This window comes from Vigna umbellata, chromosome 10, assembly GCF_029865625.1.
Source record: "Vigna umbellata cultivar VRB3 chromosome 10, Vumbellata_1.0, whole genome shotgun sequence".
In the NCBI taxonomy this organism is placed as follows: Eukaryota; Viridiplantae; Streptophyta; class Magnoliopsida; order Fabales; family Fabaceae; genus Vigna; species Vigna umbellata.
Window position 1 is genome coordinate 13,923,106 of NC_142174.1, and position 61,362 is coordinate 13,984,467.

General features: G+C 31.5%; 5 protein-coding genes across 9 annotated transcripts; 2 read left to right on the forward strand and 3 right to left on the reverse strand.

The window, feature by feature from the left end:
* The first annotated feature begins 710 nt into the window (after positions 1-710).
* Positions 711-17,389, forward strand: SRFR1 (Tetratricopeptide repeat (TPR)-like superfamily protein). Of its 4 annotated transcripts, none has more exons than XM_088100465.1 (24): positions 711-975; positions 1,102-1,211; positions 1,479-2,143; positions 2,216-2,260; positions 2,418-2,519; positions 2,608-2,688; positions 3,190-3,256; positions 3,575-3,675; positions 3,768-3,875; positions 4,421-4,491; positions 4,622-4,678; positions 5,082-5,190; positions 5,268-5,348; positions 6,491-6,577; positions 6,868-7,074; positions 9,711-10,048; positions 10,139-10,225; positions 10,295-10,394; positions 13,410-13,501; positions 13,579-13,617; positions 13,729-13,819; positions 16,275-16,372; positions 16,491-16,800; positions 16,953-17,389. In XM_088100465.1, the coding sequence occupies exons 1-23, from the start codon at positions 854-856 to the stop codon at positions 16,777-16,779; spliced, it is 3,147 nt and encodes a 1,048-aa protein (XP_087956591.1). In that variant the 5' UTR covers positions 711-853; the 3' UTR covers positions 16,780-16,800; positions 16,953-17,389. The 4 variants fall into 4 exon arrangements, with proteins under 4 accessions (XP_087956591.1, XP_087956592.1, XP_087956593.1 ...); XM_088100466.1 differs by having other exon boundaries at positions 4,631-4,678; XM_088100467.1 differs by lacking the exons at positions 16,491-16,800; positions 16,953-17,389 and adding an exon at positions 14,642-14,681 and having other exon boundaries at positions 16,275-16,375.
* Positions 17,390-19,102: 1,713 nt separating this feature from the next.
* Positions 19,103-21,200, reverse strand: LOC124819869 (uncharacterized). Its single transcript, XM_047291474.2, has one exon. The coding sequence runs from the start codon at positions 21,148-21,150 to the stop codon at positions 19,270-19,272; it is 1,881 nt and encodes a 626-aa protein (XP_047147430.2). The 5' UTR covers positions 21,151-21,200; the 3' UTR covers positions 19,103-19,269.
* A 6,012-nt stretch (positions 21,201-27,212) lies between these two features.
* Positions 27,213-29,049, forward strand: LOC124819870 (uncharacterized). Its single transcript, XM_047291475.2, has 2 exons — positions 27,213-28,105; positions 28,800-29,049. Exons 1-2 carry the CDS (start codon positions 27,278-27,280, stop codon positions 28,881-28,883), a joined length of 912 nt encoding a protein of 303 aa, XP_047147431.1. The 5' UTR covers positions 27,213-27,277; the 3' UTR covers positions 28,884-29,049.
* A 7,442-nt stretch (positions 29,050-36,491) lies between these two features.
* On the reverse strand, positions 36,492-43,307 carry LOC124819861 (aspartic proteinase 36-like). 2 transcript variants are annotated; one of them, XM_047291453.2, is made up of 12 exons: positions 42,892-43,306; positions 42,672-42,792; positions 41,396-41,823; positions 41,133-41,289; positions 40,081-40,163; positions 39,908-40,004; positions 39,740-39,812; positions 39,418-39,630; positions 39,109-39,233; positions 38,711-38,812; positions 38,543-38,640; positions 36,492-37,004 (listed from the first exon to the last, which is right to left on the reverse strand). In XM_047291453.2, exons 1-12 carry the CDS (start codon positions 43,152-43,154, stop codon positions 36,833-36,835), a joined length of 1,932 nt encoding a protein of 643 aa, XP_047147409.1. In that variant the 5' UTR covers positions 43,155-43,306; the 3' UTR covers positions 36,492-36,832. The 2 variants fall into 2 exon arrangements, with proteins under 2 accessions (XP_047147409.1, XP_047147412.1); XM_047291456.2 differs by lacking the exon at positions 36,492-37,004 and adding an exon at positions 37,459-37,832 and having other exon boundaries at positions 42,892-43,307.
* A 1,051-nt stretch (positions 43,308-44,358) lies between these two features.
* NRAMP4 (natural resistance associated macrophage protein 4) lies at positions 44,359-48,071 on the reverse strand. Its single transcript, XM_047291457.2, has 4 exons — positions 47,335-48,071; positions 47,086-47,222; positions 46,057-46,709; positions 44,359-44,939 (listed from the first exon to the last, which is right to left on the reverse strand). The coding sequence occupies exons 1-4, from the start codon at positions 47,841-47,843 to the stop codon at positions 44,718-44,720; spliced, it is 1,521 nt and encodes a 506-aa protein (XP_047147413.1). The 5' UTR covers positions 47,844-48,071; the 3' UTR covers positions 44,359-44,717.
* Between the last annotated feature and the right edge of the window lie 13,291 nt (positions 48,072-61,362).

Genomic DNA, 61,362 nt, shown 5'->3' on the forward strand with positions numbered 1-61,362 from the left:
GTTCACCAAATATATAACCACAATAATATGTAGAAACTAATAAAATAAAACGTTTCTTCTTCTATTATATAACAGAAAGTAAACTAATATAACATAAAATAATATTATACATTACGTTGTTAATAAATATATTTCTCTTTCTGCACCTCTTATTACGAAAATTAACATATATTTATCTTTTTGCTACATTTAATAAATAATTATATTTAATTTCACTTAAAATAACCACCCTGCATATGACATGTTAAAGAATTTTTTCTCGTAATTAAATTTCAATTCCACATAGTTACTGTTTAATATTGTGTTTTTACTATGATTTTCTATAAAAATATAAACATTAAAATTCAAAATAATAAGTGAGTGGATATGATTATAGAACATTTTTATACAAAATAAATGTTAAAATAATATTCAAATTTGATAAGGGAGAATGATTTTTTAATTCCAACAAACTTATCTTGTGCCCTACTTCCATGAACAGTCATAGAATCCGAATCCCATTAAACTTGGAAGTAATTAAAGCATCTAAAATTAGAATATTTTTTCATAATCCCAAACCGCAATCCCAGTGTGCTAGTGCCCGCGGCTTTGGACATATACTCCTACACCTTTTGACATTCGTGCACGTCACGCGCCATGCACTTCGTCGGTCATTCGAAATCCACTCCTATTGCTCCCTTTCTTCCTTGCCACCTTGTTCCTCCAAATTTCCAAAGCTTCACATAGACCATTTTACCCTTGCGTGCTGCACCTCCCACGCCAAGTTTATTTTTCATTGCAACCTGAAAGGAGAAACAACACACACAAGTTTCTTCGTTTTCTGATCTGCGTTCATCGTTTCTCTTCTCTATCCATGACTTCTGCTACCTCTCAGCGAGTTCAGCTAGCTAGGCTCTGCAGCTCCAAGGACTGGTCTAGGGCCATTCGAATCCTCGATTCGATCGTTTCTCAGTCTGGTGCAATCCAAGACATTTGGTGCGTACACATACTCTTCTTCGCACCTCTCCGATTCTGTTTTTTTTCTTCTTATTGCAATTACGATTAATTCTCCGTCGTCAATGATAATGTGAGATTCATTCCTGCTCCGGTGCTTGCTTTCAGTAACAGAGCCTTCTGTTACAGCCAACTGGAGCTGCACAAGCACGTAATCAAGGATTGCGACCGAGCGCTTCAGCTTGACCCCGCGCGTCTTCAAGCTTACATTCTCAAAGGTCTCCTGCTTATTAAATTCATTCAACATTTGATGCTTCTTTTAACTGTTTGTACCTTGGGAAGTGATTTGAATGCTTGTCAGAATAACAGAGTTGGTTGATGAACCACGTAGGAACTTGGAATTTTATTTTCACGGATTTATCATTTATTCGTGGTGCTTATGGATTATCATCAGGCGACCGTTTTGTTTGAATTTTACTAGAAAAGAGTCAAAGTGACAAATGCTTTTTCTTTTGAACTTAGCACCGGCTTATTCTGTCAACTAGGTCGTGCGTTTTCTGCTTTGGGAAGGAGAGCAGATGCTCTGTTAGTATGGGAGCAAGGTTATGAACACGCGCAGCATCAGTCTGCGGATTTGAAGCTGTTGCTAGAACTCGAAGAGCTTTTGACAACAGCAAAGCAAGGCAACATTGCATTGTCTGAAACCAATGGATCGCCCACGCCGCAATCCGAATCAAATGCTATGAGTAATGGGAACTTGACTGAATTTGGTGAGAATCAAGAGAGGTTGAGTGCTCAAGCTGAATTATGTGACAATACAAGTGATAAATCTGCAATTTTGCCGAAGTCTGCTGATGATTTTGACCTAAGAAATGAATTTTGTAGTAAAGATAGAGAGTCTAATAAATCTGACAGCCAAGTAAATGGAAGCCCTGACGTTATTGATAAATTGAGTTATAATTCTGAATCGTGCAATGACTCAAGTGATACATCAGAATCATGTGATAGAGATAAAGTATTTACCAGTAGGGGTGAGTCTAGTAGTGATTCGAGTGAAATTGCTGAAATTCTTAGAAAGCCAATTAGTAAGTTTATTTTTCCCCATGAAAAAAATGGCGATGCAAGGAAAAATAAGAAGTTCTGTGTTGCTCGGATTTCAAGGACTAAGTCTATAAGTGTAGATTTTGGGCTCTCACGAGGAATAGCGGAGGTTTGTTTACACAACTGCTGTGTTGCTGTATTTATTTGTTTGATAGCATATTGATTTTCTGATCTTTTGCAGGTTAATGAAGGAAAATATGCTCATGCCATAACCATTTTTGATCAGGTTAGTGCTTCCATTGGGATATTGGTGTTGTTTCCTTTTATGATATTTACTTGTTAGAGATACTTGTGTTTCCTTTTCTGATGTCTACTTGTTATCTTATCCTCCTTTTCCTGTATCATCATTGACAAACTTTGTCTCGTCTTCATCATGTACTCAGATTCTGAAAGAGGAACCGGCATATCCTGAAGCACTGATAGGTAGAGGGACGGCATATGCATTCAAGAGAGAACTTGATGCTGCTATTGATGATTTTTCAAAGGTATTTAAATTTGAATTAACTTTCTGAAAGGTGCATTGAGATGTGGGTATCTCCTCTATTTATAAGTAGTTCCACATGTATGTCTTAGGCCATACAAATCAATCCATCAGCGGGTGAGGCATGGAAGAGGAGAGGTCAAGCTCGGGCAGCCTTGGGGGAGTTTGTTGAGGTGGGGTGGCTTACTCGATCTTAGTATTTGTAAATTTTTTTGAAGTTTACCCAATTCGCATTGCTGATTGGAATTTATTTATTTATTTTTTAACCTGGGTATTTTAGTTAATCAATGCTTCATGTTAGGTATGTCCCATTGACACCCACCCTTAATGAAATGGATCTCTTCTGGTACAGAAAATGAAATGATCTTGAAATCTGGTTTTTACTTATGTTTGATTTGACTTATAAGGAGTAGAAACTTGATTTGGTTTAGGCATTGACACTTGGGTCAAATATGTATTGTTTAAGCAAAACTAGTGCAGTTGTCAAGACTTATGTAGAGCCATGTTAAGGCACTGTTTGACTAGTGATCTTATTATATATATAGTTGAAAAGAAGGTGATTGAAATTTTCAGTTACTTAAGTTCTCACTTGAATCACTTTTTATTATAAATGATTTTCTTGCACACATAACAATTCATAATGTGACATTGACTACTGCTTCTGGACATCTCAGGCTATTGAAGATTTGACTAAGGCTTTAGAGTTTGAAACCAACTCAGCAGATATTTTACATGAGAGAGGTATCTTTTTTTTTGACAGTCTTTTTCATTTTGTTATTTGGCTAACTGGTTGATTCTGGAATAATTATTTGTGCTTCCTTCTATAATGATGGTTCATTTGTGCATCTTGTGGTAGCTCCTTCAAGTCTAGACAGAGACTTCGTTAGTTTCATGCGAAACAAATATATTATTCCTTTTTAATAATTATGTCCTGTCTACTGTTAATTTCAAGTTGAAGTTTGATTATAAATTATTGCTGTGATAATGTTGACTTTTATTTCTGTTGAGTAATGCTACTTATATATGTCTAATGTGAGTTTTTCATAAAATTCAATGTAGGAATTGTGAATTTCAAATTTAAAGAGTTTAATGCTGCCGTCGAAGACCTTTCAGCTTGTGTGCAACTAGACAGGGATAATAAGTCTGCCTACACATATTTGGTGGGTCCCGAGTCTTAGCATTTTAGTCCTCACTGATTATGAGCCCTTTATGGTGGATTATTATTTTTCTGAGTAAACACTTTCTTTTACAGGGTTTAGCATTATCTTCAATTGGTGAATATAAGAAAGCTGAGGATGCACATCTAAAATCACTTCAAATTGATAGAAATTTTCTTGAAGCATGGGCACACCTGACTCAGGTATCTATCAACCTTATTGTACTGATAGATTGTTGGAACATTTAGTTATTAACTTAGCTGAAAGCTTTTTCTGAAAATCCTGAGTCATCTGTGTGCATATTATTTTATGGTTTGAAATGTAATCTATTGTATCAATGGATTCTCTCTGGTCTCTAATAGTATCTTTCCTCACTTCTTTCATTCATAACATTTCTGTCCCATATACTACTAACTCATTCTACTTGAATTAAAGTTTTCATTTAATGTCAGCCAAGTAACTTAGTTTACATTTGCATTTTTCCTTTAGTAACTTATAGGTTTAACTCTACAAAAAAGGTTTCGTCTTTCATGCCTTTTAATGGTGGCTTTTCTGTTTGATGACTTTGTTACTAACCCTGTTCTGAATGTGTGATGGTAGTTGATCTGGATCTATCAGTGTGTGATTTATAAAATTATCTATTAACTATGGGACACAGTTTTTGGCCTTTCATTTTATGTTATAGGAAAAGCTTTTATTTTAAATTATTTTGGCTGCTAGATTAATCTGAACATGAGGTTTTTGGCAGTTCTATCAAGATATATCGAAGCCAACAAAAGCTCAAGAATGTCTAAGTCAGATGTTGCAAATTGATGGAAGGTAATTGTTGTTAATGAAAAGGTATCATTGGCATCGCAGGCATTTTAGCTGGTAACTGGTTTATAAAGTTTGAAGTACTTTATGCCTGCTTGCTCTTTATCCGCAGCTGATTACTTGTGTTGTATGTTAGGTTTTCCAGAGCTCATCATTTGCGTGGCCTTTTGTTCCATGCAATGGGACAACATAGGTATGTAAACAACCTTAACTGCTGTTTAATTGGAGATTGACTATTTAATTAAGATAACTGTATCTTGCAAGCCTTCAATAGTATTATGATTGGGGCCATGAATTCAAGTAACACACTTTGAGATATAGTGGCAGACCTACAGGTAGTTATTGAAGAAAATATGGTGGTAGAAGTTGGAAATATGATGAAATCTGATAGGAAGAACTAAACTACTCAAAAATACATAAAATCTATAACTAAAAGAAACTGAAAGATAACATTGATATTTTTTTCTCCCCTCTCTATTGGTAAGAAGACTACCTTTGTATAACCTAAAAGCATGCCATCAATTAAATTATGACCCTATAAGTGTCATCATCTAATTTATCTTGTTTCTGACTTAAATTGGGTTTGATTGTGACAGGAAGGCGATCAATGATTTGTCAATGGGTTTGAGCGTTGATGGTGCCAATGTTGAGTGTTTATATTTGCGAGCTTCATGCTACCATGCTCTTGGACAATACAAAGAGGCGGTAAAGTTTTACTCTTAACTTTTTGGGAGAAATACTGATTCACATTTGTCACTCGACAACTTCATTTATGATCTCAGGTCAAGGATTATGATGCTGCTCTGGATTTGGAATTGGACTCAATGGATAAGTTTGTGCTTCAGTGCCTTGCCTTCTACCAGGTTTGTATATTGTAAAATATTATATTCGTACAGCTTCTGTTTTTCCCCTTAATTCTATTTTATTCATGAAAAGGAAAACTAGTTCATTTCTTCGTGAAAATGTCATCTGACAAAGCTGGAGCTGTTAGAAACAAAAGATAAAATAAGATCTGATTAAAAACAAAGTCAGAATATTAGTGTTTAGCATAAAATACACAATATATATAAAAAAAAACGCATGATAGAAAAATATTAGAGAGTAAGAGATTAAAAACAACCTAGGTTGACACATGTAGAATACTGTACTTAGAGAAAAAGTGTACCACTGGTTGAAAGACCTATATGTGCTCCTCTCTTTAGATATAAGAAACTGTTAGATTGTTTGAGTACAATGAAGGATCTTCTAACCTTATGAACACCAATGTTCTTTGAAAGAGTATAAATTATCTAAATAATTTAGAAGAAAAAACTGGCAATGATTTTTTACGTGAATGAATATGTTGTATGCGCCTTTTCTGCTTAATGGAATGCGTTTTATATAGGCAAAGGAAGTGCACCGGTAAAACTGAAGGTGCGGCACTAAAAAATAAAATATATTGTTCCGATTCTAAAGCTTCTTATGTTAAAAAGAATAACAAAATGTCCATTAACTTTTATTTTTAAACGTTTAAATTGTAACAATCTAACAACGTGCTGGGAATAACTATCCTATATATTAGTAGCTAAAGAGTTACATATTTAGAAACTGTTTTAATATAATATAGAAAACTAATACTTTAATTTTTATAATTACAATAAAAATATTTTACCAACAATTAATGGAGTGGTAAATTTTCAAAGTGAGGGACTCATGCCTTTCAACATACAAACTGAGAGCTTACTAACGTCAACTTACAAAGTTCCTTTAACATTTTTTTACATGCTTCCTCTTTTGCTTTAGTTCTTGTTGCTTAGATTTCATGTGAAGCCTTCATTGAGAAACACTTGCCAGACTTGCTTTCTTGTAATTATTATGATACATTTATTGACTAATTTTGTACATTCGTTTTGGGCATTATGGGAATGAACTTATATACTGATTAATTAATGTTAACATCTTCCTTTAATTTTTATTTGAGGCTTAGTGGTATAATGAGCATCAAACTCTATTTTCCCTTTCGCAGAAAGAGATTGCTCTTTACACTGCTTCAAAATTTAACGGTGAGTTTTGCTGGTTTGACATTGATGGGGATATTGATCCACTTTTTAAGGTAAAGTTATGGAAGTCATTCCTCCTTTCTTTGATAATTTTCATCTCTTAATTTGGTTGAACTAAATTTTTTATGGGATAGGATTACTATTTTGAACTAAATAATTACGAATCATGTTACTATCGTCATGCTTGTCAAATGTCAGAAAACCTGTAAATCTTACTTCTTTGCACATAACCAAGTTTCTGTGTTGGTGTCAGAAGTGTATGAACTTTTACTTCTATGTTGGAGATGTGTTTCGTATTGCTTAGATTCTAATTTCTATGATATTATGTCTTTCTTATATTTAGGAGTACTGGTGCAAGAGGTTACATCCCAAAAATGTATGTGAAAAGGTTTACCGCCAACCTCCTTTGCGTGAGTCTTTAAGAAAGGGAAAGCTTAGAAAGCAAGAATTAGTTCTTACAAAGCAGAAGGGTGCTCTTATACAGGCTGCAGATTTCATTGGCAAGAAAATCCAATATGATTGTCCTGGTTTCCTACCTAACAGGCGTCAGGTAGAGTGACTTTTTATATGTTAATGTCTCTATATCAGGGCTTATTAATTTTACACATTTTGTGCTGTGGGTGGCACTTATACTTTTGCTGCCCTTTTTTTGAACAAATAGATTTGTACTTTTTGTCTGTGTCTGAATGTAGTTAGGATGGACCTTTGGTTTTAGTAAATAACTTGTCCTTGATTCGATAGTTGCTGCAGAGAGGTGCATGTGACAAATCCAGCAATCATTGAGTATATCATGTAGTGGAATTGTCTGTTATTGTAGATACTATTCTTTTATCTTTTCCTTACTTTAGGACTAATCTTTTATTTATTTGAGTTGTTGTCAGGTTTGAATATAAATTCATAGGGGCTGAGCACAAAATTTTTCAGGCAATTACAGATATTCTGAGAGTTCAAGTGAAATCAAATTATAGAAGAAAATTATGAAAATATGTAAAATGGATTTTCTATGTTAATTTTTCATTTACGTAATTTTTGCAGCTTCTTGTGACCTTTTTCTTTGATGTCGATCTCTGTATTATTATACACAAATAAAGACATTCTGAGAAAACTGAGGGTATAACAGAAGTAATAACATATCATTACAATGACTTCCCTTAAGTGGGTGCATTTATATTGTGAAAAAGGAAGACACGCATATGTTTTTAAAACTTAAGGGGTACATGATAAAGAGAGCAAACATGTATTAGAAACTTGTAATATCAAAAAGAAATCAAATTCAAGAAACAAGTATGAATCTCATCTTCACTTTTTTCTGTGCAATTAAATGTCGCAAGAAGTTTGAATGAATTATTCTATGCACCATAGAATTTCAAAGACAAACACAAGAATATAACGATTGAACTAAAACAATTAACAAAAGACAATGACTGAGTTAGAATAAGAAACAAAGAGGCAGAAGTTTAGAAGAACTAGAAGAAGAAATGAAATTGACAACAAGTAGTAAAAGGAAAAGGTGGAGAAGACATAAGGAGATGGAGAAGAGTTGAGTGCCATTTGAAGGAAGAGAGTTCTTCATCTCCATAATAAGTTTCACATAGAATCGCCACTTGACTCCTAGGAGGTCAAGATAAGACTCAAAGTACAAAATCACTGTAACAAGTATCTCACAAATTCAATATCTCATATATGAATAAAGTTTCTGTGCAGGAGGGAGTGATTGTTTATAGTCATCCATGGCCAAGGCTTGGCCAAATATTTCAAAGAATTAAGGAGGGAAAACTCATTTTTAATTTTAAATCTAGTTCTAGATCAAAGGGTAGGATTAACTTCATATTTTGTGTGTTTGTGTCGCACTTTCTGTGCTAGTGTCATAACTGTCGTGCTTAGCTCACTGCTTTCTTGCAATGTATTCTTTTTTGCCGAGAATTTCATGGGCTCATATTGGGCTTGATTGTTGCTATTTGTTCCTTGCTTGGCTGTCTTCAAAATGCCGCAACCCCAGTACATTTTGGACTTGATAGGCTCAATTACAACCTAAGCTAAAAAAAAATACTATTTGCACCTATTTAACAATGAAAGAAAATACAATGAAAGTAAGTTCTACTCTAGAACTACAATTTACAAAAAAACATTATTATTTATTAAAGCTAGTAAGGATCATTCTCATCTAGGCATTCATTAGTACATTTGTAATGTAATAAGGAGGATAATGTCATGTTTTTAAAATAAAGGAGAGGGTTGTGTGGAATTTAAAAACAAAAACTCGGGTGTAAGTGCATTAGAAGAAAACCTTGGGGGTGTTAGTATAATTTACTCCTAGAATTAAGATTTAGACTGCACGATGGAGAGCACAAATCTGGTTTGATGAAAAATTATTGTTTCAGATTTTCATAATATACAAGCATCTGGATAAGAAATCATGACAACTGGTGTCTTGATTTTGTTTCCGGTGGTTACTACCACTTGCATTTTGCTATCTATAATCCTTCATTGAAATTGACATGGTTAAAGGATGCTACTTTCTGGTTGAAAGACGATAACTGACTTCAAAACAGGTTTTTTTTTCACCCAATAAATTGCTAAAAAGGTAAACGAAATTTATACTTTTTCATGAAGTAAAAAATCATGTGATTGTCCTGTAACTATTTTTTGTTGGCCGTCAATGCCAAATGATCCCAGAACTATGGATTATATAATATCTTGGTAGAGTACATTTTTAGGTTTTTATTGCCGAAGGATCACTTACATTAGGATTAGTAAACAATTTATAAAAAGAAAAATTGGTAGGAATCATACTTATGAATGCTGCTTTTATGTCTTTACACTTAACACATTCTCCATTTCCGCTTCTTTAGGTTTTTTAATATGTATAATATTTTCTGAAGAAAGGTCTGCCTTGTCTGTAGCCATTTGCTACTTGGGTTAAGTATTATCAGATGTCTGATTTAAAAATGAATAATGTGTTTGGTTTCTTTGTTAAACTTGTGTTTTCTTGTTATAAAGTAATATATACGTTCAGTACTGCAGGAAATTTCAGTACTTGATTCTAAGTATCCGTACCTTATTACTTTTCATGTCTGAACTTAAAAGCAACCTGTAGCCAATCATGGTTGTCATTATTCTCATATTTTTAACCTTTCTATTTTATGTCTTTATCTCTAATTCTGTTAATATTTCCTTATTTATCAGCATCGTATGGCAGGATTTGCTGCTATAGAAATTGCTCAAAAGGTCTCTAAGGCTTGGCGTGCCCTTCAAACGGAATGGAAATATTCTAATAAAAACAACTCAAACTCAAAGAGTGGCAGAAGGGCAAGGAGAAGGGAAAGAATTAATATGCCCAGTCAGAATAGGGGAGGTGCGGGTTGTAGCACAAGTAGTACCTCCGAAACATCTCCTTCACATGGCATTGTAGATGATAGATCATCCAGCTGTTCAATATCATGGCAAGATATTTATTCAATAGCTGTTAGATGGAGACAAATTTCTGAGCCTTGTGACTCTGTTGTGTGGGTGAACAAGCTAAGGTATTTCATCTTTGGGCTATAAGTATTCTTGCAGACCATATTGTTAATGCTTCCCACGTTTTGGATTTTATCGGTTTCTCTGCACTGCAGTGAAGAGTTTAATTCTGGGTTTGGTTCTCACACACCCATGATCCTGGGACAAGCCAAAGTTGTGCGTTACTTTCCTAACTGTGAAAGGTAAATAAACCCTGTTTAAGTTCAGTATTGGCAAACTGGGTTTTGGCTCATTCTTTTTATACATCACAGGACTTTAAATATTGCGAAGACTGTCATAAAAGAGAAATCACACGTCTACAGCAAGACAGATCATATCATTCGTCTCTCCAAAGATGGGAAATTGGATGAGGTGATTTGTGTATTGTTGATTTAGATCTGGTGATTAGTTTCTTGTTACTTGATTTACTATGCAAGAGGCCTCAGCCTTGACTTGTAACCCAATTGGTTGCTTTGGAAAACTGTTGCTTTTCTTTACTCAAGTTAGTAAGGGCTGTAATGTGCTTCTTATGCTATTTGTTTTGCATAGTCATACTTTAAAGTTCACACTTGTAGGTTGTATGTTATTTTTTGTGTATTTTTGTTGTATATTAAAAAACATGGAATGCAGGAGAATAATTTATTGATCAATCTACAGCATAATTTATACAGGTGAGGAAATAAAGGAAAATAACTCCTATTTAGTGCTAAAAATCTGCTATACATACAGCATATCAGACAGTTCCCAGCAGATATCATAAAACATTCATGAGTCCAAAAAACTAGCAACAACTTCAAAATTCAGTTTCAAGAGTCGTCCAGTCAATGTTCCTCCTGACTCTGAAACTGCATAGACTAAGCATCTGCCTCAAGAATTCATACCTAGCTTTAGGAAGTGCCCTTGTTAGGATATAAGTACTTTATTTTTTCTGTTTTGCAGTAAATTAATTTGATTTCTCCTTCCCTCTTGCTCCCCAATAGAAAATAGAGTTTTTTATAGTGTTTTGTTTTGCCATGGAAAACTGGATTACTAGCAGTTGAACTTGCAGCTTAATTATCCACAAATATATGTGTGCTGTCCTTTTGTTTCATATGCAAATCTGTCATGAGCTTTTTGATCTGAAGAGCATGAATACCAGCAGCAGCATCCACATAAATTTGCTTCTCTTGGGAATTGAACTATGATTTCTGTCCTCTTTGAATGCCATGAAAAAACCCTTAACCAAAGCTAAAATGATACCTAAAATACTTTTCATATTATCGGCACATCCAACACAATCACTATCAGAGTAGCCAAGAAGACTGAAATTTTCAAAACAATGATATCTTGTTCAAAAAATCTCAAGTGAGACTATAGGTGATCTGATAGCGATCCAATAGTGGGTAACATAATAAGTCCAATAAATTTTGCTAAGATATGTTTTAATACTCCTTAGAAGTGGACTTTAAGTATAATTCAACCTTACAAAACCAACTACTATAATTTAGTTATATCTCTAGTCAATATGGAATATCCAACAATAACAAGCTTAATGATAGGTTCTTTAATCAAGAACCTATGGAAAAACACGCTCTATACACCCAAATCACACAACACAGAATGTTGTATAACCTCTTCGTATTGACTTTCAATCAAAGAAACGAATACAGAGAGCTTAACCTCCCCCTCTCAGGACAACAAGTTCCTGACAAAACTCTTATTCTCCAAAAGTCCCTCTACAATTAGACCCAAAACTATTTATACAAGTTTCTTCCCGCTCTCCCTAACTGCCTAGGCAGTTAGGCTAACTAATATCTCTTCCTTCTCTCATACACTAATAACGGCCTAACACTTATTGTATGCAAGATGTTAGGCTTTCTTGCACTTAAATGCATTAGGTGGTTTATAAGGCTCCTGTGTAGCTTTTCATCCACATTTTCAGCTTTGTCTTCCTTGCAAAAAGCACTCCTTTTGATTCATTGGAGTTGCAGTTAGTTTGCTCCCTTCCATGTTAAACTTTTTGAAAACTTCAGTTGCATATTTTATTCTGTTTTTGATTGACCTGCATACCAAGATAAAATGTCATCCTTAAGATCTCTCATTTTAAAAACTCCTTTCACTTCTTCCTTGAACTTATCGATATGCTCATCGCTACTCTCTGAAACTAAAGATCTTCAACATATAGAGATACTTCAAGTACTTCACCATCAATTTGACATATATAGTTGATTCACTCAAACTTTTTTAAAGCCTAAGTTCACCAAGTGAGCATCAATTCAGCTATACCATGATGACAATGTCTGTTTTAAACCATACAAAGCTTTCTTTAGTCTATACACTTTCTCCTCTTGCCCTTGAACAACAAACCCTTCAGGTTGCTAAACAAAAATTTCTTCCTCCAAGTATCATTCGAAAGTTGATTTCACATTCATTTCATGCATAATCCAACACTTTTGTGCAGCAATAGAAAACTACATTCTTACATCTTCTAGCCTGGAAACTGGGGCAAAAGTATCAGAAAAATCAACTCTAAACACCTAAGTATATCTATTGACAACAAGCCTTTTCATTTGTTTGTCTATAGAACCATCTGGGTTGAGTTTTGTTCTGTAAACTCATTTGACACCAATAGCTTTCTTGTGGTGAGGTCTGCCCACCAGCACCCCTGTTTGATTTCTTGGAACATTTTGAGCTCCTTCTTCATTGTATTTATCCTTTTCTGGTGTTCAGCTGCAGCTTTTTTATATCCGTCAGGCTCCTTGACATCAACATTGCACCTTTGGTAGGTGCCTCAAAGTGATCTAGTTTCTTATGAGTTCTTCTTCAACATCTTCATTCTCCTCCTGAAGTTCAAGCTCCTTGGCATCTTCCTAGTTCCAACTCTCTGATTCCAAAAATTTCACATCCCTGACATCTACTTTGTTGCTTTGTCATAGGTAGATTCTATAAGCCTTGGAAGTTGAGCTAAAGCCTTAAAAAATTTCAGGTTCTGCGTTCTTATCCAATTTGCCCCTCTTTATTGGAGGTATGTAAGGCAACCAAAATGTCTTCAGTTTTGTTAGCCTTGGCTTGTAGTTGTGCCATGCTTCAAATGGAGTCTTCTCTGGAAAAGCTTTTGTTGGCACTCCAAGTCTTCTTAATTAACTGATAGAATTGGACTTCCCTTCTAATTTTTTAAAGCTTAAGGATTTCTAAATATTTATTAATCTTTGAAGATAAATGCTTCATAACTCTCTTTCTTGTGACTTGTGATTGTTACCAATTATTAAATCTTAATGACTGTCTGTGGTTGATGTTAGATGTTCCTTTTATTAAATGTAGTTTGAATAATAATAATAATAATGATGATGATGATTCAGTAGTTTGGCCTTTTTTATGAAAATGAAGACTTTAATATTTGATTTGCAGGTCACGCATGCCAATTCTATCTCTGATCTTTATAATGCTATTGGTGAGGATTTCTGGTCATCTACGTGGTGTAACAGTGCTGCATTTGAAGGGTAAGTGTGCAAGGTTCAGATGGTACCTGGGAACATATAATTTATAGAATACTTATTTCTGGATGTTAATGCTTCAGGAAACAACTTGAGGGAACAAGAATAACACTTGTAAAAACGTAAGCTTGATACAGTTAAAATTTTAGTTATTTTCTTTCCCCTTTTCCTTTCTTTTTTTGTTTCTTAACTGTTCATATCTACTTTATTGCGGGAATGGTGAATATTTTCAGGGGGGAGCATGGTTTTGACTTTGCAATTAGAACACCTTGTACACCCGCTAGATGGGAGGATTATGATGCAGAAATGGCAATGGCATGGGAAGTACGTTATAGTTATAACTATACCAAGCAACTTTTATTATATTGTTTTTAGCCAATATATATATATATATATATATATGTATATATATATATATATATATGTATACATATATATGTATACATATATATGTATACATATATATGTATACATATATATGTATACATATATATGTATACATATATATGTATACATATATATATATATATATATATATATATATATATATATATATATATATATATATATGTATATGTATGTAGGTACATATATGTATATATGTATGTAGGGGTTTGTTAACTTGCGTATCCTTTTCTTTTTAGTTGGTACATTTTAGCAATGTGTACCGAGTTTTAGTAGACAAAAATATCCTCATATATTATGGATTCTAAGTTTTTAAGTCGAGGGTATTTGAATAATTTTCATTCTCAAAACTAAAAAAAACAAGAAACCCCCAAACTCTTACTCACCTCCCTCATCCCTCTCAACCCTTTTTCTTTCATATCTCTCTCTCCAACATTTTCTCTGTCATCCTACGGTAGTCCCAACTGAAAAAATTAGAAACACTCTTTGTTAAACAATTTCTTACAAAAAATGATTTTACAATGAGTTTTCGTTTTATAATTTTTGTCTTATCTAATTTTCACAAGTATAACGACATCCGAAGGAATTGGTAATTGGTCTGGAAAAAATCAAAAACACTCGCTGTTAAACAATTTCTTACAAAAAAATGATTTTGTAATGAGTTTTCATTTTATAATTTTTGTCTTATCTAATTTTCACAAGCTCAAAGGAATAGGTAATTGACCTGGTGGGTTTTTGTAGAGATGATGATTCAACATCCGCAGATGATGAAATTAGAGAGGTTAGTGAAGATAATGAAATTGAAGAGATCTTGAATAAACTTTGCTTGAAGCCAAATATGCTAATGACTCAACTCTTTACAAAAGCAAATTGTTTAACGAGTGTTTCAGATTTTTTTCAGTTAGGAATACAGTGGGATGACGGAGAAAATGTTAGAGTGAGAGATTTTTTTCAGTTTGGACTACAGTGGGATGACGGAGAAAATGTTAGAGTGAGAGAGATGAAAGAGGAAAGGTTGAGAGGAATGACGGAGGTGAGTAAGGGTTTGGGGGTTTCTTGTTTTTTTTAGTTTTGAGAATGAAAATTATTCAAATACCATTAACCTTAAAACTTAGAATTCATAATATATGAGTATATTTTTGTCTACTAAAATCCGGTACACATTGCTAAAATGTACCAACTGAAAAAAGAGCGTATGCAAGTTAGCAAACCTATCTATATATATATATATATGACCCTATCAGGCCTCTTTATGACCCTATGGGGCCTCTTTATGTGGATTGCTTCTAATACCGGTCGTGCAAGAAATCCAGTTATTCAATTCCAAAATCAATGTTTGTCAAAAAAATTGATTGGTATGTTGGGGTGCTGTTTGGTCAGTCTTGGATGGGGGCATCCTTGGCTTAGATTCGGCCTAGGTGTCCTCGGCTCAACTTTGGTTGGAGCATCTGGTTGGGACATCTTCCGCCTGGGCCAGTACATCATTGGCCTTAGTTACCTATTACAAGTCCCTTTTAAAGCTTAAGTATGGCCTATTTAAAAGTCTGATATTACGTAAAATCCTGTTTACGTGGCCTAATTTATAGGAAGACCTACAAACAAGTCAATAAACCTAACTAGGCCAGCGAGCCTAAAAAGGGCAATGGGTCTTGTTTATCACAAATTGTTTTTGTTTTTGGAAGACTAATATTTATAGAAAAGAAAAAATTTCAACAATAAGACAGTATATTACAAATACGTAGGTGTATATATTGTCATATGATAAAAAAAAGTCAGAAAAATATTTATAAGTAAAAATAATTTTGCAGTAAGAAAAAGTAATACAAAAAAAGGGAAAAACTTCAACTAGAATCAAGGATTACGACTATCATTATTTTGAGCCAGTGTTATTAGACACTGTAAATGGTCACTCCCTCAAAATTAATAATTTAATTTTGAGAGATATCTTAATTATTTAGTAAATAAATATAACAACTAAATTAGTTCAAATAAAACTGAATTTATTATATAAATAGCCTTGGTTTTAATGCCAAATTTAATCAAATATAAATTCAAATTCAAACTAGATTAAAAAATTCAAATCAACTTGATATAACTAAATGGACCTGAATTTCAAATTTAATCTACTTTATTGGATTTTTAAAATTCAATTCATCCCCACCCTAGCTCCTGTAAAGGATGTCTGTTTTAGTCTTTACCAAGGATCCATGTCCCTTTTATCATTAAAACGTGGTTGATGCTTTCGTTGGAATTGTTTAGAAATCTGCTGACACTATGTTTCATTATTTAAAGTCTCACATGAATACCTGTTTATTTATTTTTCTAGTAGATGAAATCTGACAATTTTCCTTGTATCCATCTTGATATCTTTCAGGCTCTCTGCAATGCTTACTGTGGTGAAAATTATGGGTCTACTGATTTTGATGCGCTCGCAAATGTGAGAGATGCAATTTTAAGGATGACATATTATTGGTAGGGCCTTGTAAAAATACATAGCTTGTCTAGCCTCTTGTCGCATTTGAAGCCATTATGTAAATCTTTTTCTTCTATCTTTGGTCCAAGTCATTCCGTAAATTTATTCCTCTTTCAGGTATAACTTTATGCCACTGTCCAGAGGATCTGCTGTAGTCGGATTTGCAGTCATGCTGGGTTTGTTCCTTGCTGCTAATATGGAGTTCACAGGAAGCATCCCACAAGGTTTGCAGGTTGATTGGGAAGCCATTTTGAGCTTGGATCCAAATTCCTTTGTGGATTCTGTCAAAAGTTGGCTATACCCATCTCTGAAGGTAACAACCTCATGGAAAGACTATCATGACGTAGCATCAACGTTTGCAACAACAGGGTCGGTTGTTGCTGCCTTGAGCTCTTTTGATGATTGAACTCCTTGAAATAACGGCCAGGTGAGTGAATGGCTCTGTTTTTCAATTTCTTTTTTTCTTAAATTTCTGGTCTTGTCCTGTAGTGTTTATAAATAATTACCCAATATACAGTATAGTCTATTCACTATCTCTGTAAAAGCAAATTCAATACAGGATTACGTGTTTTTTTGTAGGTTTCAGTATGTTTCGCCTATCTACTACATTACTGCTGGTTTTTCACAAGCTTCGGAAAATGCAACAGAACTATTGATTAAAAGCTGACCCTTACTAACTGATCTTCCTCTTAAGGCTCAATCTTTGTGCCGCTTTTTAAATTGTAATAATATATGTTAACCTTTGTACAATCTTGTAAATTATGGCATTGGATGATTAGATAACCATTTATCTTTTCATTCTAATAGCCACTATGTGGTTGCCCAGCCCATATATGAAAACAGATTCGAGACGAATAAGTTTGTTTGTACTTTCGTTATTAAATTGGTCTAGTGAGAATGAGGTAGTATTAAACTATTCAAGCGAGAAAGGAGTATTACATTCTTATCATTTTGTAAACACTCCTAGTCATAACTTCATTTCCTGATTTATTGTTAATGTTCTGGTTCGGTGTGCATTCTCCTCACCACATGTCATAAGGTAGATAACATCTAAAGACGTGCTATCGTTGGATGGGAAGACTTGATTCCCTAATAATGTGGTAGATTACTTATGACAATATGGCCTAAAAATAGAGTCTAATAACAAAAAAAGAAAGATGATATGTGGTGTGGGTTGCAATTGTCTAGTTTATAAAAAAACAAAAAAAAATGTTATTTACAAGTGAGGGCTTTGAGACAGATGTGCGTGGCTAACATTGATAAAAGGTTTTGTGGTAGTAGCTAGTGAGCTCTTATGCAAAACATTAGTGTAATTTTCAGATATAATGCAGTATTATTCTTGTGAGTTATGGGGTTGTATAAAAATTAATGGTTGGATTTTTTTTAAGAATATAAAATCTCTTCATGATTAAGAAAATACAAAAAAGAAAAAAAAAATGATGAGATAGACTACATGAGGTCCACATTCTGAAATATCGATGAGTGTTTTTAGTTTCTTTAATGTTCAATAAAAATTTAAATTCTACTGCTAAAAATATATATTTAAAAAAGGTAAAGTATGCCTGTAACTGGATGATGAGTAAATATAATAAACTATATGAATTGACAACCTTATAAATAAATAAAACGAGAACAGATAATAAATCAAAAAGAAATATTTAATAATAAATGCCAAATAAATTACGTGTTTTTCTAAAAGTTTAATTTTTTTATTAACATATATTTTATATTAAAAAATTGTAAATTCTAACAAGTAACAACATTAAAAGAAAATCAAAATTTAATAGAAAAAAAGAGAGTTATATGCAAACTCCAACGTATTTGGAGATAAAGTTGAACTTAATAAATTATGATTTATTTAAAAACAAAAAGTGCAACACTAAAATTTACCATGAGGTCACAATTTTAACATTTTATAAAAAGAAAAAAAATTGTATGCAAACCTGACTTAAATAGAGAAGAAAATGAATGAGAATCGTAAGGGATGTACCTTAACAGAAGCCATATATTGAAAGGCATACCCAATAAAGTATTATTACATACATATTTTATAAAATATTCACTACTTCTTCCTCTCTCTTTTTTTTTCCCTTTTTTGGAATTTTGTTTGTATCGGTATTTTGTGAGTTAATGATAAAGTGATAAACAAGGCGTCATGTGTTTACGAATATTAATTTGAATGCGTAAGCACCTAAATATTTAAATTAACTTTGTTATTTTTTGAATATTAAAAAGAAGTCTTTAGGTATATTTTTCAAATTTTAACTTGATAAAAGTGATTTGTTTTATTAAAGAACATAGTTTTTACATCTTTATACTATTATGTCGAACTTGATGTATGTTGTGCGACATAGACTAAAAGCAAAGTGGATAAAAGTGAAAAAACAAAAAGTAAGAGAATATATAGAAAAGGATAATATTGAAATAAAAAAAATAAATAGAAAGGGATAATAACGAAAACAGCATAAAACGAAGGACTCTCTTTAAAACTAATTGACAATTGAATATATTAATATTTTAATATTATATAAAAAAATATTTACTTCACAATCTATTTCAATAATATAATAATATATATTAATAATTTATATTCAAATATAAAATTTATGACTGAAATATTAATATATTAACTTATTCTCGGACATAAAAAAATGTAAGAAAAAAAAAACGTTAAATTTTCTTTTTTTATATATCTTGATTATCATGCAAGTGTGAAAGGATTACTTTTCCTACATAAATATACGTCTGTCTAAGAAGTGTACCGAGTACCTATCAGTCTCGGTACAATAACTATTCAACAGTAGCATGCATGAACTTTTCACACCATCACTATCAAAAAACACAGGCAAGAAATTAAACAACATAAATTTCCAGTTTTTCGGACAACAAAAATCTGTTACCATCTTCTCATCCTCATCCTCATCTTCTTCCTCACCATGAGAGCATCAATTTTATTTTGGACCACAAATTCATTCAGTTCTTGGCGTGTATAATTCCAACTTGACTTAGCTGAAGCAAAGAGCCACGTGGCGTTCATCTGTTTGTTTACCATTTGTGCCGCGTAGTGTGGGATCTTGAATCCCCTTCTCTTTCGAGAACGGAATCGGTCGCTAATGAACGTTAAACAATCCATCAAACTCTCCTTGGCTAGCCCTTTCATGTCATAAGCCTGTGATCTTCTCCACAGACTCTTGCTTGGAACACACGCTCTCGCCGCATCGGATAAGCACAGAGCTCGCGTGGTATCGCTGAGTGCAGCTTCTGGATCTCTAAGAAGCAAGTGGCACCGTGCTCTATTGCTATGAAGCACAATTCTCTCTTTCTTAGTTTTTAATGGGCACAGATCCAAAGCCTCTGTGTACTTCACCACAGCTTTTTCTATGTTCCCTGATCCAAATTCTCGATTCCCTTCTCGTTTCAAAATACCAGTCAACACTTCTTTTTCTCTTATTTCTTCCTCATTCATTAGGCTTTCTCTTTTGACTCTTTCCACCTTCATCTCCCATAATTCTGTCAATGCTCTCTTGGTTCTCCCACTCTTCAAATTCAGCTCACAAAACTTGATTTTGTGGTAATCCTGCAAGAGGGTCTGCATGATTTCTTGCCCCACTTTGGGTTTCCCTCCCATGCTTCCGAGCTCAACCAAATCAGCAAGAACTGGAACAGTAGTATCTATCACCTTATATCTTGTAACTGGATCTCTAAGAAGTTGCAAAAGACTATCAATTGCCATGTGTTGCCTGTCATCTGAGGATCTTGACACAATACAAAGATTCACTACCACTTCTTCTAAATCTGCCACACTTTCTCTCCCCATCTGGGTGTTACAAAGAGTTTTTAGAAGCCCTATTCCCGAAGGTGATGTTGGGTTTACTAAACCACCCCACATTCCACACAAGTCCTTCAAGAATCTCTTTTTGCAAATTATTTTCAGAGATCTTTCTCTACGTGCAAAACAATCAAGGAGATAGAGAGCCCAACACTGAAGCTGGCTGGCCCATTCTTCTGCCTTTCTGTTCTCTAAATCCAAGTCTCCATGCCCTCTTGTCAGCAAGTTCCGATGGTACTGCAACCTCTCCGATTCCTTCAATCCAAAGAACTTTTCATACACCTCTGCTAGGCCCGTGGATGCTATGTCAATGGCTGCTTCTACCACCTCCGCTTCATGCTCAGCGACGGCTTCAAAAGTTGCTTCATGGCTGGCCAAATGACCCAGTGCGCGAAGTGCAACTCTTTTCTCAACCCAACTAATCTTGCCCCGTAATAGTTCTATCAGTGGCCGAACCACGTTGGACTTAACAGCTTTATAAGCAAACTTGGGTTTGTTCATGGTGTAAGAACCAATGACATGTGCCGCATAATAAGGGATGTATATGTTCTGACACCTAAGGAGCCAATCTTTGTGAGTGACTCCCTTTTGAATTAACTTGGCCATGCATCTGAAGATGCCAAGGGAAGGAAATTCTGGATCGTTGGGGTTGGTTATGGCGATTTTCCACCACCCACTTAACGCGAGGATGTGTTCTTGGTGGTCTCTGAGAGGCATTTGTTTTAAGTAGCGAGCGATTTTCGCTCTTCTGAGGGGAGGAATTTTTTCAGACATGATGCAGAAGAAACAAGAGCAGTCGTTAGTGTATGTTGGCATATTAGGCCTCAAATTATGATTTTTGGCCTTGGTGGGTGCATTTTGTGAGAGCTGGTAATCCATGGTTAATGGAAAGAAATGAAGTTTTAGGATAGGCCTTGGTTTTGTGTTATGTGAAAGGGACATGCACATCGAATTTAAGGATTGATTAATTATATAATTGTTGTAGTTAGTTGTGGCGCACCTTGCTGCTCGTGACACGATAATAAGCTGTGTTGCACATGTAACACAGTACAGACAGTGAGTATCATATGCACCACCCTCTTCCCTAAAATGCCTTTCTTCAAATACATGGGAACCATGATTGCTTCAAACTTCAAACTTAGATCAATGGATGAGAACTTGAAGAAATTTTAGCCCTTTTTTTTTCATTACTTGCCTTCCAATATTGCTATTTTGCTACTGCTTTCGTAGAGTGGTTAAATGGATGTTTGGTTTTCAACAATTACTTCTTCATTACCAAAAACACCTTTTGTTAAAAATTACGCAAATCCTACATGTTTACTTCTAGTTGGATAATCATGTAATTTAAAATATAGAAGAAGAAAAAAGGGAAGGAATGAAATCATTCCACGTTATATTTGTATATCAGATTCCTCTCATAAAATTCGTACGTAAAAATCTTGATTTTCCTTGTTCTTTTGTATATATCAAGCAAGAATACAACAAAAATCCTTTCATTTATTAAAAAGCTTTTCAGTTCTTTACGACCTAAAATGAAATCTACTATAATGAAAATGGGCAGAAGATTGATAGTTTAGAAAAGGAAAAGAGAAGATCTCTTGGGAATTAAGCATAAGAGTTTATGAGTCTGGTCCCCTCCATAAGAAGCCAATCAATGTGCCTAATGTATTCAAAGTCCCTGCTGAATGTATGATGGAGTCATTCCTTTTCCAACTCAAAAAGTGACCAACTCGGATAAATAATACATGCAAGTACAAGTGGGGTGGTCTCAAGAAAATGCGGCTATCGAAGACATAATCTATAAATGCATGTGTCATGTGTTAGGGCTTTCAAGTTTTTAACCTAACTCTATTCAACTTTGCCTTAAACTAAACAAACTCTATTTCAAACATCTTTTAATCGTGGAGTTAAGGGTGTAGAAAAACTACACCACAATATAAGTTCATTAATTACCATTGTCCACGGAAATATTCATGATATTTTCGTGTGTTAAGATCAATCCATTTGATATGTTATTTATATTGAGACTTAGAATTTCGGTTTTGTTTTTGAAAACGTATATAAAGTATATAGAAGGATTAAAGGAAGAAAAAATATTTAAATTTTCGTTGATTTCGATTTCTAAAGGAGCTCGATTCTTAAATAACATGAGATTATTAGGTGTATCCGTACAAGTTTTCTTAAACAACATTATAATTTTTTTCTAATCTTATTTTTTCGTAGATATCTTAACTTAAAATTATGTTAAAAAAAAACTAGAGAGAAAAAAAAAACAAAATGTTGGTTGAAAATTGAAAAGGATGTCCAACATAGGGAATGATGAAGAGGATGTCCAAGTTGATTTTGAGTTGAGTTTATTGCTAGGCGTGCACAACATAGATTTTGTGGCCACGTTATGTAAAACACTGCCAGCTCTACGGGTTTCAAGAAATCCCTATTTTCAGATTCAGAACTTGAGTGGCGTGCAAAAGAAAGAAAATTTGTTGAATTTTTCTCATTTTACTTTATTGTCATTTAGGTGAATTAAAGAAGAAGGATGCTGGTGCGAGCTATGATAATTGATTAATTAATTTATGTTTTGTTTCTTGACTCGGTTTATTCAACAATGGGTTATATAAAACTTAAGAAACTGTTCAAACTTGAAGAACGATTAGGGAAAAATTAAATTTCATAAAAAAAATTGTTGAAAGCACAAATATCATATAAACAAGGAATTTTCTTTTGATTCATGCTGTCAGTTTTGATCCACTGAGTATGGAATCCCAGGGCTTTTCTACATGCACTCCCATTTTTTCTCATGCACCTTCTAAATTAAAAATTACCAGCTTTACCCCTCAGTCAAAGTTAGACTCTAGATATCTCTCTTTTCATTTTACCTATCACGGTCCCCTCGTATTGTAGATGTCTATCTCTTGGGTCTTCTTGCACCAATGGTTTCTGCATCTTCATATCATGTGTCTCTTTATACCTTTTTCAATTTTAATTCTCGTCCCACCTTTGAAGATGGTGATGAATGACTGGGGTTGAGGAAAAATCGAAAGGGTTGAAAGACGCAAATAAGACTGCCAGTGATTCCCTAACATTTCGAAAGATATTTTTGAATTTGAATATAGTTTTCAAAACACTAAATTTATAACATTTCTATGTTTCGGATTGGGTGTATTCAAAACACTAAATTTATAACGATTTTATATTTTGGATTGGGTGTTTTAGAATATATTTTTGAAAAAATATTTAATTTGCAAAGTAAAAAATTGGCATTCTAGATTGAGTGTTTTGAGGATATTTTGATGTCTTTTGAAATACTCAATGGAAAATTATTTTATATTCTAAAATGGACATTTTAGAAGGTATTTTCGACTCTAAACAATTACTTCAAAAACATCTAATCCAAAATATAATTTTTTGTTTTCGCGTTTAGTGTTTTAAAAGGCATTTGTGGATCTAGAAATATATTTCAAAAGACCCAATTTAGAATATTTTCTTTTTTATTTTCTTTGTTGAATGTTTTAGAGGATATTTTTGAATCTAAAAATAACTTTTGAAATATCCAATCCAAAATATAATTTTATTTTCAAATTTAGTGTTCCAAAAGGTTATCTCCTCACTAGGGAATTGCAAGGAGTCCTTTTTGTGCCTTCAAGCCCTTTAATTCTTCCTCACTAGATAACTCAAAGAGGGGATTAGAGGTGCAAGAACACACAACTGAGAAGGAGAGATGCAAATGAAAGGGAGATATGTTTAGAGTCTTGACTTTGACTGAGGGCGGCGTTGGTATTTTCTTAATATAGGGGATTCAGGAAGAAAATGTAGGGGTGTAGGAAGAAATGTCCAAAATTTGTTTTTTCTTAAACGAGCCCAGTGTGCCAAGAAAGCCCATTCATATTCCTTTTTGTGGGTGTTGCTCCCTTCACCACCACACCATGCTTCTTCCACCTCCCTAAATTCTTTTAATTTTAATTTTATCCTTCTTACTTTTACTAATTTATTTTTGCTAGGTAGCTACACCCCACCCATCTCTCATGAATTCCATTTTCTTCTTTCATTTCCGTTTCACTTCCTCCCTCTTCCATTTTCGTTTCTCCCCCATTTCCATTTCACTCTTCTCATTTCTTGTCTTCTTTTTTGCTTTAATTATATTATACCTAATTGCTTCTTTTCCTTTTTTTTCCCAAGAAAACCCAAACAAGGAAAAGGGAACAAACCCCAGAAATAAATGCTTAAAAAGCTTGCTATTATAGCCAATGGAGGGAGAGAATGTTAATTTACGACTTCATGACTTCCGTTATTCGATCGAAAATCTGGTTAATGTGGCTCAAAGGGTCGAGGGTTTCGTTTGGAAAGATATCCATGGATATTGTAGGTAAATCTAGGAAGTAAAGTAGAAACTATTGATCTTTGATTTGTTTTGGAGAGTGGTGGAGAAATGAAAAAGCACAACGAAGCTGGAGGTTGCGGATGTGTAGTAGAAGAAAGTGAGAATGTTTGTGGTGAGATTTTTAGTGAGAGTTTCGGGGTTGTTGAAGTTTAAGAAGTCCATGAGGCTTTGGAGTGCAAGGGCAACGTTTTGGGTGTTGTGACGGGAGAGTTCGAGGGAGATGAGGTGAGGGGGGAGGGAAGGGCTGTCGAGGGAGAGTTGGGCCATGGGAACGCTGTGAAAGGTGACATACGTTGACGTCGGTTTGTCGAACGAATGTTGACATCCATTTGTCGAACAACGAATATTGACATCCATTTATTGAAGGGTAAAAAAGGAATAAAGAGGTGCAGGGAATATTGTGTGGTGGTGGAGGGAAACTCCCCTTTTTGGTTCTGTCTTGCACCTCATTTAGTCCTCCGGGCGGGGGTATCCAAATCCGGCTACTACTTCCTACACGTTTCTTTTTTTCTTCCAACGCCCTCATAAGTTACATTTTACCCTTTATTAAAAATACAAAATATTATATGTTCTTTTCATCTTAGAGAGTTAAAGCATTTACATGGACAATTATCAAATCTGAGTAATTTAAAAATATGGTTTAGTTGGCTATTCCTATGCTTAGACACATATGCAATGACAATGTTTCGTTAAATGCCATCTTAAATTTATTTGTACATTGTTGTATATTTATTTATATATTTTTCTGATAAAAAAATTTCGTTAAATAATGCCATCTTAAATTTCCTCCGGATATACTTTTCTTGTACTAATTTATTCTCATCATATTTTTTCACCACTAAATTGTTCTGCACTGAATGCATATCTTACATATTTAGAAAATCAAATTAGATGGAAAACACACATTAGTATTTTAAAGTTATTATTATTATTATATATTAAATAAAAATTGCAAAAAGAAAATGTTTTCAAAGTAATAAAATATAAAAAAATATTTTTTATCTAAATATTTATATATATTTTTTTCAAAGAGGAATATAGTATAAGAAATGAGTAATATTCTCACCTCATTTCCATACATTTGTCCCATAACATGTAAAGATAAATAAAATTAGTCGGTTAATAAAAGTGGACGAGATGAAATGATAGGTTGCGAGATTAAATCTTCTACTACCAAAAACTAATATATTAACAACTACTTATTTTTAGAAGAAAAAAAAAATTACTCTTACCAATATTTACTTTACATATATGTTCTTTTCTTGGGTATTTATACCTTCCGTCAAAAATAGAATATAATTACTACTTACAACTCTTTTAAATCTTATTTATCTGTGTGTATTAGAGAGAAACCCGTTTTAGCTATAAAGTACATCATGGGATAATAGAATAATCATTGAGTATCTCATTAAAGTCAATTATGAAATGAATATGGTTCGTTATACGTTAAAAGAACTTATCACTGAGTTATGATTATTTAAGTAAAACTTTAAGCGAAATAATAAGGGTTATATTAAATGACATCCAGGCTGTACTTTGTTTTTGTTTAACAACTTTTAAGATAATTTGATAAGATATTTTTCAAAAAAGGTATGAAATTATGGTATAAAAATTATTCAATATGTACACAATAAAATAGTGTGATCATATTGATAAAAATAACAAAATTATGATAATGTATTGATATTATTTTGAAAACCTACATTTCTTGCTTAATTTCATAAAGATATGAGAAGAGGATTTTGAAAAGTGCTTGAAGTTTGAAGAAGGTGTTATAGTTGTGTCGGTGATGTCACCAGCTCCTTCTTCTAATAATCTCTGGTGCAATTATTGCCCAACATCCTCTCTGGCTCAATCTCATTGGTTCATTATAGAATCCTACATCATCTTGTATCCACGGCTCCACCATAACTTCCCAGCTGTATTATACATACAACTATCATACATACCTGGAAGATAACCTATATTGTTATTTCTTTTACTTGCATTTAACATGTTTCGTAGATACCATGCGATTCAATTTTATTATACGCTCATTAAAATATTACTTATTGTTTTCTTTATTATAACGTGTTAACTGTTATTATTGATTACCAATAAAACAAGTCCTTTTTCATAATGTCACCGACTGCGTAAAACCATACAGTAGCGATTAAAATTTGTTTTTTATTATTACAAATAACTTTTCAGAGTTTGATTTTCATGATTTATTTTAGTCCTTGACGAAGGAGTAATGATCCACGTGTGTTAATGTCTGCTCTGGTTTTATATTTTTTTGCACATAACTTCTTCGAGGAAAATCATGTTGAAATTATAATTGAAGATTATAAATTTAATTTAACCTTGAATATGTGACGTTATAAAAGAGTAATTCCTTGATTACCCAACCCCATTGGTGTTAACGGTCGTAGCTAACAGGACAGGGCCAGACTGGAAGAATGGTAACACAAGAAGAGAAACTTATTTGGGTGGGCCCCCAAATGTGAAGCTTCTGAACCCTAACCCCAAAAATCGTTGATCCAACGGCTAGTGGGGGCCCATCTCGTTGGGACCCACTTCCCCAACACCACCACTACCATCTTCCTTCAGTCACAGATTAGAGCAGAGCGTCCTGTCCTATCTATTTATAAACCTTCTCCCACACTTCTCACTGTGTCCCCCATCTAACTCTTTCTCAAAAAATCCAACACAACTCAAATGGATCGGAAAAGCTTCCTCTCTCTCGCACTCATCGCCGTTGTCGTCGCAGCCGTCGGAGGCCAGTCTCCATCGGCGGCGCCCACCACGACCCCTCCGGCCGCCACAACCACTCCCTCTGCATCCCCAGTCACCACCCCTTCTAAGCCTAAATCACCGGCGCCGGTTGCTTCTCCCACGTCATCTCCGCCATCTTCCTCCCCCAATGCTGCAACCGCAACCCCCGCATCATCTCCCACTACTTCGCCTCCATCTAAAACCGCTGCACCAGCTCCAGCGACCAATCCCCCGGCCGCCACACCCCCGGTTGCTACAACTCCTGCAGCCACACCCCCGGTTGCCACACCTCCAGCAGCCACACCTCCGACTGCCACACCTCCTGCAGCCACACCTCCAGCAGCCACACCTCCGGCTGTCACACCTCCTGCAGCCACACCTCCTGTAGCCACACCTCCAGCAGCCACCCCTCCAGCAGCCACACCTCCTGCTGCCACACCTCCAGCAGCTACCCCCCCGGCAGCCACCCCTCCTGCTGTGACCCCAGTGAGCTCGCCGCCGGCGCCAGTTCCGGTGAGTTCTGCACCTGTGGCTGTTCCCGTGAGCTCTCCCCCTGCACTAGCACCGACAGTTCCGGTACCCGTGGTGGCACCGAGTGCTGAGGTTCCCGCTCCGGCTCCAAAGTCGAAGAAGAAGACGACCAAGAAGAGTAAGAAGCACACTGCACCAGCACCGTCGCCAACATTGCTCGGACCTCCCTCTCCGCCGGTCGGAGCTCCGGGATCCAGCCAGGATGCATTGTCTCCTGGTCCAGTCTCGTCTGAGGATGTGGTACGTGTTACGTTAAAAGAAAAACTAACATTCACTATTCATGCTATGAAAACAATATATGTATAAACGAAGACATTTTTGAAGACATTTTTTTATACAACAATGCATATAACTAGAAATAAATCATATCTGCAGCAATTCTTAAAATGTCAATTCTTAAAATTTTTACACTTAAGATTAGTCTTGTTTTGTCTTTGTTTTGACCCTCATCCTTGTGTTAGGCTTCAAACTTTCACTGTTAAGTTTTGTGTGTGTACAGTTAGGTTTAACTTTTACTGTTTGTGAAATTTATATCAGATCTGCATTTTACAAATAATGTTGTTCAGATCTGCGGAGTGAGATGAGACATTGATATGCTTTGTTGACTTTTAACCTCAGTTGTTTTTTTTGTTGACTTCAATCATAAATTTCATATCTGTGTGTCCACGCGTCAATGTTGAGATGCACTTGGTTTTTTTGTTAGTCCCTTCTTTTAAACTCTTCTTGTAGAATCCTGAAATGAACAGACATCGCGAAGTCATGAATTGTTAATAAAATCAAAGAGTTCAATCGTTGTCGGAATAATGTACCATGCTTTGATCGTGGTATTTATTTATTGATTATGTGTTCATGTCTGTGTGACAGAGGAGGTTACTACTGTAGCACATATGTAAAATGTTAATGTTCTGAAGTTTACACTGTTTGTAAATTGCAGAGTGGAGCTGAAACCATGAGGTGCTTGAAGAAGGTGATAGGATGCTTAGCATTGAGCTGGGCTACCCTTGTTTTGATTTTCTAGAGAAGAGGCTGAGACTTCATGGCAGTTGTTACATATTATTGTACCATTTATTGTCTTTTTTGGTCCTGTCGGGCCAACATTAAATTTATTTGCTATTGTTTTCTTCATTTTCTTGTTACCTTTTATATATATAAATAAATATAATTGATGATGCTGTTTGACATAACTTTTATTTTTTGTATTCTTCAGCTCCTTGTCTTGTTTTTTTGTTATGTTTTTGTATCTCGGGATTGCTTTAAGGAGTTGGCACCGACACTTCAACGTCTTTCTATTTTTAATTTTTATAATTTGAATTTCTGGTAAACTTTCTATTCCTGGTTTAACAACGAATTAAGCTAAGAATCACAGTATTCTTTTTTTAAATATTATCTCACGTATTATAAACGGTAGCATGCAGCCATGCATTGTTTACAGCTATGATTATTTCAAGGGTGATTCTGGGGTTTCATATACATTGTTAATTTTTATTTTATTGATATAGTATTATATAATTGATGTTACTTATTAATATATTATTCTTTCTCAATATTACAGTAGATATTGATATAAATTTATGCAATAAAATGTATTTATACATAACATATCTATAAAGTAATTTATATTAGTTTAAACTGATTTCACCAATAAAGTAAGTATACAATTCTGTTTTCAAGTAAAAAAATCAATTATTAGTTATTTACATGTTTAAGTCCCATATCGGAAAGAATTAATAAATCTAAGACATTCAGCTATATATTAATAATTAATAGTCACGTGGCTATTTAAAAACATACATTTAAATATAATTTTAACAATTTAAATGTGATTAACTTTATATATTTATCATTCTGATTTATTATGCTAATTTAGAATTATCGCTTATTACCATTTATTCATCAATCCAGAATTGGAATTTTATTGTTATACCTTCATTTCTTAGAAAGTTAATTATTATTTTAATATATATTTAATTTTAATTTTTGGTAAACTTGAGTACATTTTAGTTGAGTTTTTATTAAATTTTTTGTGGTATATTCAGGGTTTAAAAAATTCTCATTTTAGTTATTGTAGTTTAATTACATAGTTGTTGTCACATTAATTTATAATTTTTTTAATTTAATATTTCATAATTCTATAGTTTTGTGATTTTTTATTTTTATTATTTTGTAGTTTTATAATTTAACTATTTATATTACAATTTTTATCACTAGTTTCAAAATCTACAATTTTTCCATTTTTCTTACAACATACAATCAATAAATTATCAACTTTGTCCACAATTTCTATTGAAAAATAATTCTGACTACTTCTTTATTTGCAGAAAAGTCGTAAAAAAGTTTTCACAAAGGTTATAACCTTCAAAAATTAAAATTAGTAAACATACACTAATATTAATTAAAGAAAAAATTTAAAATTAATAAACACATCCTAATCTTAATTTTTGCTATAATAAATATACATTATAAATAGATATTCAAATACTTTAATCATTAACAAAATTAATGAAATTAAAAATTTTATACTAACACTATATCTTTTATTATTATAAAAAAATATCAATATTTATTATACTGAATCAATTATTTATCTTTATTTTTGTTAAAAATTATATTGTAACATTTTTCTGTAACATCCCAAAAATATAGCTGTAAACTATACTTAAGAGTTCTTACATTTACAATAAGATAGAAGAGTTACAGGATATAAAGCTAACTCATAATTATATAAAATAACCATAAATTAAAAACTTTACAGAAACCTACACTAATACAAATTATAAAAAAAACAGCTCAATCAGTCATACAAGATACCGAACAGTCATACAAACAGAGTATTAAACCGAACGGTCCTATACTAACTGCAAAAACAGGTACAAGACCAAACGGTCTTACACTTAACGGAAACCATCCTCTCCAGCCAGCGCCTGCTCCTGAAACCTTCTGCACACTCTGCTCACACCCACAGGGTGATCATTGCAAGGACAAAGACGACCGAACAGACAACATGACAAGACAGAAAAATAAGGGTAAGCTAGTGTAATTTAATTAACTATGATAACATATACTTCAGATAAACATAAGAGTAAACAAAACCAACATGTCAATCATGCAACAACCAACATACATTTTCAGCAATGACCAAACATTTAATACATGCAATGACCGACCACTTTTACTCTGACTGTCCGGACTGTATGAATTTTGTGTAGCTAGGACGTTTTTTCACCCTGGTGATGTAGTAACTGGGATGCCCTCAACAGCTGTCACCCGAGGTTAGTCCGTTATAACTTGCCCATCTTAAACTTATGGATTAGGATCTCTTGCCATTCTCACACATGATTTACTCCTCTCTACTTGAGAATGAGTAATCACAGAATATCAGGATAAACGCCACCTTAGCATGACCACATTCATACTTTACCATTCCATAACAAATCTTGAGATATTCCTCCCTGGAATACTCTTTCATATCCATATTATTCCATTCATATCACATTTTAAATACCATCATACTTCATCATCAATACATTAGAACTATGATCATTCCTTAGCCATCACATCTTTAAATAAATATCACACATATATAACAGTAAAACAATAATCCCACCTTTGAATACGACCGAACGTGAAAGATCAATCATAACTTATGAACAAGCCCGAACGGGAGAAACTTTCCCTAAATACTAACATGACCGAACGATCATTTAAGAGTAAGACTCAAGTATGAGTTGAACACAGTTTTAGGGCCGAATACTAGAGCAACCGAAAACTAGAGTTAAACCGAACCTTTTTATCTTATGTCGAACACTATCGACTTAGACCGAACACTCTGTGACTGGTGGAGAACGAACGGTTACTCACTTCCCAAAGGACATGACAGAACTGTTCATAACAGATAAGACTAAAGAACTGGTCGTACACTATTTAGGACCGACCACTAAGAAAGACCGAAAGGTCGTTAAACGGTAAGGCCCATCAGAGGCCGAACGTAGTTAAGACCGAACACCAATAGCAAATTGAGTACCAGTGCAAGACCGAACACTCTCAAGACCGAGCGCTTGTACGGAACAAGCACTACCGAGACCGAGCGCTAGTACAGAACAAGCACTACCGAGACCGAGTGCTAGTACAGAACAAGCACTACCGAGACCCGAGCACTAGTACAGAACAAGCACTAGTACAGAACAAGCACTACCGAGACCGAGCGCTAGTACAGAACAAGCACTACTGAGACCGAGCGCTAGTACAGAACAAGCACTACCGAGACCTAGCGCTAGTACAGAACAAGCACTATCGAGACCGAGCGCTACTAAGGCCGATCGGTCATGAACTGGAGGACTCCAAAGAGACCGAACTCAGTTAATGACCGAGCGCAAAACAAGGCCGAACGGCCAAATCAGCACATGACCGAGCGGTCAACAACGAACCCTCAGTTTTCTGCATAATTCAGCAGATACTTCTGCAGAATTATGAACACATCAAATTTTACCAAAACTAAACATTTTTCCAAACTTTTAATCCTCCAAACATGAATCATACATATATCTACACTAAACTAAGAATACCTAAACCTTTCTAACATCATTTAAAGAGTTTCATCTAATATTTGAGAATCAATTCTGCAGAATCATCAACTCAAGGACTGAAAATCAGATTTCCTACTTTTTGTACAGTTTTGAGTAATTCAAAGGCTCCAACAAGTTCTAAACAACTTGTCCATAATCTCTCTACAGACTAAAACTACTTCAAACACAAAATTTCCCATTTTTATCATTTCACTACCTCACAATTCTCTCGGCAAAACTCCCAGAATTCTGCAGAAATGAAAACAACATAACCATAGCATTCAACAACCCACACGAATATTTGTGAACACACAACATTCAACTTTTACATACATGCAGTATCATCAACCAACATTTTCATACATCATAAATCAATTAATTAAATCAACTAGCTTCCCTTACCTCTCAACCGACCGCACATCTTGACAGAATAAAACTTCTTCACAGTTTTGCTAAGCCTCAAGTGATCCTAAGACAACCTACAGACTTTGGATTGGTGAAAGGAACCCAAACACCGAACCAGAAACAGAATCAGAATCAGGATGAAAGGCTGATGAACACATGCAAGACCGTACAATGCTTGCATGTTACAGGAAATGCAGAATTTTTCAAAAAGGAAAAGGAATTGAACTTACCAGCTCAAAACAACAACTTGATCGGTGCAAAGGAAAACTCTTGACACCAGGAAAGCTCAACCACGGCCTGATTGATGATCAGATGAAGAAGAAGTGAGAATTTCTAGAGAGAAGGGAGAGGAAAGGTAAAGGATGTTGTTTTAGAGAGATACAAAATCTGAAAATAATGAGATTATTCTTGTTTAAATTTTCTATTTATATGCTCATACAACACTTGATCTCTTCATTTGGAGACATATGTCCTCCTCATACCACTAAATCTCTCACATTTTCTTACAAATATTTTCCTATAAAACATAATGAAAATTATTCACGAAAGCACTGTGTATTGAAAATATAATATTTTAGACTGTAAACAAAAATTGAGAAACATTTTAATCTGATTCTTAAAAAATTGAAAAGTTTTTACCACAGAGATAAAGATCAATGCTTGCTTTCGAAGCTATATTATTTGTCATCGTCATATAATTCATTGAACAAAACCACTAGATTATTTAATGGATGGCATTGGATCAACTAAAATTATAGGCAACAAGTTATGAATGCAGTAGATGATACTTAATGAAATTTAGTGCTCTCTTTTCCATTAGCCCAAATATAACTTTATTCCACAATTTGTTCTTGTTTTCTTCAAGTAGATGGTAGACCTAACTTTATCATAAAAAGAGCAATTTTTATGATCTGCAATTAAGCTTCAACTAACTTTACAGGCGCCAGCTTGCAGACTCAGTAATACTAGCTCCTAATTTCTCTTCCTTCCAATTGAAGTGAACCAAATCTGATGAAACCCTGAAAGCTCTACAGATTTGCCTCCAAATTCTGAGATCTTCTCGGGTCATTCATAGATGATAATTGACAAAAGCTTTGTGCTTTTATCTACTTGTCGAGTGCCACAGAAAATTACAGTGACCCAAAAGGCCTTATATTAGTATAGAAGTCTCTTTTAATGGCTACTGCAGCTTCTGATTTTACTTGCACGTGTAGACATGGCTTATAATAATTAAAAGCATGCACAGTGCATCTTTCACTGTCACATATTTTCTCGTGTTATATGGAAAATTTCTCTGCTATTTTCTTTACCTGCACTGCACCCATATGAGTTTGTTTTTGTGCTGGCTAGTGACCACGAATGTCTTTTTCATTTCAGCAGCTATGGTGAAGACTGAAAGAGTGTTGTACGTTCTTCCTTTAAGCACAGATATATTGAAACTCACATTTTTTCCTTTCTGAGTTTCCTTCACTGGGACGAAATGTTCAATGCCAGAATCACACTCAACGAATTTACTTTTTAGCCACCAAAGGCAACAGTAAGATGTGGCAAAAAATTCCTCTGAACTTTTTTTTCTTAAATTAATGGTTTCATATATAAGCACACAAATAACCATGCTCCTTAAGTTATCAAATATTAAAATATTTATTCATTTTTAAACTAAAGTTTAAATCTCAGAAAACGTTAAATATCTAGTTATTTGATGGCATATACAATCAAACTTATGGAGTGTGAAACATCTATTTACTGAACAGTGTGCACAAATGATTCAACTCCAAATTAACTTATACTGTAATTATTATAATAAATTATCGATATTAGTACTGGTTTGACTTTTGAATTGTTTGAGTCAATTTGAAAATTTGTTGTTTGTGTAATAGTAGTTTTATTTTGAATTTGATACATTTTTTTTCTGATTGAAACTTGATTCTTTGGTTATCTCCAGTTAAATGGTGAGAAGAGAGTAGTCATTGGAAATAAGGGTGAAAGGGTTGGAAGCATCATAAAAGTCATGGAAGAATAAAATAGGTTTAATGTTTCAATAGGTTCCTGTTTTCGTTCACAATATCAAATAAGACCCTTTCTTTTTTGGCATTTCAATTGGGTCCTTATTTTTATAAAATTGAATTAAATAGGACATTTCCGTTAAATTGATGAGACGGCGTTAAATGTTGTATGCTGACAGTGTTGTTTTAACACTTAACGCCGTCTTATCAATTTAACGGAAAGGTCCTATTTAATTTATAAAAATAAGGACCCAATTGAAACGCCAAAAAAGAAAGGGTCCTATTTGAGATTCAGGACGAAAAAAGGGACCTATTGAAACATTAAACCAATAAAATAAGGTTCACTAATTGAGAGAAGGAAAAATCAATGTACTTAAAAAGAAAATGTATGGTGATACCATATTAAAAAAAGAAGAAAATGATTTTTTCTAATATTGAAAAATTGAACAAAAGGTAGAAAATTTATATACAATTTTAAAACTCTAAAAAGTAAAAAAATAAAAACCTATTAACTGTTGGTTAAAATATTTACTAATACCCCATCTAAATTAAAATAAGTGTCTGTGGTTTTCAATTTACTTGTAAAAAAATAGGGGGCTATAATTTCTATATAAATAATTGCAGTTTGATGTTGACTCTTAACGTAAATCAACTTAATATCAGTTCAAAATAAAATAAAATAAAATGTTGATGAATATCAACGTATTTTGAATGTTCACGATAAGTAAAATTGGAAACAAGTTGAATGATAGAATGTTGTCACATAAAATCATGATTGAGTTAACTTAAATTATGTTCAATTCAAATAATTCAGTTTAGCTAGATTAAAAAAAATGATTATTTTACGTGTTTTTGTTATACGTTTTTATCTTGTGAAAATAAAATTAATATAAATATATATATATATATATATATATACATATATATATATATATATATATATATATATATATAATATAATATAATTATTTAGTAAATGTGATCAAATAAGTCCAATTGTACCTAACTCAACTTCAATTCATTATTTAAGGAATTCAATTCTTAACTTAATCCATTTTATTATTGAATCAAACGCAATAAATCAAGGCGTCGTTTGTATTAATTATCACAACTACAAATATTAGTGTTATAAAACTCGAATGAGTCAATAATTAGATCAAGATAGTAAATTAATAGGTCACTTATTAAATCAGTTAGTTAATGGTGAATTGATCTATATTAAATATATATATATATATATATATATAAATTATAGATAATAAACTCTATAAATAAAAATTGCTACATAAATAATAAATAATTTGGCTTAATGGTGTAAATAAATTTAGTCAGAAAGGGAGCCTTGGTTCCAGGCCACCCTATAGAAAATTGTGCTCTATATTTGCCTTGTTTACTCAATAGTGTATCCTTATGCTTCAGCTTCAATCAATCAAATGCTTCAGCAGTGTTCCCATTATTACAAATCTTGAAAGATGATGGTTAATGGAATCACCAACAGTTAAATAAGTTATAAACAGTTACATTATCGATTTTGTTGACTGAATTATTAACTAGTTTATATGTGGGTGCCTATCATCATCATTATCTTCAATTATAACCACATCATATAATCTTATGGTTACTAATTATAATTGATTAGTAAGAAGAATGAGATACAAGAAAGAAGATGAGAACTTAAAAATAAGAATAATAACAAAGTAAAAAGTAATAACTAAATAAATATATAAGTATCTCCCTAAAACGAAATTTTAGTTTAACCTAAAGCTACCGCCACCCTTTGATTCACTGCTATATTGCAATTATCACAAACACAATTGTGTTTGCAGATGAATAATTCTTTATATACAGCTCGATTTCTTAATTCTCAGAAACCAAAATCTTGATCGGTTGTATTACTACTATATGACTGTATAAATTGTTTTTGCATTGATGGACTCGAATATGCCAGCCACATTAACAAGGCAAACCACTAAGCAATAGTGGTTCAAACACGCTCATAGTGGCTGAAGTTCCTGCTCTTTAACAGCTACATCAACTGGCTCGTATGAGTGCTCAGTTTGCTGTCTGTTTTTCCAAATTAAGAATATTCCAAAGGCTGCCAGTCCTAGAACCAATGTAAATAAAACACCTAAAGCCACAACCAAATAATATTGCTGCCACCAAGTCCTGCATAATTTCAGAAAAATGTTTAATGGATACAGAAAAATACTTAATCTATGTACTTCAAACAAGAAACAAAATTTTGATTCAACAACCATGCAAAATGTATGGTTAAATAGGATGACATGTCTAAAATTTGAAAAGAACAGAGGTTGTTTTCCCACTTGTTCCAAAAGTTTACTTTGACACAATATATTTGCATGACAAACAGGTAAAAATAGAAGTGAAGTATTAAAATTTTATGGTTCTAAATAGAATTAATCTTAAATTAATATTTCCAAATAATTACACTTCATTCTACCATTGAACTATTCACTAAGGCAGAAAACATGCCACAGGCTTCTACGCAGTACAGCGAAAAATATAAGGATTCAATATACTGCACCCCCATCTACACAAGGACCATAGTATGTGAGAACATGAAAAATGATAAAAACCTAATCCTCAGCAACTCTTGAAGTCGGTCATAAATTGAATTATATGATTTAGAGACCATGAAAAATAACTCTAAAATCATATACACCATAAATAGCGTTCAATGTACTGATGTTAATTTAGTTTAGGAAGCCTCTACTTTTGAAGAAGGAAACAGTCAACTAAAGTGCAAGCATTAAACAAGTGAGTAACAAATACAGTAATAGAATAATCAAATAGGATAAGTTCAAAAGTTGGCCCATCAATTCCCCTTCATCTAACAATTTAAGCTTATATGAATCTTCAATCTCTTTCATAAGAACTGGTGAAAAAGAAGTAATGATAAAACAATGAATTGTTGTTCAATCATGTGATTGTATAGATGATACGGAATTGTGCTGTTTCATAAGATCCAATGTCCTGTGAAATTCATATATGATATGTATCAATAGCTACTCAAGTCGAATTGAATCGTACAACTCAATTTGTGAAAGAAAGACTCTAATAACTATACAATCATATATAGATATTTAATATTGGTTGTATTAAAATTTAATCTTTGTAATGTTTTGTCAAGCAAGATTAGCGCCCTTTCATTTTCACCTAATAAGCTCTACAAATGCACACACTTATGAATAGTTATATAAATACATGAATGGCAGTATATATTTAGATCCAAGAAATTATCAAATTTTGTTTTTGGTCCCCAGTATTGTTTGACTTTTTTGTCTCAAATGAATTTATTACTTTGTTTTTATGACTAAACTTGCTTAGATGGCACTGGAACAACAAAATGGGATGAAAAAGTTAAAAGAAATTATTAGGGACCAAAAACAAAACTTGGTAATTTATCAAGAATGAAAACCCAAATTTAAGTCTACGTGAATATTAGTATCTATAAGTATGAAAAAGGCCTGCATATGTTCTCACAAATATCAGATGAGGAAACAAATAACCTTAACATGAATTTTAACAGATTAGTGAATTAGACTTTCCAACCAATCTGCATCAGTTATACTAGCTACCTCAGTATTGCATGCATTATGAATAATAAAACTTTAAGTTATGCAAGCACAAGTACATGATGGCAGGAAAGATAATTATCTGACTTCTTTCAAGAAAATATTTACCGTTTCAATGGAGGCTTGGCATTCCAATCAAGTAACTTATAACTTCCGAGTGAGTCAGGAATTTGCATTCGATGCTCAGAAAGCCGGGTAATCATACTCTGTTACAATGAAAATCACAATCAAACAGGCAGTCTTTACCAAAATGCATATGCACAAATGTCCACTTACCATTGCGGTGGCATTTGTAAAGAAATCAGCATATGGCCTCGGTGTTATGAGCCATTTAGAGAGAGAACCATTTCCAAGAGAAGAAACATTCAACAACTGAACCTGTGAGCATTCCAGCAAGTTTGTTGTCATTATAAAGTAAAAGTACACATCAACAGGGAAAAATTACCCAAAAATGCATATTGTTTTATCACTATTTTGGAAAATTGTCACATTAACTAAAAGTAAAACATCTACGACCTCTACCCAAATTCCAGCGCACACCATCCAAATGACATTGAGAAGGTTATATTATGGATATTATTAATTAAACGTTTATACTTCATCAAAACTATTAATTATAACTAAAGATGCAAGTATTCAACCAAATTTTCTGCACTTCAGTGACCGTTTCTAACCTGTGAAGTATTAACATTTAACTCGTTAGCAATGAGTCCAGTCAGTTCTGTAATGTGAGGTTTTATTTCCATGTAGCTGACGTTAAATGAAATTACAATTATTATTTGAGCAATTTGGAGTTCACCTGCACAATTAAGTTGATGAAAACAGATTAGTCATCAGTGACCTAAATCACAAAGAGATGGTAGAAATTTCTGAAAAATAAGCAATTAAACTAAATCAGTGAACTCTTTTATCAATTACTAACATCTTAGCCATGCTTGAACATGGTCTCTCAGCATAAAATAAAAAACAGCAGCTCATAATACCTAGCTCTAAATTATATTGTGATGGGGAGGGGGACGGAGCAACAGAGGGCTCAAATGCTTTGGTCAAATTTGTTCCTTCAGATTTTGGTGACATGGGTGATGGTGCGTCTGAGACATGTAGTCTTTCCCATAACTCAGAACAATTAGTCTTCCAGAAACCAATTTTTGTATGCTCACGATCATACATCACAAGAGTGTTACGAACAACAATACCTACTCAAACAAAAGAATGATCACTATAAGACAAACCCATACTAAATAATATTTAAAAGCGAGGGAAGTATGAAATGGCATGAAATTATCCATACTAAATAAGGTATACCTCCTAAAAGAGTAGTTGGATCATTGCCATTTGAAAAAACCCCAAGACAATATGCACCTCGCACTTTTAAATGCTTAATAAAAGACAACCACAGTAAAATAGGGATAAGAAAAGCAATCAACCAAGAAATACGACTAAGGATATTAATGATTTTATTGCACAACTAACCCGAAACAGGTAATTTTCAGGTGACAGTGACAACTTGTGACCATTTTCAAATACCATGTCAACTGCCGGAAAGCTTTTAGAGAGTTGAGAGACATCACTGAAATACAAGTAAACTCAAAACCGTTAATTAAGCAGCACCGTGTGTACATTCACTCCTTAAAAGTGCCACTTACCTTCCTGCACCAGAAAAACATATATCATTATAACGTGGATCTGGACCACTTATTTGCTTCAACGAGTGAGTTTCCTTCGTAATCTGCAATCAGATAAATGCATAATCTGAGTCATCAGTCATAAAAGATAAATTATATGGTATACAGAAGACTTTATTTTATATTGCAAACAGGAAAATTGATTTATGATACCAAAATAGTGATGAGAGGTTAAAAAGGACTCTCCAGGAATCCACAATACATAGCACATTCATTTCACTAACCGATTGAATTATCTAAGTGTCTGAGCTGTTAAGGGAGAACATCCCAAAGAAATGAATACCGAAATAAAGCATAATTAGTTATAATCTTAAAGCATTGTCACTTAAGTGCTGCTCCCAAAAAAAAAAATAGCTAGTAATGACTGCTAATATTGCATCGTCTGTTGATTAGAAAACTTAACGAGAATTTGCAAAAGTAAAGAACCAAAAAAAATGACATGAGAATTGAAGCATCTTTAAACTCTATTTAAATATCATAGAATACCAATAACCGCCGGTATGGCAAAAATATACTGCCTATTCAAGTAAAGAACAAACATCCATCCAATGAATTTTAAATTTATACTGAAAAATTTAAGCTCTTATAAAAACATAGTTGCTTTACCAAAGTGGCAAAGTGCATTACATAAATATTCAGTAAATTAAAAAAAAAAATCCAATAAATAACTCAAGTCACTTAAAACTAAGGGAAGACCAGGATCATGATTATGAAAGAAGAATATATCTGCAGCAATATTTGTATAATGGGGATGATTAACCCACAACAGCTCTAAGAGGTGCCTCCTACATGTGCAATAGGGGGTATTCAAGGCCTTCCTGGAAATCTTTAAAATTGAAATTTTTCTTACAAAGAATACCTTTATTCCATTGACAATTTTATTCTATCTCACCTCATAACACAGGAATGACAAGTCTCACTGATTTGAAAACAAGTCAAAGTTTCAGAAAATATGTAAGATTAAAATTGTAACTCAAGCACTTATACAGTGATATTTATGAGAAAACACTTACAGCATGTTTAAATGCAACAAATGCTGATTCTGGAAGGTATGCATAAGTCGTGCCACTATCCAAGACAGTTCCATGCTTCCCATCAAAAACCTTTGGGTTTAAATTCAATCGCTTACCCGCAACATGTAGCTCCTTCAAATTTATATTGTAATATGGACTGTTGGCATCCCAAAACTAGAGTAAATGTGTGAGATTAATAAAATGCATTTGTTAAGAAAATGCATGACATCTCATATCTGTAAAATAAGGAATTTGACACACACCTTCGACCAGGATCTGAATGTGTAAAAATCATGTCAGCTGGGGGAGATATGCTACCAAGAACCATAGCACCCCCACCAACACCCATTCCACCATAGCACAGTGAGAATGAATCACTTATCACTTTTTTCTGAACCAGTTGGTCCATGATACTTAGATCTCCACGGCCCAAACCCATGATTCCATCAGCATGCTGAGTATAAAGATCCCCAGTCTCATCATTTTCACAGCCAAAAGTAGCACGTTGAGGGGAAAGCTCACTCTGATTTCCAAAGGATACAACATCCTCACCAAGGACCCCACTGCTAGTACTCATTTCCGCATACCGTCTCTCATACGTGCACTGCTTCCTGTCTGCATCACAGTTGCACTGCCATGTGCATTTTACAGGTTGATAGGTTTCTGAATCTTCTGGCTGGAACTTTGGATCCTGTTAAAAAAAATTGGGCACACAAATCCAATCCACTTCAGATAAATCAGGTGAGATACATGTGCATGGGCACTATAATTTCTAACCAAAAAATATTCTGTTAACATCTTTTTAAAGTTGAAATAAATGGCATTCAAAAACAAACTGAACGCGACAGAGGCATAAGCAGTCTACCTCGCAACATTAAAGGAGTGTTGGTAGTTGGTAGAAGTGAAAATTGGAGGAATGAGAATGAAATTCAGTATCTCGAGTCTAGACTCATCTTATATCTGAGGGAGTTATCAATTTTCAGTCCTCCATTTTTCTATTTTCACAAATATACAAAGCACACCCGGGAGTGTATAAATTTAAAAAAAAATCATATAACCCCTTCAATGTGTATTTTTATCACAAACTCACCTTAGGACCTCACTCAACTCCCTCAAAACTCATCTAGCCTTACAAGAATTTCAGATCTCAACGTCACCACACCCCCCACCCCCCCCACCCCCCTCCCCCTCCCCCCTTTAGGTCACTCACCTAGGACTAGACATCCAGAGCATGGACCAATGCAGACCAGCAACCTCCTTCACCCTAAGAATAGACATCTTGAGCACAAATAAATGTGACTCAATAATCAATCTAGAATAGACTCTGATATCATCCTAAAATATGGCTTATGGCCTTGAAAAGCGAAGACAGTTCTTATAATAAGGAACATATTAGATGTAGATCATCAAGTTGGCCACTCAATAATTTTCATAATCTCGAGTTAAATCCATAATCAAATAGCACCTTTTTTACACAAATTTAACAATCAATCAAAATAAACATTAATTTATTGATCCAGATATGAATAGTAACACTACCTGGTGTTTACCACAGTGTTGGCAAGTAGAACATGGGACATAGGTCACAGTGCTCCCCGTATCAACAATTAGAGCAAACCTCTGCGGAGGAGTACCGATCCAAAGCCGTGTCGTGTAGTACCTACTCAATCCATATTCCAAAACACACACAATTAGAAAAAAAAAGTGCGAAACTATTTTGAGAAAGAGGAAAGGAAACGATGTGGCGAAAGAGACGAACCCGTTCCGGAGGAGATCGTCGTGGAGCCTCATGCGAGCGTTAGGGTGGCGTTGGGACAGCGATCTCTGAAGTTGACGACGGGGGCTAAAGTCGGAGACGTAAGAATCGGGAACAGAGTGCTGTAGAGGAAGAATCATAGCAGTACGAGAACCCTCGTTTGGTAAGAGTAACACTTTGCCGTAGTCCCCGGAGACAACAACCCACTGCGCCAGGGATAGAATAAGGAACACGACGGAGATGAGTTGCGTCCGTTGCAAAGCCATGAGTCAAACTTCTTTCAAGCGACGGCGTAGATCAAAGCCAAACAGGAACTGAAGACTGAAGACTAAAGACTCCACCGAGAAAAAGGAGTGTCTCAATTTACACAAAGAAAGGAGAAAAGTCAAACCATCCTCTGCTGTACCTGAAACCAAAAATATCCATTTTCGCTTATTTATTTTCTAGTTACCCAGCTTGACTGTTTTACCAATTGTGTCACCACCATCACCTCTTTTTTAAGAAAAAATAACATATTCCCAATATCAGACATAGATTACTTAGTATATGGTTGTCGATTTTTATTTTTTTTTACGAAAATATATCACGACACATTTTACGTTGGTTTGACACAGAATATAAAATTAAAACAGAATATAAAATTAAAATAAAGTATAAAATTAAAATGATTTTAAAAGTGTAAAGTTTTATATTTAAAAAAAAAACTAAAATGTAAGTAATGATAATGTTAAACAAATGTAAAAGATTTAGGTACGTGAAACTATCATTTCTCTTTTTTTTATCAAACTGTAAGATTTTTTTAGTTCAATTTTTTAATACTGAGTTTGAAAGCTTAATGGTTGTAGAATAATATAATTAAATATTTTAATAAAAAAACATATAATATTACTATAAATTAGAAGGAACACTCTAACATTGAAAATACACCTAAAAAGTTAAATTTCTCATAATGTTTATCTCAAAATTTCAATAATAGTATAATATTTACCTAACAACAATAAATTTAAATTTAGAATTGAAAAAAAAAAATGTTAAATATTTCACGCTTTTTAAGAAAAATTAAACTAAAATCATAAAAAGAGTATATACTCCTAAGACTCAATATCACAATAATATATAATATACACCTGATAACCCCATCAGAAAAAGAAGAAAAAAACTCATTATTGGTATGTGCACGGAGAAAAGATACCGTAGGAAAAGTATAAAAAGTAGAGGGGTTTTAAAATGTGAGCTACAATTATGTGGGAAAAACATTGGTTTTTGAATATTTGATTGGGATGTTTGTTAGGATTGTTGAATGACTTCAGATGTAAGAATGTATCAAAAATATCAATTTTACAAACATTGTTTACTCTGTCACGGATGAATGAATATCCGTTATCGCAAGACAGTTTCCTTTGGTTCCCTTTTTCTTGCCTATATTTTGAAAGAAATGTTATTGCTGCAATTGACATGGACTTAAGAGGGTATCATAAGGGTATATATACATTGTCATATTCTAGCCACAGCCCAAAAAGCAATCCCAATCTAGTGGACAGGGTCAGCCAGAGAGAACAATGAAGGGAACTATTTGCTTGAACATCAAAGTTCTACAAACTGTCTCAGCTACATTATCTCAACATCCAAGGTATGCTTACAGCTGCATTTATACATAGAGTTCTGACAGAATTACAGATACATAAACTCCGACTCGTTTTGTTTTGTTGAAGTATGACAACCAAGGTTCCTGTGCCCCGTGCATCCAGTTGCAAGTTCTTTTACAAATAACAAGCACGAGTGAGCCTTAAAGAATAGAGGAAAATTACTTGTGAAACTTGAACGACTGCTCAATTCTCTGCGGTAGCAACTGTCTTAGATCCGGTTAAACGTTGCCATGGTGTATAGGTAATGGCTCGTGAAATAAGGTAAAGTACGAATGCAACATATGCAGCTGTTAATACAAACACTATAGCTGCAAACACTGCTCCATTCACTTCAGAGGAGAAGAATTCCACCAAAAGATAGCCGTTTATCACTATCACCAGAGCAGCCACAAGCCAGGAAATAATCTGTATCCATGTCATCCAAAAGACAATAATGATTCATGACTATAGCACAATTAATTCAAGAGAACAAAGCATAAAATCGGGTAAAGGGGTGTTGGTCTAAATACAACCAATGTCCACAGAAGCAACAATTGAAGAACACCTTGGCAGAAAGCAAAGCATCATATAAACAATACTGTTTTAGCATGTCCAACATTAAATAATATTAAGCAGAACCAACGCCCCAGAAAAAACTTATAAAGGAAAAAAAAAAGACGGGTAGGGGTACAAAAAAGGAATCCTTGAAACTACTGACTCCGGAAAGCATAAGTCGTTCTCGTTAACCTAGGTAGAGAAATTATCAAAAATCTCAATGGTGGGCATTATTTTATCACATGTAATCTACATATGTCATTTTCTTGACGTTTCAAGACAATGCTGATTCACATACTCTCCAACTGCAGCAAAATAACGCATGATATAGGATATTGAAAATACAGTTTTGAGCCCATGGGCAGGAAGCACTAAATCCTTATAATTACATAAAAAAACATGTATCAAATGACTTTTATGTTTTTAATATAGTAAATGTTTTACACTTTTAATAAAAACTTTCTATTTTTCTCTTCTTAACATGTGCCCATGGTCACATTGGAAAAAATGATGAAAACATAATCTCATGATGATAATATAATAATATACACAGATAAGAATAGAAGAATGTATGGCTTTGGAATAGTTGTTAAGAAGATCAAGGTCCTGGGGTGAATAATTTGTGAAACTAGATAATGGACAGTCCACTATCTCACCTCCTTTCAACTCTCAAGACAGGACAGTAAAATCAAGCTACCCGTTTTCCTTCTTAAAATCTAATTTTGAATTATAGGAGAAATCAGGTATGCCTTAAGTCAATTCTGAATTATCTCTTGCCAGAAAAGCAAGACATAAAGGACTGACTACCCTGGGACATTTCCGAATTATCTCTTCCTAGGTTTCATTTAATTGATTACCCATAAAGGAAGATAAAGCTGGCAATTTTATATCAAATGAAATAATACGACATTTCAAAGTCTTCCATCAAATTAATACACTGACAACGGGCAAAGTCTGACAAAAATGCAGAGAAAGTGATAATATATACCTTAAGGACAGGGCCAATTCTGAAACTGCCCATTATCTGTTCTTTGGACACCAAGCAAAGCAAGGGAATGAGTGCAAATGGGATTTGAACTGATTGGAGAACATTAAGCCATTCGTTCAGAACATCTAATGACTCCTCCGAGGTATCGAATATAAGAGCAACTATCATTGTTGGGATGATTGCAAAACTTCGAGTAATCAATGCCCTCACCCACTTTTTCAACCTTAAATTCAGAAAACCCCCCATGATAAATTGTCCCGCATATGTACCAGTAATTGTGCTACTCTGGCCGGCTGCTAACAACCCAATACCCCATATATACATGATGGGGAAAAGTCCACCCCCGTACTTCTCCTGAAGGTACTGACCTGCGTTTACAAGACCAATGTTTTTTGCTATTTCAGTACCATAAAAGCCCTTGGCAAACACAGTTGTAACAAATATATTAATCACAAAGGACACCGCCAGGGCGATGGTGGACTCTATCGAGTAGTAATTAAGAGCTTCCTGAACACGGCCTTTCTTGCTGGGGTCAACCTGCCTAGATTGAACAAGCGCAGAATGCAAAAACACATTGTGAGGCATAATAATGCAACCCACAACTCCAACAGCTTGTTGTATAGTTCTGGAGCTAAGTTTAGGAACCAAAATACCTACAAATATAAGATTGAAGTGTTTATCAGATATGTCGGAAGAGCACACCTAAGAATTTACTCTAAGACAGTAAAATTCCACTCGCCCAAATCAACTAAACGAAACATTAAATTTGGTTCATATGATGTCTTCGTTTTAAGTTGTAAGCTTTAGTCCCTACTCGTACATAAAAGTTAATTTTGGTCCTCGACGCCAGCATTAAAAAAGAATTTTAAGCAGTGTAAAACCACTACAAAAGCTTTCTAACGTTTATAAACCATTAAAAAAAACTGTATAGAAACTAAAAAAGACAGTTTTTTATAGAGACTAAATTAAAACATGGATGAGTACTGGGAGAAAGTGAATAGTTGAAAGTAAAAACCAAAACAAACTTACCAACAAGAACATCAACACCATTGGGCTTTGCTTCACCAAACATCCACGCAAACGACAGAGCCATTACAGCAATCAGAACAGCGAAAAACGCCTCCAGTTTCCTCACACCATAGTTCTCAAGAAAGAGAAAAATGAAACTGTAGAAAAAAAATAAAGACAATTAAAAGAGAAGCTAATTAAATAACTAATTGCTCCATTTAAAATATCTAAATATGGTTTAAGAAAGAAAGGGAGACAAATGTTAGCTACCAATCTAAAGCTGTAACTACGACCCCAGCCCAAAGGGGAACGACGCCATTACTGAGAATCTTGATAGCAATAGCGCTCCCGATAACCTCCTGAATGTCAGAGCCAATAAGAGCGATTTCAGTCATAAGCCAGAGCACAATCCTAGCCCATGCAGGATACTCTTCCCTGCACAGTTCAGCTAAGTGTCTCCCAGTGGCGACGCCAAGGCGGGCCGAGAGAAGCTGAATAAGGAGGCCCATAGCAGTGGCCCACATGAGGAGCCACAAGAGGGAGTACCCAGCAATGGCACCAGACTGAAGATCCCCCTCCAGATTCCCGGGATCCAGAAACGCGATGCTCATCAGAAACCCCGGCCCCGTGAACAGCCACAGCTTCCGCCATGAGAACGGCAGCGCCTCGTCACCCTCCTGCTCGTCGATTCCGACCACCACGACCTTGTCCGCGGAATCGTACGCAGTCTCTTCCTGCTCCTCCGCTAACAGCGGCTGGTGGTGGTCTTGTGGAGGCATCGCTGAACGAGGAAACTAAAGAACGAAGAAGTGAGTGGCGTTGGTGTTACGCCAGCGTGGTCACTCGCTACTGTCTCGGCGGCGAGAACCAGAACAGTCTGATTTAGTGCTTATCGTATAAAAATAAGAATCAATTGAAAACAACCCTTGCGTTTTCCGGAAAGGAAATTCAGTTGCTCTCGTTTATCTTTTTTCGCATTTTTCCTCCCACACTAATCTATGTCTATTTATTTTCCCAATAGAATAAGGTTTCTTGTGATAATACGTATCGTGACATGACATCTCAGGCGCCAAAGTTAAGAAGATATCTTCCTCTTTCTTTTTCGTTTTTTCTCTCCGCTGTTTTTATATTTTTTTTCGTGCTTTATATTTTTTAAACAACTGTTATATTAAATAGGAAAAAGAAAAACTTCATGGAGGAGAACGGAAGCACAGGAGATACAATTTTCGATATTTATGAAAGGTGATCAAATCTAAAAAGTAGTTTTTTTTTTATAGATATTTTTTTAACCTTTAAAATAAATAGCAACTAAAAATACATTATTCTTTATTAAAAATGTTTTATTACGCGTATTAATCCGAAACACATATTTTTAATAACTCGATATCCTTGTAATTTAGATTTCACTCTCTCCAGATTGTATTTAGAAATTTAAAGTAAAACATAATTTAATAATGTACCAAAAAATAAGTATATACTTAAAACTGTACCCGAAAAAAATGCCTTTTAGGAAGGTTCATAACCTATTTTTCTAATGCCAAAGCAAACGTCAACAAAAGATTAAGATTTTATTTCCTAAAATTAAACTTTGAAAAGAAAAATATTTTTTTCTGTCACATCCAGTATGATTGGATAGACAAACTCGAACTTCGCGTGGCTCCTCCGGAACCACTTTTATTAACACAAAAAATTTGATGTAAACACTATTTTATGTGTTAGGGCAGTTGGGAATGGTGGTTTTCCATTATTTTTAAATACAAAATTTAAAATGCTTAAAATAAATTATGATCATATCACTTTATTAATAATATATTTTATAATTTTTTTAATTATGTTTTTAGCAGTGGATAAATTTAAAAACATATAATTGAATTTCTATTAAATTTTTTGGGATTTATTGATTTTTCACAATTTAAAATTTTTCAATAAATATATGTCGTTAAATTTTATAGTCACATCTATAATTAATAAAAAATCTAATATATAAAACAATTAAAAAATTAAATTTGAAAGACAATAAATTATTAAAATTTAATAAATATTCAATTAAAATTTTCAAAAGCGTGTGGAAACATGTTTAAGCCTTTATAATTAAACATGTAAACTTTATTTGTTATGATTGGAATATTGATGCATTAAAAAATTCAACTGATCCGTTAAAATTGATATCATTATTATCATCGATGTTATATAATTAGAGCTTTTGAGTATATAATGCAACTGGGTTGAGTGACCCATAAGTTATAACATGTTCTGAGTTGAAATCAATCATAAAAAGTACAAATAGATTATACTTAAGTCCCAAAACAAAATCAGACCCAACTTTAAAAACTATAAACACACATTCTCTAGTCATTCTTCTTGAAAAGACTGCATTTTTTATATATTTTTTATGCATGTCGATATGTCATCACAATTACGACACTTTTAATTTGTGGTTTGCAGTTAGATGTTTCTATTCGATGCTTTAAAAGAATCCACTTATATAACAAGACTTCAACTTTAAATAAATTTTAAGTATAGTTTAATTTTGTAAAATATATTAAAAAGAATGTAATTTAATTTTATAAAATTAATTTATATAGAGAGATTTATATTTATTTATATTATAAATTAAGTTTATTTTTACTATATATTAAACTTTTAACACTTTTATTTTTGTTTTTCTAAATTTAAAATAACAAATTTTTTATTATGTTTCAATTTAATTACTACAAAATAAAAAATTATAATAAATGATAAGTACATATATATTAAATAAGAACGTTAAAATAATTATAATTGATTAACTTAAAACTTTTAAATATACATATCTATTAACTTAGGAAAAATTAAAATTAGTGATTTTTTAAAACTTTGATAAAATTTAGTTTTTCAATTTTAGAAATATATGAATTTAATATTTTTAATCATATGATATTTATTTGATATTTTAACGCATTTTATAATAATATTAAAGTTTTTTACACTATTTAATATATTAAAAACGTATTTAAAATCTTAAATAAACTTAATAAAATTTATATAGAATTTTAAATTCATACTCTTTTAGAAATAAAAAAGCTAAATTAATTTAAAAATTTTTAAAACAAACTAATTTCAATTAAACTTAAAAACATATTTAACTTTATTAAAAGTAATATATATATATATATATATATATATAATAAAAAAACTTAAATTACAGTTATAAAGGATGACAAAATTATTCAGAAAAATTATCTGCATTAAAGAAAAATGCCCTTCTCGGCGGCATATCTGACATCAGAAATATATATATAAGTAATTAATACTTACACCATCTAAAATTTCGTATTTCTATCATCTACCTCAACGTACGATCTAACAAGAAGTACACATGTACTCAATCTTGGTCCCACCCATTTGCATAATTTTGTTGGTTTTTTCTGCTCTTTAAGATTATTAAAATGGCTTTTTTGAGAGGAAGAAACGAGATATCAATAAATAAACAGTCTAATAATACATAAATAAAATCTGGGAGTGAAATATCTATTGTACGGAAAAAGTAGGGAAAATAAAAAATAAAGATAAAATATAAATAGTTTAATTATTTTGTAAACATTTTTTTCATTCTGCATAATATTACGCATTTTATACTTATTTTCTCTTCTTTCAAAATAAACAAAAAAACATTCATTATAAATAATTTAATATGACGATTTAGATTGAGTTTAACATATCTACTTTAGTATGATTTAAATTTAAAATTTATATCAAATCGCATTAGTTGAATATAGATTGTTTGTATTATGAATTAATTTTGACAGATAATTTATTCAAGTTTAATTTATAGTATTTTTTTTAATGAATTAAATAGACACGAAATCCTTGATAAAAGAAAACACATGTTTGAGTTTAATTATTTATTTTTATAGTTTAGTAGGACTTTATTATGCTCTGGCCTACATCAACCAGTCATTTTTTGTCTGATATTTATTACTTCTCATGCGTGCAAACCGACATGTTGTTCTCATCGAAAATAAGATGCGGTACTTAATCACATGCAATGTCAGTAAAAGATACTCACATCAAATATTTATAATTCCATTTGATATGTTTTGTAGTAAATTATAACGAGATCTCCTCATGTTTTTTTTTTAAATTGATCTTTCACATTCTAGTAGTAAATTGTAAAACTTTGGACTTCAGGCCTCTTACTCTGTAGCTATATATTAGATTACGAATAAATTTTAGCGAAGTTATTATAATTGAATTATGTTTAAGAGTTAAGTTAAATTTGTAATTGGATGATTAAGTCCATGCAAGGGTAACATTGGTTAGTTAATGATATATTTGTACATGATTTTAGAATGTTGGATATGACGTTCATTGAATTGAGTTTTCAACTATTACTTTAAGATGAAATGTATATGAAATTATGTTTAAATAGCTGTATTTGATTTTTAACTTATTAAATATATTGAAAGTTGTATAATAGGTTTTTTTTTTTAACTATTACTTTAAGATGATTAAATTTGATTTATGATATATATGTTTTCTCGGACAATATATTCTTATTTAAATAAAAATGAAAACAAAAAAATTGGTTGTTGTTTGTATTGTCTTCTAATTATAGTAATCTCGATCAAGTAGAATGATCCACTTAAACCACGATTTCAAATGTGGTTTAATTTAATTATTCAATATATAAGTAGCATGATGAATTTAACTAGTAATAGTATATATGCTTATCAAAATTTTATTATAATGATTATCAATAATACTTGAATATGAATAAATTAAGATTCTAAATTTATGATGGTATGTGAACTTTTGATCAAATATATTTATTAATTACAAATATGTTTGTCTTTTTATGTTTACATTATATACATTAAAATCCTAACCTATAAGAATGAATATAATTACACTAATGACTTATAACGTTTATTATGTTCATGTTAGTATAAAAATTTGATAATAAAAATGTATGGTGAAATTTTTTTAAATATTTCGTCTTGATCTTGGATCTACCACAACAATTGTTTTTGAAAATTTCTGAAATGATACTAACAAAAGTCAATTTGGATTGAAGCTTTCGTTCTCTCCAATTGTATTTTTACATTAAGGTTAGTGTTTTCATGATTGTTTTTCTCATATAAGCTCTTTCTTGTTCATATGTTTTATCTAGATTATTTATGTGTATGATGGAATATCATGATATCGAGAAGTATCTAATCACTAGTAAGTGAATTGAAACTTGGACATAGATAGAACACCCAACTGGTTTGGATCTAGGAATAAATTCAATAACTTGTTCATTCTAGACATTTAATCTTAATGTGAATTGCATGTTAACTTGGATAAAGAATTAATAATTAAACATATAAATTTAGAACTTGCTACAGATGAATTAGGACTAGTACAACCAAGTAGTTTAAGAAAGCCTAAGCTCCAAAAGCACACAAAACTTTATCACTCTTATAAACAACAAAAACATGATTATGACATACCATTAAAATCACTGATTAACAGAGAGTCTTATAGAAAATTCGAATGTACATAAAACCCTAAATAGTTCATATGCAAAGGAAGACAAAATAGACAATCAAGAGAAACATAAAACTAACTTACTCTATTTGAGAAAACCGCTCTGGTGGAAGTGGAGAGCTCATGTCGAGGATTACTTTGACAATCTTTGATTTTCAAACAAATGAAAGAAAATGAGAACTCCAATAAAAAAAAATAAAAGAACCATAAAAAAGTAATTTATAAATAAATAATATATTTTAAAATAATAAAACTTATTCATAACAAAATTATTTATAACAAAACTACTTATAAAAAAATTATTTAATATTAAAATAGTTAGGTTTCACTATTTTCAAACCATTATCACTGGTACAATATCATTATTTTAAGTTTTACATATCTTATTTTAATTTTATTTTCTTATGGACAATCAACACAAGGTTTGTCCTCACTGCTTATATTCATTTTCGTTATTTCATTAATATAGACTATTAACATCAGGAGACATGACATAACTGATTAATGTTGGAGAAATAGAATTTTGGAAAAAAAAAACAAAAAAGAAGGACCTACTCTTTCAAATCTAACAGACTAAAAGCATAAAGATACAATGTTAATTTCGTTTATGATTCAAATTTTAATGCATATTAATTCTAAAATTAAGAAATAAATGAAATGTCTCAAATGTGACTTTAAAATACAGTTTTATATGTAAAAAGTATTAACGTTAGGTTAATTTAAAAAATTATATTTATCTATTTTTCAATTTTAATAGTAAAAAATATCAAAATTTAGAATAAAATTGAATTACAATTTTTTCTTTAAATTAAAATATTAAAGGCATATTTAATTTTAAATATTGTTATATTTTAGTTTTAATGAATGTTTTAAAATGGTAGAAAAACGTAATCATTTTAAGTAATTAAAAATTATTAATAGATATAACTATATAAAATACAAACATAAGTATCTGATGTATATAAATTATTTTTTAATCGTATGCGAAACTTGTTACATCCATTAAATTATACTATTAAAATTTTGTACTTATCTTCTACAAATGACAAGATATTTTATTTTCAAGGAAAGTTGTTTTCTCCCTCTCTTTTTCTTCTTCTACCATTTTTTCTCTTTTTCTATTTGGTATGTTATGTTAACAGTGTATTAACAAATTTATTTCTTCACATGAAGCAAATATTTCAGATGAAAACTAAACAAATTCTTTATATTTTTTATGGTATCATGCTCATAGCTGACAAAAGTGTCAACATGAAAGCTTCGTTATAATATTAGTTAACAAGTCGTGAAATCAGTGAATGATGTGATGCGTATCAGTTGATAGATATAATAGCTAATCAACTGTAGTGATAAGCTTTATTATTTTCATTTTCTTAAGAATGAAGAAAGATATTTTCTAAAGAAAGAGAATTTTCAGAAAAAGCTTCTGCAAGACCAACTTTTACTAATTTGGAATTAATTAATGTTTTTAACTTTGGGATTTCTCAATCTCAGGTTCAGTTTTATGGGAATAAATTGCAAAAGTATTTATAAATAATAATATTTTTATGATGATAATAATTTATAATTTTTATGTTAACAATTTTAATATATATAGTTTTAATTTAGATTATACAATGATAATTATATATTTATTATATTTTTATAATTATGATAATTTTTTAGTACACATATATCATATATTGTATTTATTATTTTCAAAAATAAATATATTAATATTTTTTAAATACATGTTGTATTTGATAACATATTGTACCGTAGTCACAAACTTCAATTTCATTTCCAGTGGGTTTGCTTCACCCAACAAGGTAAGTATAAGTTTTAAAACTTCCTCGTTTGCTTACAAGGCATCAAGAGGACAAGTTTCAATATGCTAATTCACTTTTATTAAACTAAAATTAAAATTACTTTTTAAAAATATATTTTGTATTATATTATTTGAAAGAGGTAAATATATAAAAATATTATAATTTAATTTATTAATATTTACAAATTAATCTCTAATTATTAATTATAATTATTAATTATAATGGAGTAATTTAAAATAATTATTTTAAATTTATTTGATTAAAAATAAATTAATTAAAAATTTTATTTATATGACTAAATACTATATATATATATTAAATTTTAAAAATATGAAATTTGACCGTTGTTCTTTGATTAGTCAAGTTACGATTTTCAATTCTACCATCAACCAATATGTGCTACTTGTGCTACTTCATTTCTAGATAACATCCCTTTTGCATTTATCGTTTTCTTCATGCATCTCACAGCATGATAAAATACATATTTTAAAAATATTTTAGAATGTATATTCTGAACTATATTTTTTCTTAAATATATTTTATATTATACAATTTAGAATGTATTTCGTTCAAAAAAGTGTTTCCGAATATACAATACAAAAAATATTTTTTAATATGTTTTAGAATGTACATTCTGAAACATATGCTCAGATTAAAAAATATTTTTCAACGTATATATTTTGAAATGTAAATTTTTTAAATTTATTCTAAATTATACAATTCAGGAAATATTTTCAGATTTAAAACTACATTTCAGAATGCACGGTCTAGATTCATTTAAAAATATTGAAATGTAACGATAACTGGTATATTTTATTATAATTTTAACAAGAGATAATATGAGATTTATAAATTTAAGGGAACAGGAAGAAAGATTTTATTATGGGCCTAAGTCGGGTTGACCCATTTTAAGATTTTAAAGATGAAAGGTTTAAATAGAGAAAATAGGTGATAAAAGGCAATCAGTGTGGGAAAAATACTTCAAGAGTTAGGCCCAATACGAGTTTAAGATGGGCTGATAAGGTTGACATATTCTATAAGAGTGTTTCATCCTACACTTCCAAGTTCTCATTCTGCACCTCCAAAAATTTCATTTTTAACCTTCTGACATCTCATCATTATCCTACACCTTTAACTTTATAGAAAATTTTATTTTTAATTTTAATAAATATATTTTTATTTTCTTCTTTTTCTTTGTTAAAAAGACTTTATATCACCTTAATAATAACTAAATTTAAAATTCAAATATTATTTAATATAATTTTACATTTTAATAATTATTAAAATATGATTTATGTTATAATAATAATTATATTAAAAATAAAAAATAAAAATAATAACAAAAAAGTAAATTATATTAAATAAAATATTTAATATATTCAAATATATTAAATTATATTAAAATATTAAATTAAATTAAATAATAAACAAAATTTTAAAACAGTTATTTATCAAATAAAAAATAAAATTATATTAAATAAAATATTTAAATATATTAAATTATATTAAAATATTAAATTAAATTAAATAATTATTAAAATTTATATATAAAATAAAATTTTAAAAACAATTCTTTATCGGGTATCGGTTATAACTCATCGGATATCGATATCCGATTAACAAATTTTTCAAAATTTTGTTTCTTTAAAATTTTAATAATTACTAAATTTAATTTAATATTTTAATATAATTTAATATATTTAAATATATTAAATATGATTTTAAGTATTATTTTTATTTTTGTTTTTATTTTTATTTTAGTTATTATTTTTTAATTTTCTTAATAGAACTATTTTAAAAATATAAATTATATTTTATTAATTATTAAAGTATAAAAATATAATAAGTACATATTATAATTTTTATTTAAGTTTAATATTTATTAAATTTTAAATAAAAAACAAAGTATTAACATATTTTATAGATTTTAATATATAAATAAGCTTTTTAAAATTTTCATTTTTATTTAAAATTTAATAATTATTTAATTTATTTTAATATTTTATTATAATTTAATATATTTGAATATATTAAATCAAATTTATTTTTATTATTATTTATTATTATTATTTTTATTATTTTATTTTTATGTTTTTAATATAACTATTATTATAATATAAATTATATTTTAATAATTATTAAAGTACAAAATTATTTTAAATAATATTTAAATTTTAAAATAAATTAAATTAAATTATTATTAAGGTAGTGAAGATTATTTTTAATAAAAAAGAAAAAAAATGGAAAAATATTTATTAAAGTTAAAAATAGAGTTTTGAAAAAGTTGGAGGTGCAGGATGATGATGAGATGTTAGAAGATTAAAAGTGAAATTTTTGGAGGTACAGGATGAGATCTTGGAGTTGTAGGATCAAACAGTCATTCTATGATACAACTTGTTGATAATTTTTTACAAAAGTATAGAGTAAATTTCTTCTATTTTCAATGTTTTGTTTTTTCATTGACACAACTTATACATAGTTTTTGATAATAAATATTTTTATATTACATAATCTAAAATAAACATCTACATATTATCATCTTGATAGAGTAAATATGTGACCAACTTGACATATGTTACAATTGTTTATTTATCAGAGTTAGAGTATCGGTATTTTTGCAGGTTTCATAACTAAAATTTTGATATAATCTATAACCTGTAAGGGGTTCCTTTTCTGTGTACATATTAGTTTTTCTATTTTATTCTTTAAATAACCATTTCTAAAATTAAAATAATTATTTTATTGATTTTATCTTTTAAATATTTTTTTTTAAAATTTAATTGTTTTTTTTTTCGATTTGACTGTTTTTCTTTTAAATATAACAGTTTTTAAAATTTAAATAAATAGAAAACTTATTTATAAAATAAATAAGAACTATTAATAATCAAATTGTAAAAATTATTTGTAATTATAGTTTTATTATTTTTTATTATTATAAAAAAAAGTGACAGTAATAATATATAAAGAGATTTTCTATTGTACACATTTTTTTTACTTTATCCTTTAAATAATCGTTATTTTAAACTAAAATAGTTATATTTATATCTTTACCCTTTAAATAACTATTAGTTTTAATTTAATTATTTTTAAATTAAAATAATTATCTTAATATTTTTTACCTTTAAGTCACTATTTATTTAAATTCAGTTGTATTTTAAAAAAATTAAATTAACTATCTATAATAAAAAAAAGCGACATATATTATGTGTTTTCGGTGATTTTATATAAAGAGTGTTTTAAAGCAGAGTACTATGCTTCTAGTTTTGCTTATAATTTAGCAGTCACCATTAATATATGTACTTCCATAATTTTAACTTGTTCTTCTATATATATTTTTTTTGTATTTGAGAATATAAATTTGTAATATAATTTTCTGTATACAATTTGTAATACAATTTTATTTTCTATTTAGCTTGAACAAAAAATTTAAGTTTTATTTTATTTTAATTTATTTTTTTATATTTTTTACTTTTTTTATCTACCTTTTTCCCATATCCTTTATTAAGAGAATAATCAAACTACATATTTCAATATAGATTCAGAGAATTAAAGCTTATGACACGTGGGAATATATATATTTAAGAGTGCATTTTAAAGTTTGTCAACATAAATAAATTTCATTAACAATAAAAACAGTGATGAATTATGAAAAGCATCTCTGAATACCATACTTTTCTATAATTTTTAGTCTAAGTACTATTTTTGAAAACGCTTGGAAAATAAAATAAAATATTTCTAGACTTTATTATTGCCTTTGAAAAGTCGTCCATTTTTATATTATAAGATTAAGAGATAATTTGTAAATGCTAATAAAAACTGACAACTAGTCATATCGAAAATTACTTTACGAAAAAAGTTCTCCATATTTTTTAATAAACATGAAATTAAACTCGTGCAAAACATTGTTCTTTTAATAGAAAAAAATGAACATATATTTTCAAGCAAGAAAAAAACGAAATACAGTGTAATTTAACGATAATAAAATATACATAATATCCTCGTAAAATGAAAAATATCTTTCCAATGTTTGATAATAAACGTAACGTTTTACATTGAAGAAAAACATGTAAAATATTATATAAATGAGAACAACGGTTAGATATAAGATATTCAAATTTTAGATTTAATGTAACGTAAACTTTACCAGTAATAATTTCTTAGTTCATTGATTAGAAGTTATCGGTAATTTTCCCTTTAGTAATATAAGAGCTCTATAAAACATGTATCCTCTCATACAAAAGAAGTCTTTTTAAACCGAAAGTTTCCAATGATTCTAAAAGAGAAAGAATTCAAATTCTTCTCCTAATTTTTTATTGATATTCTTCTTCTAATGTTAGCATTAAGTAATAAGTGAACTCCATAAAACATACACTCTCACACATACACAAGAGCCTTATGAAAAAGGTTGTTTAAAATTTCACATGGATTAAATACAAAATCAGAATATAATGTATAACTAGAGAAAAATCTCATTTTACTAAATCAAGACAAATATCTTTTTATTAGTCAGTTTGATGAAATTGAATAAATTAAAATTGGTTTGAAAATTTAGAAAAGAAATTAAAAAAATTAAATTAAAGAAAGATTTGAAATTGTAATTTTATTATCAGGCTTAACCTTAGGTAAAAGAAATAGTAATGCGAAAGTTTTTATATTAGAATAACGATAGAATAATACATTTTTACGTTCATTTATACATGGTATAAAAATAAAGTGATAAATTTTTATATATGTAATTTTTAAAAAGTAAATAGTAAGAAAGAATAAGCTATAAAAAAATATTTTTCTTTGTAGAAAATAATAATAGTTTGTGTGTTGAATGGTACCAACACAGAGAAAGAAATGAAGTATATTGCAACACTAGAAGACAAAGCACAAGCATAAAGGTTGGCAGAAACTTTGAGGATATGTATCGTGGTTGAAGATAGAAAAGTGAGTGATGAGAAATAATAAAAAGAGCAGCATTCTTTCAATGGTTATCATGGGAGTGAAAGAAGGGACAAAGGCTCAAAGGAAAAGCAGAGTACAAAACAAAAGCACAGAAGAAGAGAGAGAGAGAGAGAGAGATGTTGAACTGTCGAAGAAGAAGAAAACAATGCACGTGATCGACCTGGAATCTAACCTAATCTTCTACTTTATCAGTACACAGCTGCACCTCCACTATTCAACCCCTTTAACCATGCAACCTACAAAACAATCTCCCCATCATTATCTTTCATGTTATTCCTCCTCAAACCCCTAAAACATCATTAATCATTATTTAATGTCCATCACACACAACACTCACGTAAATTCCACCTTCCTATGTTTCTCCAAAATTCTTTTCATTTCTCAAACACTATAATTACTTAAGTTTCGTTTACCTTATTTCGATAACATGTTAATCTTCACTTCGATACAAGTATAATTTGACAGTAGGATCGGGTATACCATCGAATTAATAATAAATATTCGTTTTTATAGATGATCTTTTAATTCTCTTATAGTTTAAATTATTTTACACATAACAATACCAATAAATATGTCGTTTTTTAAATAAAAATATAATTTTAATTAATATATCAAAGACATCTTTTTTAAAAGGAGTATTATGTTAAAAGGTAAAAATATCAATCAATTTTTTTATATATAAAAAAAATTAAGTCATTTTAGAATGGAAAGATTGATTAACTTTACAAAGTAAATTAAAATTTTCATTGGTCAGAAAATCAACAAAGTAAATTTTGTCTAATTCATTACTTAGTACTCGTGTTCATCTAATTTTTTTTATCGGCCATGTTCACAGTGAACTTCAGTTCTACAAATAATAAATTTCCTTAAAATAAAATTTTAAATGATTTTAATATTATCTTAAGAAGTGAATTTAATTCTAATTCAATCTTATAAATTGATTTGTAAAAAAAGTTTATCACTGTGAGATCTCAATACTTTATAATGTTCCATTTATTTGCATGTATGTGGCAGTGATGAAGTTCGAAATGTCATGAATTGTCATTTTTGTATTTGCTGAACTATAATGTCGTAAATGTATTTATTGGTTATCAGCACCTTGCTAATAAACCAAAACTAAACACATAATTTATGCTGCTATAATGATTTTGTTTACTTTAAAAAAAATTGAGAGCTTTTCTGGTTGTACATTCAAACCTATGATTAAAAATAAGCAGAGAATAGTGATGAGCTTCACCAGACAGGAAGACAACCAAAGGTTTTACTTTAACAGCGTCCTACCACTTTAAAACCTTATTCCGACCACCACCAACTACATCGAGGGTTGCCTATGTTTATATTCAATTAACTTAAAAAAGCAACCATTTTGTCACATTTTTTTGCCTCACTTTCGCACAACCTATATATGTTTTCCCCGATTAAGGGTGAGACAACATAGCTTAAAAAAGGGTTAGATTACTTTTTTTCATATTTAGTATATTATCTTTTTATAAAAAATATTGCTTAGTTAAAACTAACAGAATAGCATCTAACCATAGTATAAAATGCAAATTCTGTTCTAGATATATGTTAATGATTGTGTGTGAGTGTGAAACGTATTGGCAAAAGTCAAGTGTCGTCTTTCAAGAATATTTAGTGCGATGATTAAATATTTTGATTTAATTAATGATATTAAATTTGAGTTATAGATATATAATTATGTTTGAATATTCAGATAAAAAAAAATGGAAACATAACTAAAGTTATATATGTGCTCCCTCAACCTCATCCTAAAGCCACCAAGCAAAGGAAGTCTTAATTTTACCTTCAACTATAGTTTTCAAAGTCTTAATTTTGCCTTCAACTAGTTTTCAAAGTCTTAATTTGCCTTCACACTTGTCATATCAACGAGACATGCATCTCAAAGGTCTTTCCTAATATAATATTATTTCTCTTCAACTATAGTGTTCAAAGTTCAAATCATATCACATATCAAAGTAACATGGACTTTCTTTTATTTTTTCCTTCTCAACAACCCTGCTGAAAGTAA

Bases quoted from the DNA above. Each gene is read 5' to 3' on its own strand.
- LOC124819870 (XM_047291475.2), top strand. From the start codon at position 27,278: ATGGATCGGAAAAGCTTCCTCTCTCTCGCACTCATCGCCGTTGTCGTC. The intron at 28,106-28,799 runs GTACGTGTTACG...TGTAAATTGCAG, and splicing joins CAGTCTCGTCTGAGGATGTG to AGTGGAGCTGAAACCATGAG.
- LOC124819861 (XM_047291453.2), bottom strand. From the start codon at position 43,154: ATGGCTTTGCAACGGACGCAACTCATCTCCGTCGTGTTCCTTATTCTA. The intron at 42,793-42,891 runs GTTCGTCTCTTT...TGGATTGAGTAG, and splicing joins GACGATCTCCTCCGGAACGG to GTACTACACGACACGGCTTT. The intron at 39,631-39,739 runs GTATACCTTATT...TTGTTTGAGTAG, and splicing joins TCCAACTACTCTTTTAGGAG to GTATTGTTGTTCGTAACACT.
- LOC124819869 (XM_047291474.2), bottom strand. From the start codon at position 21,150: ATGTGCATGTCCCTTTCACATAACACAAAACCAAGGCCTATCCTAAAA.
- SRFR1 (XM_088100465.1), top strand. From the start codon at position 854: ATGACTTCTGCTACCTCTCAGCGAGTTCAGCTAGCTAGGCTCTGCAGC. The intron at 3,257-3,574 runs GTATCTTTTTTT...AATTCAATGTAG, and splicing joins AGATATTTTACATGAGAGAG to GAATTGTGAATTTCAAATTT. The intron at 13,502-13,578 runs GTAAGTGTGCAA...TTAATGCTTCAG, and splicing joins AACAGTGCTGCATTTGAAGG to GAAACAACTTGAGGGAACAA.
- NRAMP4 (XM_047291457.2), bottom strand. From the start codon at position 47,843: ATGCCTCCACAAGACCACCACCAGCCGCTGTTAGCGGAGGAGCAGGAA. The intron at 46,710-47,085 runs GTAAGTTTGTTT...TTATATTTGTAG, and splicing joins TGGTGTTGATGTTCTTGTTG to GTATTTTGGTTCCTAAACTT. The intron at 44,940-46,056 runs GTATATATTATC...ACATGGATACAG, and splicing joins GAATTGGCCCTGTCCTTAAG to ATTATTTCCTGGCTTGTGGC.